This window comes from Symphalangus syndactylus, chromosome 23, assembly GCF_028878055.3.
Source record: "Symphalangus syndactylus isolate Jambi chromosome 23, NHGRI_mSymSyn1-v2.1_pri, whole genome shotgun sequence".
Lineage (NCBI taxonomy): Eukaryota > Metazoa > Chordata > Mammalia > Primates > Hylobatidae > Symphalangus > Symphalangus syndactylus.
In genome coordinates this window covers 26,812,393-26,884,481 of record NC_072445.2, presented here as the reverse complement: position 1 = coordinate 26,884,481, position 72,089 = coordinate 26,812,393, and the positions used below count along the sequence as shown (strand labels likewise).

General features: G+C 40.6%; 1 protein-coding gene and 1 long non-coding RNA gene across 3 annotated transcripts; one reads left to right on the top strand and one right to left on the bottom strand.

Annotated features, from left to right (window-relative positions):
- Nucleotides 1–17,495: 17,495 nt before the first annotated feature.
- Nucleotides 17,496–55,095, bottom strand: LOC129473472 (uncharacterized). Its single transcript, XR_008654268.2, has 4 exons — nt 54,968–55,095; nt 40,985–41,040; nt 40,395–40,489; nt 17,496–17,742 (listed from the first exon to the last, which is right to left on the bottom strand). It is a non-coding gene; the product is annotated as an uncharacterized lncRNA (long non-coding RNA).
- KLHL31 (kelch like family member 31) lies at nt 41,842–61,054 on the top strand. Of its 2 annotated transcripts, XM_063632654.1 has the most exons (5): nt 41,842–42,027; nt 49,878–50,033; nt 51,465–52,669; nt 54,436–54,919; nt 55,604–61,054. In XM_063632654.1, exons 3-5 carry the CDS (start codon nt 51,498–51,500, stop codon nt 55,664–55,666), a joined length of 1,719 nt encoding a protein of 572 aa, XP_063488724.1. In that variant the 5' UTR covers nt 41,842–42,027; nt 49,878–50,033; nt 51,465–51,497; the 3' UTR covers nt 55,667–61,054. The 2 variants fall into 2 exon arrangements, with proteins under 2 accessions (XP_063488724.1, XP_055119965.1); XM_055263990.2 differs by lacking the exons at nt 49,878–50,033; nt 55,604–61,054 and having other exon boundaries at nt 54,436–55,168.
- The last annotated feature ends 11,035 nt before the right edge of the window (nt 61,055–72,089 follow it).

Genomic DNA, 72,089 nt, shown 5'->3' with positions numbered 1-72,089 from the left:
TGATCAATATAATATTGACCCTACTCCAAGATGTGGAAATTGTGGTTTTGTATCATATTACTTAAAGTCCAAACAATTAAATCTTGTTGGACTTTCTGGATCATAAATGAGGGCCTGTGTAGGAGGAATTTATTGTGAAAACAAACATTCCCTGCAACTCCAAATATCTCTTTTTTTTTTTAAGATTAGTGAAATATAACAACACTATTTCCAGCGAAGATTTCACCAGAAACAACCAGTCAGATGAGAATCATGCGTTACTCACATGGCATGTCAAGATGACAAACTACATTATATAACTTCAAAAAAAGAATGAATTATAAAGTTGTCTTCCCGATAAGAGCTGCACAGCATTCTGGAGAACACTTTGGCTGTACTTAGAAAAAGTCTGTGGATCCCACGCCCATCAGTATCATTGGCATCGGGGTGGGATGAGCTGCTTTGACAGTGGGCCTGGTCCAGAGATGGTGAGACACACACCAGAGAGGCGAGCAGTGCCTGACCGTGGCCTCGGGAAGCCGAATAGCCCTAGCCACTCCCTGGGGTCAGCAGGCTGAGTAGGGCAGCCACAGGAGGTGTTCTCAGTCGTGGAGCGGCCTGAGGATGGCACAGGCTTCTGGAGAGACCATGTACATCCCTTCAAGTGTTCTGCCTGTCTCCCTAGGATACATCTGGACTTTTGGTGAAATCTAGGAACATCTGAAACCCAACCTAAATAACACTTAAGCCGGAACCCAAACTACTGTCTTTCCAATGCGCAAATAAAACACACACACACATGCTTTTTTATTGTAGAAATATCAGAAGGGAAATATAACTCAGGTATCAACTGAGATCTCCCCAATTGCAAATATGGGGAAATTTCCTAGAACCTCCACTTTCAGAGCTTATGGAAGTCCCAGTTCTGGTGCTGGTTGCTTTTCATTTGCTTTTCCTTCTCCATCCTTCCCTGCCTTGCTCTGTGCACCCAGAGGATGACTTTGCAGGTTGCATCAGTTGAGCTCCTTTGCCTTCTGGCTTCTGGGTTGGGTTTGGCCAATGGAAGCACCTGCAGGGTATCAGATGCTGGACAGGGAAATAGGAAGAGATATTTATTTCCTGTACTTCCTCACTGCCTTGTCATGGCTCCAGCAGCAGCACATTCTGCAGTCATGGCTCTTGGCAGGCAGCCTCCCTTCCAAGATTCCAAGCTCTCTGTGGACTTGAGTAACACAGTTATTGCCCCTTACCCCTCAAGGGCTAGGAGTGTAAAGGCTTCTCTCTATTGCTATTTGCTGGATGTTTCACCTTCCCTCACTGTTTCCCTTAATGCCCCACACTACCTCCATCTTATTCGTTAAACACTTCTTGGTTAAACCCTCTGAGGGTGTCAACTTTCCCTCTTGGTATCCTGATGAATATATACACCTTCCCATAGATTTCTTTGGACTTCTTAAAGTCTTATTGTCATATGTTCATTGCTACCCAGGCATTCCTGCTCCCTCACTTATAGATCTAAAGAATACGCAGCTTCTCTACTAGTTTCTAAGCAAAGCAAAATTTTAAGAAATCATTGATGAGTTATATTTGCATTCACTGGAAAGCTGAGACAATATGAAGTGGTCACACTACATACTACACAGTCAACAACTTAAAAATCCACATTAGATACATCTAGCCTTGTGTATGGACCATAGATTCTGGAGTTAACTCCATGGACCAAGCTTTACCACTCCCTTGCCACTCTGTGATCTTGTGTAAAATTATATATTTTCCTTGGGCCTCAGTTCTCCTCTCCCTTCTTCCCTCCCTTCCTCCTTCCTTCCTTCATTTTTTTCTTCCTTCTTCTCTCCCACCTTTCCTCACTCCCCTATTTCTCTCTCTTTCTTTTGTAAACGGAGGTGGTCACAGCTCTTATCTAGGATTGTGAGGATTGAACAGGTTAGTGATGTACAGCTCTTAGGTGCCTAGCCATATTAAGGACACTGTGTAAAGTATCAGCTATCATTTATTGTATTATTATTATTATTAGACATTCTCCAAAATCCTTCTCAGCTGGATTTCTTGGTTTCCCTTAGGGCCTATATCAACTTGCCACTTTCATTTCCCAGCTTTCTCATTCCTTTCTCCTTCCTCTCACTTGTTTTCTTTTGAGCGGCCCCTGGGATGGGTGGAAGAGCAGCAAATATTTTTTGCCATGGTCCTATCTCTGTAAACAATTTGAGTCAATCAAAATCAGTGTGTCAGTCTCATATTGGCTGCTCAATCTCATGCAATTCCACAAAGGAAATACTGTGCTGGACAGCGAGGATGATCCACTTTCCAAGCTTCCCTCCTGGAACTGGGGCCTGGTCCCAGGGACCCTGGAGACTCTGTAAGCACAGTCCTCTGAGCTCCTCAGAGCATCTAGTCAACCCCACAGGTGTAGAGTGTGGGACAGTCAGAGAGTGCCCCCAAAGAAGAGAAACAGAGACCAAGGCCCAGAGGGAAGAGCCTGGGGCCTCATGCACCTCCTGGTCTGGCCTCAGTGCAGCCCACCCAGAAGGCTCTGCCAACCCATCAATCAGAGACACCAAAGGATGACTTAGAAGATTTTCGAGGAAATCACCAAAGCTTGGGCTCCTATGAGGTGCAGGGCTGATCTCCTTGCCCACTTCCTTTTTGATCGCCCCAGGAAGTCTTCTCCCTCTAGAAAGGAGAGTAAGCTAATGTTCTAGTTCCCACTCCCAGGCTTCCTGAGAAAATCAGGTTACTCCACAGACAAAGGTGCCTGCCATTTAGAAGGATCTAATCTCTTTATGGGGCACTTGCAATGATAAATTTTGGACAGAGTCAAATGAGAAAAAATAAGAAGATGAAGTTGCCTTTAATTCTACTACCAAGAGCTATCAGCTGGCAACATCCAGGCATGTGGAGTGTTCTGCGGCTTGAGCAAACAGGTAGGTCAAGATGTGCAGATATAAAAACTTGTTTGAAGTACATAAGACAGGTCACCCAGTTATATTTGAACTTCAGATAAACAACAAATCATTTTTTTGTATAAGTATGTCTCATGCAATATTTGGGACATACTTACACTAAAAAACATTAGTTATTTGAAATCCAGATTTAACCAGGTATCCTGTATTTTTATTTTCTAAATATGACAACCCACATTATTATGTGAAAAAAGCAAATTACCAAATCTTATGCTTATATTGATTCTATTTATGTAAAGAAAAAACTATTCTATACATAAACATGCTTACGCACATGCACGCGCACTCCCATTGATAAAAAGCCCTGGAAGAATATACACAAAAGTCATGCTTCTTAAGTGTTGAATATAGAAAGGAATCGTTCACTTTTCACTTTACACACTTTTTAAATTTTAAGATACTGGGTCTCACTCTGTCAACCAGGCTGAAGTGCAGTGGCATGATCATGGCTCACTACAGCCTCGAACTCCTGGGTTCAAGATGCTCCTGCCTTAGCTTCTGGAGTAGCTGGGATTACAGGCATGCATCACCATGCCCTGCTAATTTTTTTCTATTTTATTAGATACCAAGGTCTCACTATATTTTTCAGGCTGGTCTGGAACTCCTGGGCTTGAGGGATCCTCCTGCTTCAGCCTCTTGAGTAGCTGGGATTACAGGCAAGACACTACTCAGCTACTTTACATACTTCTATGTTATTTACATTTTAAAATTAAGCAGATTTCGTGACAAAGCATTTTAAAAGATGTGATGGATGTCATATGGGAGAAAATACTTGTAAAATAAGTGAAGAAGCAAAAGGTAAAACTATATACAGTATAATTACATCCATAATTATTAAATATCCTATGTAAGAACATACACTAAAAAAAATTAACTGATTCTTGACATGGCGCTAGGGGCTTCCACATATAATGTCAGTCCACTCAAATGGTATGTATTTGATTCTGCTGTTTGACTGACTTACTGCTCGTTTAGGTTATCTTCAATTTACTGAGAGAAGGGAAGATTGAAAGCCCACAGAAAAGATAGGAAGTCCTAAGTAAGGCCTTAGGCTGTGAGCTCATGGATCAAGTCCAGGCTGGCATTATGCATTGGGCTAATGCTCAGTTTTTACCATGGTAATACCAAAAGTCCCCGGGAGGTAAATGTCCCCAGAAGAGTTGGAAAAATTGAAGACTCCTGACACTATTTTAAAGGCCTGTGATTTATTCTGAAAACTTAAAATTGTGTCTCTAAGGTACTGAGGACTTTGCTGTATGTGTAATCTAGTGTTGAGAACACGCTATTGGTATTTCTCACCTTTGCTTCTAAGGCTTATCATGACGGGTTTACATATACCCAATTCATGCTGGGTGTCACCTTTAGAGATTAAATTAAATGCATACAATTGTCATGGCCTTTTGGTAAACATCACACCCCAAAACTTCTCCAAATTTTATGTTTCTATCCCACTTGATAACATATTTTCATTTTTGAATCCTCCAATCTCCTGCACCTCAAAATAGTCTATCAGGCAAACCATTTGTTCCCTTCAATTCTATTTTTAAAATGGCTTTCCTGTGGACAGGGCCATTAGAGCAGCTGCAAGAGCTGATGTTCGTTCATGCATGACAAAAAGTCCTCACATGCGAGGGACACCAGGGCCCTCCCTGAGCCACTCTGAATGCAGCCCTAAGCTGGTGAACCCTGCCGGTAGGGAGATGGAGGGTCCCCTCTCCACCAACTGGTGCCAGATTTAGAAATATTTACAATAAATTTGTGGGTATAAAAAAGGAAGAAGAATAATTTACAGCAGTTAATATTAAAAATTACTTTTTAATGACATATGAGAATATTAAAGACTTAATAGAAGTGAAGAATTTGTTTATGCTTGTGTTAGGTTTTAATTAAGAGGGATTCAAATATGGATCCCACTCTTAGGAAGTTCATAGGCTGAGGCGCAGAGCAAGTGATACATGTTATGTGTAACACTTAATATTTTTGCATGCTATGTACTCTCACTCTACTAAGCACATTCATCTACTTTATCATATCCTCTCAACCACCCAATGACGTAGGTTGCTGGGAAAACAAACAAGGACAGCAAGAATTGGTTACCAGTAGATTAAGTGGCATTAAAAAATGTGAAATGTCATTTCATAATTTCCTAGTCCTAGACTATGTGATCTAATTTTAAACACCAGTTAAAAGGAAGCTCAGGGCAAAGGAGGACGTGTACTCCCCTTGCTGGGTGTTTGGTAACCCAACCTGCACCTCTCTCCTGCCAGCAGCAGCCACAGCAGGCCACCTGTGCCTCTGAAGTCTATCCACAAGATCCACGACTCTTCTGGGCACTTCCCCCAAATGGCCACAACCAGCAGTGCCAGTTTCAGTTTACGAGGTGAGGGATAGAGGTAAAGGCGGATCTGGAGTTAGGAAAGCAGGTAGTCACCAAAGCTTGCTTCAGAAGAGATCCAACATTTGGCCCCACTTCCAAGCCCGTGGTAAGCAATTTTTTAGCCCCAGCTCCATGAAACAAACCATATTTCTTCTTCCCAGAGAGTAACTCAGGCATGGAGGATCTGGCTCACAATATTCTGACCTCAAATTATATTAAAATACATTAGACTCTTGAAGGGCTTTGGAGCAGAGATGCAGCCATCCATATATCTCCTCGTTTTGATGGTAGTGTTTAGATCTTGCTTCCTACATAAACTTGAGAAATAAATTAGGACCAGAGACCCTGCCTTAAGTCCTTGGTGCCTCCCCAAACACATGGCAGTGCTGGGACACGGTGCAAGTTCAATACAGCTTGGCTGAGTCAATCCTAATTGTTAATTCATCGTGGTGCATTGTAATGTTAAGACAGAATTAAAAGACATCCGTGTAGAGAATGTGTTCTATTTATTCTGCTTGGCAGGCGGAGAGTGAAAATTTCCCTTTACACTTTCCCTTCACACTTTCCCCTCCCCCAGAGCCTGCCATCTGTTCTGGAATATCAACATTCATGCAGGGTTACCCCCAGTGAGCCTTTTTAGACAATGTTTTGTCATGAACTATAAGTAGCAATGATCGAGAAGAGAGATTAAAGATGAATTTACTGATTCTCCTCCCTACCCACGTGAGCGGTACAGTACAGAAATGCAACATTTAGTCATAAAGCTAAGAACCACCCCCCCTCCACATAAGTTCTTGTGAAAAAGTGCAGTATGTAAATTCATAATGCCAGCTGCGTCATTCTTTCAACTACCTGATGATCTTCACCCACCAAAAGAATCCACATACGTCACCCAGGAAGTGTTTACTGAGCAGCTTCTATGGGCAGGTATGGTGGGAAACCACAGGATGAGTAAAACACTGACATCCTCCACAGATCTTACAAAAGGCGTGGAAGATGAAACATATAATTACAATATAAGCAGGAAGTGATAAAGTGCAGAAAGAAAGATACACATGCAGTGGTATAGGAATTCTTGCAAGAGACCAATTCCTAAGTTTGGGAGCCAGGGAGGATATTTTCGAGGCATTGGAGCTAGGCCTTGAGCAATGGGTAGAATTTCATTATGTACAGTCCGTACCTGGTAAGGAACGGCAGAAGCAGAAGCATGAAGGTAAGAAATTGCATGAATATTGGCAGGAAATAGTGAATGAGTAATCTGGTTTCCTCAGCGTGAGGGTACATCAGGAGGAACAAGAGGAGAGAAAAGTGAGACTCCTGTTAGATCAGGAGTCAGATTCTGTTCAATTACAGGCTATATGTTTAGACATTATTCCATGGGCATCTTTGTGCACAGCAGTAACATTAGAGCTTTGTTTGAAGAAGTCTGAAGCAAGCCAGGCATTGTTGTGCATGCCTCAAATCCCAGCTACTTGGGAGGCTGAGGTGGGAGGATTGCTTGAGCCCAGGAGTTTGAGGCCAGCCTGGGCAACATAGTGAGTCCCTGCCTCAAAAAAAAAAAAAAATCTGAACCAGTATGTGAGCTGATCTCTGGGTGTGACTCCATATGGAAGCCAGATGACAAGGAAGCCTTTTGATGCCTTGAGGAGCACCGAACAGGGTGAGGTATAAAGCAACGTCTGGAAGAGCGCGTGCAAGATGTTTGGCACGTAGATAGTATGGCCCAATTTGATAAATGAGCAAACTGAGGCAGAGAGATACTAAGTTGTCTAAAGCTATGTTACTGTCAAATACCAGAGTTAGGATTTGAACCCAGGGCCATCTGACTCCAAAGCTGTTACTGTCAACCAATAATAGCTTCAGCATCATTGCAGAAATGTTGATGTCTTGTTTGACATCATAGAAATGCAGTTTAATTCTCATGGCATCCACGCCATTTCAGCAACCAATGTTTAGGTCATGGTGGTAGAGGATCCAGGGTGTTGGAGGCTGTTCCTACAAAATGACAGATTGGGTCCCAGGATAGGTAAGGAGAAAAAAAGCAGGTGCTGACCATTAACAAATATAGTGAGGGCCAGGCACAGTGGCTTACACATGCAATCTCAGCTATTTGGGAGGCTGAGGCGGGAGGCTCAGCTGAGCCCAGGAGTTCAAGGTTGCAGTAAGCTATAATTACTGCACTCCAGCCTGGGTGACAGAGTGAGATTCAGATCTCTAAAAAATGAATGAATGAATGAATAAATAGTGAGGGGTTTTGGTACTGGAGGATACATAAGAAATAACAGTACTACTAATAATAGCATTTTGGTAATGGTTTATATAGATTGTCTCAATTTTTATAGCAGCTCAGTGAAGTATATGTAATAATGACTATCTAGAGATGACTTCTTCCAAGGTAACATGTATCCGTTATGTTGAGTCAGAGTTTCCTTCCTTTCGATTGGCCTCCACGAACTTTCCCCCATGGCCTCCCCACCAGGACAATAGTGTTAGCCCCCACCCTTCCCCATCTTAGACCCCTACAGCTACCTTCTTCCTCTAGTACCTGGAAACCAGCAGTTCTGATTCTATTTTTTGGCTAGCAACAAAAAGATTAGGTTGCTTGAAGCCAGAAGTTTAAGGGCAGACTTAGACATGTCTCTTTTTCCTTCCCAATAACTGCATTGTTCTCCCAGTGGGATTAAATGCTTATTTTAATTTGGAAAATTTCCATCTCTCATAGCACCTCTCTATTGTGAATAGGGATCATTGATGTTGTTTGAGGTTTATGGTGAGCCAGGCATGGCTTTTAGTTCCTTATCTCTGTATAAGCTCATTTAATCCTCTTAAATAACTTCATGGGATGGTATTATTGCCTGCAGTGGAGATTGGGAAACAGGTTCAGAGAAATTAATTTATCACTTATTTCCTAGTTAGGTAAATGTTAGAAGCAGCCAAAACATGTGTTCTTAAATCTTAGGGTTGAGTTAGGGCTCGTTTATGAACCCTGTTGAGTTCCACAATAGAGAATATTAATTTCATGATTGTATCTACTCTAGTGTTTGATAACATTCCAGAATTCGTGGAAACACACTTAAGCCACTTTCAAAAGTCAGATTTGCAGAGCTGCAGGCTTCTAATCTCTCTGCCAGGAGCATCATCTCACATGTGACATATTATATGACCCATATTACTTGCAGGCAAAAGCAGCACAGTGTCCAAGCTACGATTTTGCAAAATCATGTTACTTAAAACAGTTGCCTCAGCCAGGCAGTGATTTGTGACTGCCAAACACCATTTTAAATAACAAGGTCTTCTGAGACATTTGGTTTAATTGGATTCATTTAATTTTTAAATATTTTTAAAATATTTCAACATTCTCAAAAAATGGCCTTATCGTATTTGGAATCAATTCAGATATTGGTCAAACTAACAATGATTTATTTGTAGTAAGGTGGAAGTTCATCAAACCACAGCTCCCCAAAGAAGCCAAATGACTTAGCATTGCCTTTCTATGTGCATTAAATTATGTGATTCTTTTGATGAAATGAAGGCACTATGATCTGAATGTTTGTGTTCCCCAAAATTCATATTTTGAAACCCAAATCTCCAAGGCAATGGTATTAGAAGGTAGATCCTTTTGGGAGGTAATTAGATCATGAAGCCTTAGGGCCATTATAAAATAGGCTCAAGGAAGCTCGTTCACCTCTTCCACCATGTGAGGACACAATGAACCAGGAAGTGTATTCACCAGACACTGAATCTTCCAGCATCTTGATCTTGGACTTCCTAGCCTTAAGAACCATGAGAACTACGTTTCTGTTGTGTATAAGCCATCCAGTCTGTGGTAGTTTAAAGGGAATGGGCACCCCCCCATACACACACACACACATACACACACATCTGAGATTACAGTACTTCGTTTTAGACATGGCCCCTCAAAAAAAATCTATTCAGGTAAATAAATTTATTTGCATACTAAGAAAGAAAAATTAAGAGGAATTCCTTCACTAATGGGGCAAAAAGTGACAATTTCCCTTTTGTGAAATTCTCTTTCACATAAAGTCTAAATGACATTATCCTAGTGCTTTCTTCTGACTTTTTTTTTACTATAAGTTCCTAGCAGTGGAACTGTTGTGCCAAAGAGTATTATCGGAGGGCTTATAATACACGTTCCCAAATTGTCCTCCAGAAAGGTGTGCCTCAGCTTTCTATAGGAGCACTGGTTTCTGATACTCTCACCCTGGCTGGTATTGTCTAGATGCTTTTAATTTTACCAGTGGGAAGTGTGCTTAAATTCTGCTTGATGGTGGAAGGATAAAATTCATGCTGAGGGGTAAAATTCATGCTAATAATGTAGAATTTCATTTTTCTTTACTGAGAAAGATATAAAATAACGTAAAACACCATGACAAGAAGAGAGAGATCATGGAAGAAAGGATAAGCTTTATCTGAACCTCTCATGGCACTTTTCCCTTTGAACAATGGGCCCTGCATTCTCATCTTGCTCTGGGCCCCACAGATTATGAAGCTGGTCCTGTCTCTGCCTCTTCCTCTCCATCCTCACACTACTTCCACAGTTCAGGCTGAAATCTCCCTCCAGGACGGGTTCAACAGCCTCCTTACCATCTCTCTGCCTCCCATCTTGGCACCCTTCCACCACAACACAGTCTCCAGTTTGCAAAAGGAATCTTTAAAAATGCAAAGTCTCCTAGTGTCTTCTCTGCCGTGTGTAAACTACATAATACCGTTTTAGTGACCTGCCCTCCAGCCTAGCAAGTCCTTGTAAGATCTAGCTTCTGCCCTGCTCCAGCCCTATTATTTTCCAGTGACTTCTGTGCCCACCCACAGAAGATTTCTCTGGCTGCCTGTGCGTTCCACACTCTCCCGACGCTGGGTCCCAGCACTGCTCCTTTCTCTGCCTTAAGTGCTCACTCCATGGCGCTGGCTCCATATTAGCAGCTCACCCTTCGTGTCTCAGCTCAGGTGATCTTACGTGAATCACCTTCTCGGATGGGCAGCGTGCAACGTGCAATTTAAACTGTGCAAATGCCAGTTTTAAATACAATTATGAGCATTCGACTCGTGTGTGGAATCACCAAAATCACACAATTCGTATTTTGTGTCTTATCCTGATGGGTGCCTGGAGCTGGCCAGAGAGACAACTGTAGGTCAGATTCAGGAAGGGTGGAAGAAAGAGAAGAGGGTCCCAAGGCACAGAGCTGGCTGAGAGAGCACTCCTGGGCACCACAACACTCGTGGGGCCAGTGCAGATTCCTGCAGCTGCCCAGGGGCCTCATCCCACAATGTGTAGCGTGAGTGTGTTTGCTCTGTCAGTTGGCTTCTGGGATCCGCCTCCCACCAGCCACTGAGTCAATGGGTTACCCCCATCAGGGGTGGGATCTGAAGAAGTCAAACCAGGCGGCTCCCCTTCCCACTAGCCTAGAGCCTCAAACCCTGGCAGACAGGTAACTCCCAAGGATCTTCAACCTCTGTGCCAGTATGGTCTGGGTACCGGATGGGGGTAGGAGGGGAGCTTGCTCCCACCAAGAGACAACTTCCAGCAGCCCCCCATGGACTTGCTAGCCTAGACCTGCTAGTCTGGGACAGGGACAGCAGCCACAGCTTGTGCCTGACCCCTCTGGCCCTGAGCAGGAAGGTGAAGGCTGGGCAGGCAGGGCACTAGGAGGCACAGGAGGGAACAGCCCCAAACTCATCCACTGAAGACGGCGGGAGGTGGGATCATGCATGAATCTAGGCTCCTAGCCCCTGGCACATGCTCCATTGCCCCACTGAACTTGACTTACAAAGCAGAAATGTGAAGAAAACATTATTAAGAATTTCAAGATAACTGCAGAGCATTAAACCCCAAGTATGTAACCTTGCTGAGAGAGATGCCCTGTCCAAGTGCACAGGTTGGATGCCCATGAAGCTGGCCCTGGACAGAGATAAGAGGTACTTAGGAGGTAAGAATGATAAGATGTCAGGCTTCCTTGTGTATGTGTGTTTAGTGGGAGGCATGAGGTCTGTGAAGAGAGAGGATCCTATGACAACCAGTAGTTTTCTGTTTTGGGTGACAGACAGATGGTGGTGCCATTACCCAGAGAGAGAATGCATGAGGAAGAAGAGCGTGTCTGTGCTTGGTTCCTTCAGTTCAGGTTCTCTACTTGCCTGTTCTCTGAGTACACTTCCATATTCAATGGACAGTTGACTTTCAAAGAAAAGCAAAAGATTCCTGAATAATATGCAAGAGTTGAGCATGTAAAAAATTCCATGGAAATCTCTTGACCCAGACTGATAACTAAGTAATAGAAGAATTAAATTAAGCTATTCTTTAACTTACCACTAAAATTAAATTTTGGAGAATTTCCCAATGTTTTTATAAAGAAAGGAAAACATCTTGCCTTGTGTAACCCTCCTATTCCCTCAACATACTCAATAGAGACTTATTCAGGTTCAATGTCTGGGTCATAGTAATAAATTGGCTGAAAATAAAATTTCTGCTAAAATATTAAGCATGGAGATATTAATTCACAATGACTTAAGGCAAAAGTTTTCTGAAGCTTTCTGTATTTTAAAAGTAAGCATATAAAACATGAGAGTAAACATATCATTCATTCATTCATTCATTTATTCACTTAGCAAGTATTTGTACTGAGAATGTACTGTGTGCTAGGCTGGAGGTACAGAGCAAAACACATAGAGCACAGGCTGTTCTGGTACAAGAGCATTCTCATGGTGGGAGATCTCAAAAAAAAAACTGAATATATAAAAGTGGTTATTTACACCTATATTTTCCTGAAATACAGCTCTGGATTCCAGAATGGCTCTGGAACCAGCCATTTCTCCAAGGAACCTGATTCCTTTTAGTAGAATTTAGAGCCTTCTTGCTAAAGGAGTGCCACTGCTACGGGGCTCTCAGTAAACACAGAGCTCTATCTCATTATCTGCATATGCACACAAAATAAGTTTACACCAATAATGCCAACTCTATTCAAACACCACAGGGTTCATTCTGCTTTTCTCCCTTTCCATATTTATATCGCTCTTCACTGACAATGAGAAACCTGGAACCCATTATTCCTGATCTGCTTACTTACCTAATCAATCTTTCCCTATCACCAAGTTCTTATTGCTGCTGCCACCCTCTCTTAACACATATGCTCCCTTCACGCCACCCACGCTGCCACATCCATGCTAGACCCCACTGGTGAGAGGGAGCCCTCCTCACTCTACCTGTGCCCTGATGGCCTGCACTGGGCCAGCCGCTGCATGGGCACCCTCCTCACTCTGCTTTGGCCTCAACACCCTGAGTCAGGCTGCTCTCCCATGGGTACCTCTTCCTTCCACTTGAGCTCCAATGTGAACCCCATAACAGGCCACTCTTCCAAGTGGACAGCCTCCTCACTGGTCTTTGAGCCTGCAATCTTATCTACCTTGTCAAATAGGTGGTACAAGTAAAGAACAAAGACCAGCAAGCTAGCATATGCATTATTTAAGGGAGTAGGGCAGGAGGGGAAACTTTGGATGTCAAACAGCTCCTCCTGCCACAAAGCAACCTTTTACTCTTCAACTTTTATCCTTTGTACTGCCCCAGTTTGTTAAAGACATTCGTCTTCTATTAATCGAATTGAAATTTAACTAACAGCAGCGATCATTGGTAACCAGGGCAATAAGTTAAAGGACGTTCTATTGTACTCTAAACATTTTTCCATCAAAAATAAGCCAGGTCTAAGGATCCCGTGTTGCTATTTTTCAGAAAATTCCTCTGGGGTCAGGTTGACCTACAAAGAAAGCAAGTTCTACTTCAGTGGGCCCCTTGGAAAGGTCTTTTGTTTGGCTGGTTTTGTTTTATTTTTACCTGGAAGACTCCCTAGAGCTTGTTACATAAGGAGAATAAGTTAAAACTTACTAAAAGTAGACTGATTGACGGAACCCTGAGACATAAATAATGTACTCACCTTCCAAAGATCCTTTAATGTAAGGCAGGGTTTTCTGTTTAGTGACATTCTACCCTTTTGATTCTTCTATTTAATGACATTCCACTCTTTTGATTCCTTTCACTATAGCCGTCCTTGATATGAATGCCTGAGAACCCTTGCCCCTGACTTTTTCCCTTAACCTTGCTCTCCAACCTAGTCCTGGAATTCCTTCCTAATATAATTATAAATTCTGGGATTCCACCTGAGACCAACGATGACTTCTTCCTAGTGTAATTGACAGTCTTCAGGGCCCAGACATCATGTGTCACAGCCTGGAGCGCATATGGAGAAAAAGAATGGGGCATGTGTGCACAGGTGTGTTTGTGGAGAGCTCACATTGCTTCTCTCTCCCTCTCTTTTTTTTTTTTTTTTTTTTGAGACAGACTCTTGCTCTGTCACCAAGGCTGAAGTGCAGTGGCACGATCTCAGCTCACTGCAACCTCTATCTAATGGGTTCAAGTGATTCTCATGCCTCAGCCTTTCAAGTAGCTGGGATTACAAGCGGTCGCCACCTCACCCAGCTAATTTTTGTATTTTTAGTAGAAACAGCATTTCATTATGTTGGCCAGGCTGGTTCAAATGCCTGACCTCAAGTGATCCTCCCACCTCAGCCTCCCAAAGTGCTGGGATTACACGTGCCCGGCCTGCCAGCCTTCTCTTCTTATCTTTGCTTGAGTGACTTTAAGTCCCTTATTTGCCATATCCTGGGCAAGACTTTGAGAGAAAGAGAAGACACCTTAGAAGCCTCTCCTGCTCAGCACTGACCACAGTTTAAATTCATCATAGATGTGGTACATGTTACCCAAGCATCAACCCCAAATTGGAGGATTTAAGTCAGGATTCTCTCACGGGCTTTATGGGCTGAATCCAACCCCTTAAAAATGTTAGCATGTGGCCAGCAGAGCCATTTAGGAAGTGAATGTGAATGTTGCAGACAGGGTGTGCCCTCCCAAGGCTGGTCCAGTGCCTTCCATTTCTGCTCTCCTGTAGCAGCCACCACACCCTTTCTACATACATTGTCTGTTGTGGTACATGACGTAGAACCACACACGTAGTTTCCTTTATTTATTACACGATCTTTTCACCCATCCCCGTTGTTTTAAGAGGTCTTATAAATGCTTTTTTCTCTGCCTCTCCTTCCACCTTTAATCATACATTCCTTTTTACTGTTTACTTAGCCACAAAATCCGGTTGTTTTAGAGCTGGCTCTGCCCATAGTTTTTGTAGAGAGGGAGCCAGATTCAATCGTGACACCTGGCTTTATTCTGGACTCTTCCCTGATGGATTGAGTGACAACCAGCAAGTCATGTGGAACTCCAGCATCTACTTCCCCATCCCAAAGTAAAGGGATGGGAACAAATGATCTCGATTTCCTACCAAGTGCCACATGGTGCCCTCTTGGGCTTTTTTTGGTTGCAATCCAAATAAAAGAAAACAACAGAGAAAAGGTAACATCTACTTTATTCACTCAACAACTATTAATTGAGAAAAAAGTAAGTGCTGGGGATACAGAGATGAATAAGACAGATAAGGTCACTGTATTAGAGGGACACAGTACACCAAGAACGGCAGATTGTGGTAAGCGCTCTGCAGAGAGTAGAGCATGCTGGTCCAATGAAGAGCGATTGAGCAAGGACTAAGGAGGCCAGGGGGGCATCTCAAAAGAGGTGACATTTGAGCCATGACCTGAGTGAGAAGTAGCAGCAAGCAATACAAGGAATATTCAAGGCAGAAGGAACACCAAATGCAAAGGCCACAGGGCATGTTTGAGGAAAAATCCAGGCCAGTATGTTTGCAGTGCATTAGACAAGGGAGGAGAAGGTACAAAAGGAGGTGAGCAAAGGAGGCAGAGATCGGATCATGAAGGGCTATGCGGACCCTGACAATAGGAATCCACTGGAGGAAGGTAACAGAGAAATGACATGAAACTTTCTATGTGTCTGCTAAGTGTGTGTGAATGGCAGCAGGGAGTCTGGGGCAGTGGAGTTGGAGAAAATAGGCAAATTTGATTATATTTTGGAGGTAGAACTGGCAGGACTTGCTGAAAGATTGCTGGGTCGGGGGAAGAAAGTGAGTCATTCAGAATTACTCTCGGGTGTTAGGATTGAGGAACTGAATGAATGCTGTTTTCACATGGGCTGGTATTAGCAGAACCTCAAGTCACAGGCATTAAATCCAATAGCTCTTCCAATCTTCTCATTGTATCTCCCTGCTTATCTCATAAATATCAAAGCTTTATTCTCCCATCGAGCACATATTTATTGACTGCCTATATGTTTCAGGCACTATTTTAAAGTAACATAGCTATTTGGTGAATTTTAGTGTGGTTGTTTAAAACAGCTTAAGTTGGAGCCTACTTAATCAGTAATCTAAGCTACTGGTGAAATGAATTCTTTTTTTAGTATTGGCAGGCATTTGCAACAAATAAAGATGCCTTAGCTGAGTGCCAGCTGTGAGCAAATAGTTTTGGTTCTCCATTTGTGCTAATCTAGAAATTCATAGGAAATAGCCAAGATAAGGCTTGGGAATGTTTTGTCCTTGTTAAACTCTGTCCAGCTGTACTGCTCAGCGCTCTCAACTAAAAATTTTACTTGCTGGAGAGGAGTGGCAGAGATTCTAAGGACTCTTCTGGAGTCTGCTGTGTGTCTATTAGTAGGGGATATACTCAGTCCAGTCAGCTCCTTAGAAATGATTACCCTTATTGCTGCTTTTGTAGAGCACAGGTCTCAGCATGCTCTATGCAGTGTTGTTAGGTGTGCAACTCTAAAGCTCAGCTCACCACTTATTACACGTCAAGTCCTATGGAGTTACACTAAGAATTGAGACCCTTTACAACTGAAACAAAAAGAAAAGTAAAAGCCTATTTAACTGGCTTGAAGAAAAAACAAACAAACAAACAAAAACCTCACACAAACCCTGACTTATTCAACTGTGTAAATATTTCTGCTCTCTTGGGATTATCATTTTAAGATTCTTCTGATAAACAGGTGCAAAGCCATTCATTGAGGTTGGCCCACTTCCAAACGGCAAAAGCCTCATCTTAACTGAACATTTTAGCTGCCATTTGCAGACATTTCAGCTCATTTCCACTTGAGCAAGGCCCAGGCTCACATCCCAAGTTTACTCCTAGTGTTAGTCCCTTGTGTGAGTGCAGCTACATTGTAAAATCATCTACTTCTCATGCCCGAATGACTCACAAACACTTCCTCACACCCCAGATTTCACCCTCCCAAACTCACAAAGTGATAGGTATTGTACCAGAGTAATAGGCTATCAGGTAAATGCATTCTCCTGTTGTAGAGAATTTTGCTAACGCTCAAAGAGGAAGAAAAAAGGCACTACTACACCCTATGTCTAGCAGCTGAAGCCAGCCACAGATGTGATAGACACCAATTGAAGAACTAGTTCTTTGTGCCCCAACCCACCCACCCCAATCCCAATCATTATAAGCAGACAATCAGGTAGCACAGGGGAAGGTAGTCTCCTCTCCCCAAACTCTGGGCAGAAAGGGAGTTTTGATTCTCTTTTCTCTGTTTCAATAGATCTATCCAAGCTGACTCAGGGAAAGGAGAATTGAGAGAGATGGCAGGGCTGAGAGGGAGCAGCAGAGGAACACCCTACACATCCACCATTTGGCATGGCAGGATGCACAAGTATCCCTTGAATGGTGGGGAACGTGGAAGTTTACTAGGACTGACCGTCTTTCTGATAGCTCTCCCAAGAGACAGCCACCCACTGGCAAGAGGTGGCAAGGGGTGAAATAGAGTAAGCATTGGAAAGCACATCATAGGTGTTAATTTTATTGCAATGCAGGTAGTCTTCAGTAACCTCAAAACATACAGATATTAGAACATGGGGCTTCTAGGATGTTTACAAAGTAGGAAGGTAAAAAGTGACTAGGACGAAGAAAGTATTTATTGACATTTCAATTAGATGGTTCAAATAATTTAAATACTAAAGAAAGTGATACTAAACAGTTTATAGATAAGGGCATCTCCATACTCACCCCTAATGGTTTTATATGTAGTAATGAGCAAGTGCTATTTACTACCAAAGAATTTTTCCTTGTGACCAAGAAACTGAAATCACCTTTACCAGGATAAAATTCTTCTTGAAGCTTTTTATTGTGTTTGAACACATGAAACACCTAAGATTTTCTCTTATGACCTTGTTAAGAACATTCTGGGGTTAAATGTGTACTTTGAAGGTAAGCTTTTCAGGTTTAAACTTTTAGGTGACAGTGGCTTCATGCTACCACTATTTTAATGTTTGATGTCAAGGAAAAGACCAAACAAGTCCCACTGAAAAATATCTGTTCTGTAAATTGGATCATCTCTCAACCGTATACGTACAATTCTATATACATGTTGGAGTTTTTTGTATCATGTCACCGCCATCATGTTGACATCTCATTCATCTTAGGCTTGTCACATTCATTGCATTATTTCTATGGACAAATTAAAACAGTTTGGATATCACATAAACTGTGAGTTGGAGTCAGGAATGGAAGCCATACTCAGTATGTAAAACTCATGTGCGTGTGTATGTGTATGGAAGATATTTATAGCATATATTTCTACACATATTTGAAGAAACAGATTCTGTATATTTATACAAATACAGATTTGAAAATAATTCACACCAAAATATTCTAATTTTAACCTTTCAAATTGATTTTGTGATATGGACCAATATGATGTTTACCTTACATAACGCCTGTTCTGCAAGGAAGGCACACTTTTGTCTTTTTAAAAAAAAAAAAATCAACATTTTTCCCATATATCCTTTGTGTAGACTAAAATATAATCATCAGTGCTTGTATAATAGAGCGGGATTTAGTCAGTAGCATGAGAGAGTTAGGAGAAAGCTTGGGTTGAACTATTGTGTGTGCCTACCTAAGTTTCTCAGTAACTGATATTTCTTGGTTTGGCCCTTTTTAATACATATTAATTCAGAACTTAGATTCTATGATCTTAGTGTGACAGTCAGTCTGCTGTACGGACTAATAATTTTGATTATTTAGACTTTATGAGTAATGCAAGGGAGACCAAAAGAAGAATGGAGTCTATAACTACAGGGGCAGTGGGGAAGTAGACAATTACAAGAACATACTATAGTCAATACCAGTAAGTTTATAAATCTATATAACATTTTTATCAATTATCTAGAAAAACATAAATTATTAAGATTAACTCAAAAAGACAGAATAGTAACTAGAACAATAACCATAGGAGAAAACAAAGAAATAATTACTCATCTACCACTAATAAGAACTTCACAATGAGGCATGAATTTTTTCCCATTAAAGGAGACTTCCTAGAAGTCTCACTGTAAACTTCCCAGAACAACTCATTTAGTCACATGGTTAAGAGAGTTTGGAAAAGGTAATCTTATAGTTGGAAAGGAAAAGAAAGGGTGGAATGGAAGAAGAGAATAGTTGTTGGGAGGAGGCTAGAAATATTTGCTACACCAGCAATAATCAACTAGATAAAGTAATGGAAGAAAGATTCTGTAGTGAAAAATTAAAAGTCACAAAACCACACCAATAGGAAATGCACATTGTATTATTTTAATTATGAAACTTTGTTGGAGAACAAAAGGAAGACCTAATAAAAGCACTGGCTGCTTCAATATTCAAAATGTCAACATGTCACAAATCAATCAGTGAAGTAAATATAATGCCAATCAGAATTATAAGCAGGTTATTTTAGAGGATTTTTTAAGATGGTTGTAAAGTTAACACGGAAGATAAAATTCACAAGACTAGACAAATAAACTTTGACAGAGAAAAAACAGTGAGGTGTCAATTGTCCTCCAGATATCATAACACACTCTAAAGCTATTATAATTAAAATAGTGTGGTAGGCCAGCACAGTGGCTCACGCCTGTAATCTCAGCACTTTGGGAGTCCTACGTGGGTGGATCACCTGAGGTCAGAAGTTCGAGACCAGCTAGGCCAATATGGTGAAACCACATCTCTACCAAAGAAATACAAAAAATTAGCCAGGCATGGTGGTGAGCCCCTGTAATCCCAGCTACTCAGGATGCTGAGGCAGGAGAATTGCTTGAACCCAGGAGGCAGAGGTTGCAGTGAGCCGAAATCACACCATTGCACTCCAGCCTGGGCAACAGAGGGAGACTCTGTCCCCACCCCCAAAAAAATAAATACATAAAAATTAAAAAAAAAAAGTGTGGTATTTGGCTCAGTAGTAGAAAAATAAATTAATAGAACAAGAATCAATTTAAGTAAATTCAATTTAATTTATTTTAGTAAAGAAGCATTTCTAACCAATGGGAAAGCTTGGACTTTTGGCAAATGAACTGGGACAATAAGAAAAAAATCATTGGGAGGCTGAGGCAGGAGAATCACTTGAATCCAGGGGGCGGAGGCTGCAGTGAGCCGCGATTGCGCCACTGCACTCCAGCCTGGGCGACAAAGAGAGACTCCATCTCGAAAAAAGAAAAAATAAAAAAATCAGGTTAGACCCATCATGCTATGTTGTTTAATTCTCACAACTTCACCAGTTAATGTTATATAGAAATTAGAGCATTTAACCAGGGAACGACAGATGTGAAGAAATAGGGAATATAATGCACAGTTCTGTCTGTTGACGTATTTAATTATGTTGTCTGTTGCTATCCCACAAAGAAGAGTAAATTTTCAGACATAATTTCTGTGTTGTCCCCTCTACTAATGCTATATATGTTATTCACAATAGTTCAGAATCCATTCATTCACTTACTTGAAAAGCATTTATTGTTTCCTTATCAAAGGCCCTTCTAAGTGCTATGAGTAAAGTTGTGAACAAAATTAAGTTCTTTAGTTCTTTCCCTTGTGGAGCTTGCTTTAGTAAGAGACAAATAATTAATAAGTAAATAAATAAATAAATAAATAAATAAATAAATAGTGATCATTACAATGCAAAACTATTTGGTCGAGCAAGGGAAACAGGGTGTGCCAATGGGCAAGACCCTTAGATGCAGGCAAAAGGAGCCCTGGGCCCCACACATGCCTCCTCCAGCCATGACCCACCTCACAGAGCTGGAATTCTGAGAGCGAAGGAGACATGCCCACATGTAGCCCACAGCACTGCCTGACAATTATGCTCCTAGTTGCCCAGGATCGTGGAATTACCTGCACTAAGGGAGGGCCTGATTGGCCTCAGCCTTTCAAAAATGAAGCTCACCACAGGTCTGTGTGCCTGTAGGCCCAGTGGGAAGTCAAAGGTAGCTTTTGGAAGAGGCGTGTTGAGGGCGCTGGGACTGACTGACTGAGGTGTTAACATGTGCGTGCATGAAGCCCTACTGGACCTTAGACATAGGATATGTGGGCCTCCATTTATACCTTTGTCCAGCCCTGCGTAAGCCTGAGGTGGGTCTGGCCAGGGGAATATAGAGCTGGGGGTTTCTATTTTATATAAGCAAGGCAGAGAAATCCTCTGTTAAGGTGAGTAAGTAGAAAGTTATGGAAAGAAAGAGTATTTCATATAGGTAACAGAATGAACAAGTGAGGATATCAAATTTTAATCCAGAAGAAAAAGCAAATCAACCCATCCAAACCCAAACTGTATACACACCTGTGTAAACAAGTCACATGAGAAATGTTCTTAGAAAATTTTCTTAAGAAATCTCAGTTATGTGGATCGTGATCTATTCAGCCTTCTAAATGGAATTGTAAACCCCTAGCAATCTCCACATCGCCTGTGCTGTAGGAGTGATTCTGGCTGAAGCCTAAAATGGAACGGCTGAGTGTGCAGTGAGGTCAGCAGCTATGTGTGGTGCAAAGAGAGAGAGATTGTTACGCTGAACTATAATTGGGTGGTAGAAATGTCACCAAGCCAGGCCTGCAGCAAAGGAAGGGACGAAACTGAATTCAGTAACACTCAGTAGCAGAAGTTACATTAGCATTTCTGCACATTAGTGAGAAGCACACAGCTCCTTATAAAACAAACGCCCAGCAAAAGAGCTTTGCGTGTTGAAGGCATTTATTCTCTTAGAAAGTACACCCCGTTAGTTATACTGTGTGATTATAATTATGTAAAAGAAACTATGCAATATAAAAAGAATGAAAACTGATGCAAGCAAAATGATACTAGTCGTTATCAGTTGTTGGGATAATTTTTTTCTAGATTTCTAATTTTCTTTATTGAGTGCTTATTAGCTTCATAGTTGAAAGTAGAAATTTTAATAAATGAATTTTGCCAAATAAAAGCTCTATAGCTCCAAAGACAATTCATAAAATGATTAGATCTTATGAGACTCTGGTAAGCTGCTTAATTGGAAGAAAAATACTTTTAAAGTAGTAGCTATCGTATATCAGCAATAATCAATTAGAATGATGATTTGGAAAAGGATATATATATTTACATATATATGTACATATGTAAATATATGTATATATATAAATATGTGTACATGTATTTGTGTATATATGTAAATATATATATGAAGATAAATATAGGCCGGGTGCAGTGGCTCATGCCTGTAATCCCAGCACTTTGGCAGGCCGAAGCCGGCGGATCACCTGAAGTCGAGAGTTTGAGACCAGTCTGGCCAACATGGCAAAACCCTGTCTCTACTAAAAATAGAAAAATTAGCCATACATGGTGGCATGTGCCTGTAATCCCAGCTACTCGGGAGGCTGAGGCAGGAGAATTGCTTGAACCCGGGAGGTGGATGTTGCAGTGAGCTGAGATCGCGCCACTGGACTCCGGGGTAACAGAGCAAGACTCTGTCTCAAAAAAAAAAAAAAAAAAAAAGACACATATATTTAAAGATTATTTATTCCCTTATATATATACATCCAGGAATAAACCTAACTCTTGTTATGTGCAAATCTACATTTGTGAAGACTATATAAAATATTTTATCTGAATAAATGAAGTGACATACCTTATTTCTGCATGGAACATTCAATACTATAAAGATGTCAATTTTCCCCATACTAGTGGATCATTAGAATAAAATTTCAGTAAAAATTCCAGTGCAACTTTGCTTTAGAACCAGATATGGGCATTTTAAATTCATCTAAAGAAAAGTAGAGAAAATTTTGGTTTTAAAAAAGGAAGAAAAACTAAAAAATAATAACAGACTGGTCTTTCCAGAAGTTCTATAAAACTACAGAAATTAAAACAACTTGAGGCAGGCATGGAAGAAAAGGGATGAAAGGAGAAGACGAGACTTGTACATATGATATTTCTATCATTTAATAAATTTAATGATGAGACTTCTATCATTTAATAAAGAGGGCATTTCAAATCCAGGATTAATGATGGTCTGTTCAATGAATGGTGCTGAGAATGGTATTTGGGAGTAAAAGACACAAAAAAAACCTCTGAAGTCAAGTCGTAATTCTACTTTATATACAGAATATATTTTGCATAAGGATTAATGATCACATGATTAATGAGTGACAGATGGAAAAAACAGGGATATGTGTTTTATAATTTGAGGATGAGAAAGTCTTTCCTAAATAAGAAGTAAAACAGAAATCATGGAAGAAAATTGACAGACTTGACATAAAGAAATGAAACAATTCTGTAAAATATTGTAAAACAAATTTAAAAAGTGAACAGTAGGCCCAGAGCAGTGGCTCACACCTGTAATCTCAGCACTTTGGAGGGCCAAGGTGGGAAGATGGCTTGAGTCCAGGAGTTTGAGGCTAGCCTAGGCAACATGGTGAGACCCTGTGTTTACAAAAGATTAAAAATTAGCTGGGCATGGTGGCATGCACCATCCCAGTTGCTACTTGAGATGCTGAGGTGGAAGGGTCGCTTGAGCTTGGGAGGTCAAGTCTGCAGTGTGCTGTGATTGTACCACTGCACCCCAGCTTGGGTGACAGAGCAAGACCCTGTCTCAAAAAAAAAAAAAAAAAAAAAAAAGCGAGTAGTAGGCTGGGAGGATGACATTTGCAGTATATGTAAGAGACAAATAATATAAAATAGATAAGCAACCAAATAACTAACAGGGCAAAAGGATATAGACATACAAGCCATAAAAGAAGAAATACTAAGTCTAATGCACATATTAAAAGATTTTCATCCTCATGCATTCATGACACACAAATTAAGAATCATTGAGAACCAACTTTCATATATTGTATTGCTTAATACAGAAAAGATTGACAATACCCAGTATTTCAAGGTGGTGGGGGAAAGGAGGCATTTTTATATATGATGGCACAAGTGTAATTCAGTGAACCTTGTATTTGAGAATAGCTTTTTAAATAACCCAGCAATTTCACATCTAGAAGTCAATTCTACAGAATGACTTATACACATGCCCATGGATATATGCACAAAGCATTATCTGTAAAACTGAAAAAAATTAGAGTCAGCTTAATGCCCACCTATGAAGGAATAGATGAATTATGGTTTCATTGTGCTATGGAATACAATGTATTGTCAATAAGGATGAAGTAAGATGAAGCAGATTATAGTAGTGTGTACATACTACAAAAGAAATTTATGATACATCATGGAATTAGAAAATTGTTGCATAAGGGTGTGCAGTAAATAGCTTGATTATATTTTATTTTCAAAAATTCTTGTTAAAAGAGGAAGATTTTTACCTTGTATATTGGTTCAAATTCATTACTATTTTTTATTTGTTTTGTTTTGTTTTGTTTGATATGGAGTTTCGTTCTTGTCACCCAGGCTGGAGTGCAATGGTGTGATCTCAGCTCACTGCAACCTCTGCCTCCTGGGTTCAAGCAATTTTCCTCCCTCAGCTTCCTGAGTAGCTAGAATTACAGGCGCGTACCACCGCGCCTGGCTAATTTTTGTATTTTTAGTAGAGATGGGGTTTCGCCATGTTGGCCAGGATGGTCTCTATCTCCTGACCTAAGGTGATCCGCCTGCCTCAGCTTCCCAAAGTGCTGGGATTACAGGCGTGAGCCACCGCGCCTGGGCACTATTGTATTTTTAAAACACATTTTTTTTTTTAAATTAAAGTATTTGAAACCAAGTATCACTAAGTCAATCCACTTCCACAATTTTTCTTCCTTTCCTGGAGGAACAATTATCCCCACTCTGTTTATGAAAGATTCCTGGAGAGTTTTTAGAAAACAGGGATGCCTGGGCTCCGTCTCAGAGCAGTTAAGTTAGGATATCAGGATTTTCAAGATTTGGTTTGCAGATCAGCAGCAGCAACAGTATCTGGGCGCTTGTTAGAAGTGCAGAATCTCAGGCCGCACCCCAGATCTACTATTTCAACATTTTCATTGATTTAATAACCCCCTGGTGATTTGTTTGCACTTTAGAGTTTGAGAAGCACTGATTATTCATTTATTGCCTATGTGACCTAGAGTAAGTTATTTAATTTCTGTACATTTCAGTTTCCTCAACTGTGAAATGAAGGAAAGTATTATCTGTGAAAGCCAAATGAGGTTTTATTCATTTAAAGTTTGCATAAGGCCGGGCGCGGTGGCTCACGCTTGTAATCCCAGCACTTTGGGAGGCCGAGGCAGGTGGATCACGAGGTCAGGAGATCGAGACCACGGTGAAACCCCGTCTCTACCAAAAATACAAAAAAAAAAAAAAAATTAGCCGGGCGTGGTGGCGGGCGCCTGTAGTCCCAGCTACTTGGAGAGGCTGAGGCAGGAGAATGGCATGAACCCGGGAGGCGGAGCTTGCAGTGAGCTGAGATCGCGCCACTGCACTCCAGCCTGGGTGACAGAGTGAGACTCTGTCTCAAAATAAAAAAAAATAATAAAAAATAAAGTGTGTGTAAAGTGCCCAGTGCCCTGCCTGGCACATGGTAGATACTCAGTCAATGGTAGCTTTTATGATGGTGTTTACATCTCAAATATTGGACCTAAAATAGGGGTGCCTCAGTAGATTGATGTCCACCTACCAACTCCCTAGATAATCCTGCATGCTCTGTCTCTCAGTAAGATCTGCAGACGATGATCAGGACACATGGAAAGCTCACCATGAGCGGGCTACTCTCCAGTACAGCCATGTGCTTCTGCTTCCACAAGTTCAAGCGTGCCTCTACCAAGGGTCAGCTGGGCACATGCTCTGCTGTTTATGCCAATAGTACTTGTTTCTGAATTACATAATTTAATTAAATATTATGTAAACCAATGACATATGAGTACAAAAAGAGTGGTTGTTTCTATGAACCACTAAACTAAATGCTTTCAAAAGGCCTTTTACAGTTGTCTCACCCACACCGATTTTCATTTCAAAAAAAGGGTGTGAGTGAGACAACTGGAGAAGACAAGAGAAAATAAATCATATACATTTTAAACTACATTTGGGTTGTTTTGCAAATTTCTTAACATTTTCAATCCAACGCGAGGAAGCCAAAATTGGAGCTCATAGTTGCTGTTTTGTGGGTGAGTTTAAGAAAGATCAGTTGCCTGTACTCACACAAAAGGTCTTGGCTCTACATCAAAAGATTGGGGATAAGTGTATATTTATGTGTCTCAAGTTAAAATAAAATGCTTCAGGTCTGCTTACTGAAGGTTTGGAGTTCAACAGGCTACAAAGAGAGCAATATCGACTCCTCCCCAATCCCCCCTCCTTTATACCTACTGAATGGGCTGGTTCTTTCCCTGTCCTTGTATGAAGTCTCAAGCAGATCTCCCAGTCACTTAAAGGTTTTAAATATCCTGAGCTCACCTTTGGTCTTAACAGAAGTCTTATTTTAATAATTAAAATGTTCTGTTTAGTGTAATAACCAAATTCCAAATTTTTGACCCTCCCTGGGCTGTCACCTGATTTGGGCCAACAAGCCTAGAGTGAGGGTCTTGGGAGTCTGGGGCTGGGGGCTTAGGGTGTGGTTGGCATCTTTTCCTCTTCTGATGCTTCCCCTCACAAGCTGTATTTCCATTCCCTCCAGGACTGGGCCAGGGCTGGGGTTATGCAAAGGGCACAGGGACGGAACCTCTGTGATCTGGCGTTGCTGCTCATTGAGGTTGAGTGCTCAGGGTGGACTCTCATGGGGTTCTTTACCCCATGGGAAATCCCCACTGCAGTGCCCATGATGAGGACAGTCACTCTGATGCCTGGCCACTTTCACTGCCAACACTCAGCCCTCTGGCTTTCAGTTGGAGGGGTCCTCTCTAGGTTTTTTTCCCTTAAGGGCCTTCTCAAGAAGGCTTCAGGCTGGTTTCCTTACATGGATCCACGTGGCCAAGCTGAAAAACTCTCACATCCTTGTCTCATTGTTGGTGAAACTCCAACTCGCTCCTAGTGCCCTTGTTTTCCTCTTTGCGATTAATTAACTGCAGCTCCAACCACCATAGCTTGCCTCTAGGACAGTCAGACACCCAGAGTCTCCAAATATAGTTTGCAGATTTCTAAACATTGTTGTCTATGTGAATGGGACCTTCTAGAGTTGTGCATTGTACAACCTGAACAGCCATCCTCAGAGTTCAGACACTAGTCCCCTAAATTCCAGAGGACATAGATCAAGTTCCTATGTGACTCCCCCAAAGTCTTTCTCACTTGGATTAAGAAGAGGGGAAGCACACTTCTTCCCTCACCAAAAGAATGGGAAAATGCCACAATCCTTCAAAAACTTTCACATTAGGAATCCTCAGTTCTCATTCTCTGATCTCTTTAGCCTTCATCTCAACTCTTGGCTCCATCTTAAATCTCTTCTAAGAGTCACAAAAGCAGTTGTTTTGGCAACCTGATTTGCATACTACACTTCAAAATATGAGTTGAATTCTGTTCTTAGAGCCTAGCCCTCCCACCCCCACAGATGGGACCAAAAGTGTTCCTGTTAAACCTTTAAGTGGCTTTTGAAATTATCTGAGCAACTGTGGATGAAGTTACTGCTATACATGGAAATACTATATGTAGGAGAATTAGTCAACAGGAAGAATTCAGCCTTGTAGAAATCTTTCCCAGAAATGCTATTTTCCATGAGTACAATTGAGATCACCCTTGAAATATCTATCAGAACAAGTCTAAATAGACAGAGAAGGAAGCTGGGCTGAGGGGTGCTATTGGTATAGAGATTGACTTTGAATGTTCACATTTGCTATTATTTCTGTTAAAACTCAATTTGGAAAACATCAAAAAGACACAAGAATGGAATAGTCTTAGCTTTTTTTTACTGCTTTATAATTTAAGATGATTGTGCAAGAAGTGTCAGGCCGAATATTTACCAGTTTGCCTCATGCAAGAGCTTTGAACTCTCTCAGAACCATGTCCCTAAACCACCAAGGATGGGACAAGAGCCAGTGTTATTAATTCTGTCTGTTCTCTTGTCAAGTAATCTTCTTTGCTCACTGGAATCCATGTCTCTCTAATTCTATAAGCCTACCTGTACCCTTCCTACAGAGGAGACTCTGTATCATAATTTTACAAAATGTTTTTGATTAGATGTAAGACAAATGATGGCCTTCTTTGTTCAGAGAATTTTAAAAAGGGTGACATTTTACCTGTCAACTACTATTTTTGCAAATTTCATACCGGAGGAGGTTTTGACTCTTGCTCTGCTGCTCTAGTTTTGGGGATTACCAAGCGAATGCCTTTAGACCTTTTTAGAGTTTTCACACTGATTGCTAATTTAAAATATAAATAGGTGAAATTATTGATGCTGTTGAACTTTTTAAAAATTAGTTTTCTTCTGCCCTTTAAAAGGCATTTAGTGATACAGTCACCTGGAGGTGGCTGTGTGCCCAGCTGAAAACTGGGGAGTGCTAATACTAAGGAAAAGAAGGAAAACAGATGTTAAGAGAAGCAACTAGCAACCTCTGCCACAATCCATTTTCTCCCTCTTTAGCCCTCTCCTCATCCAGACCTCCAAATTTGCCAAATCAAAAGGATTTTCTCACTCAGAAAAGCATCACTTTCACAACCCAGTAGAGAAAACCAAAAATTCCAGTCTCCATGACAATCACTGCTGTGGTGGCAGCCATACGATATTGCAGTCGAACACATCCTGCGTTCAACCACTGCTCACGGACGCCCTTGCTTGAGCTATGAGATGATTCCCCTTCCACAAGCTCAGCCACGTATCCCGAAGCAGAGCGCCATGGCTGTGTTCTGATGGGCTTTACCCCTCACTCCTGCGCTGCTCCCGAACCGGCTTCCCCGTGGTGCAAGCTCAACCCAGTGGCCAGACCACCTCTTCTCTCCTGCTGAATTCCTCGTTACGCCCTTGTCCTTTTTGGTGGGCTTTCCATGTTGGGGGTTTCAAGGTCAACACTGCAGGAAGCAAATTTCCTTGAAGCCCTTCAAACTGCAGTAAAACTACACGGCCATGGGGTGGAAAACAGCATCTTGTTAATGACCCTGAAATCCAGAGAGGAGGAGCTGCAAACATGTGACCTGTGTTTTTGTTTTGTTACCATGGACAATGTTGAAAAAAAATTAGTTGCCAACATTTAAAAATTAGAACATTTCACACGAAAAGCTGAATTTCCAACTTGTATTATAATCTAGAAATTAGAATCTCTCTCCACATTCTGGGCCTGAATTCCTGCGTGGCAAAAGATTTAGTTAAAGTGTTTCTTGGTATCCTGTGATAATAAATGCATTTGAAAATGTGGACCCTGGAATTGTACAGCAGTGTCCAGTGATAAGGTGAATGAATAAACTTAAAAATAACTTTAGAAAGATTATCCTGAAAGTAAAAGTCAAACTTAAAATTCTCATTGATGACTTGTAGACTCCCAATAATGCATTGCAGATTCCCTTCTCAGGATGAAGTATACTCTGTCAGAGTCCCCATCATTCACCTGGCAAATTCCTCCAACTCCTTCTGGACCCAGCCAGAAGCACTGTCCCCTGTGCTGAAACTGCCCCAGTTTCCCCAGGCCAATTCTCTGTGTTTGCATTACACCGAAATACTACTTACCTTTTTCTGATTCTGTAGTCATCATTCATTTGTCTCCATGACTGACTTGTGAGCAATTTGAGGGGAAAAGATGGTAATTTATATAGTGTGTTCCTAGCAGCTGAGCCATAATAGCTGATTAATGTTTGTTTGCTTATTTATTTATTTGTTTATTTATTTGAGATGGAGTCTCGCTCTGTCGCCCAGGCTGGAGTGCAGTGGCGCGATCTTGGCTCACTGCAACCTCTGCCTCCTGGGTTCAAGTGATTCTCCCACTTCAGCCTCCTAAGTAGCTGAGATTACAGGCACATGCCACCATGCCCGGCTAATTTTTGTATTTTTAGTAGAGATGGGGTTTCACCATATTGGTCAGGCTGGTCTCGAACTCCTGACCTTGTGATCTGCCCCCTTAGCCTCCCAAAGTGCCGGGATTACAGGCGTGAGCCACTGTGCCTGGCCGATTAATGTTTATTTAATAGCATCTTTTAGTCTCTTATTAAATACCATTTCTAAAAAGAAACTTTTCCTGGCTCAGTCAACTTCCCAGAATCCCTGTTATGCCTCTCAGAATAGAATAGACTTCTCCTTTGTAATGTTACATTGATGGGTAATTGTTTTAGGGAAACTATTTATTTATCATTGCTTTCCCTACCAGATCCATGAGGCCAGGGTCTGTATTTTCCTGTTCCCCTATATTCCCCCCTTTGCCTAGTACAGTGCCAGGCAACTACTCTCATGTGGTCAGATGGCACATTCACAACAGTCCTGGGTCATGAGCCTCCTGCATGATGATCCCGCAGCTGCCACTTGCTCCTGTATGCCTATTCACCACCACCTACCTGTGTTTGCAAGTTCCATGAGGAGGGGCCCATGCCTCCTCCTGCTTACCACAGTGTGTCCAAATCAGTGTCTGGTTCAGGGCCTGTGTGTATGGGACATCTCCTAGGCACCACTTCACACCCTCTCAGCCCTACCTCCCACTCCAGCCACCACCTCAGCAACCAGTTCTGTGCACACTTACACCCACTTTGTGTAGGTGCAATCTGTTAGTGCCTCACCTGGGTCTAGGCCATGTACCTCTCTGTTCCTGTCCTTGAGTTTCTCCAGCCAGAGGAGTGGGACCCTGTGAGAACACCCTGGCCACACAAGCATGCATAAGCCAGTCTGCACAGTTTTAATATTTGTGGGGCCATCCTTGGCCAATGTGGACAGTTACGAGACCCACTTTAGAAAGCTTGTCAGGAGGTCCAGGGGGTTGGAGCATGGTCGCCTACAATACTGGCCAACTTCATAACACATCCTTGTATTGTCTTTCCCTCCTTCCTTCTGTCCCTGGCCTCTCACTCTTGCTCCCTGGAATCACTTCTCAAATAAACTACCTGTCTCTGGCTCTGCTTTTAGGGATATTCAGGTCAAGACATGATGCAACAAGTTTTTGTTGAATGAACAAGTGAATGAATAAAACTATAACCATGTTGGATACATAAGCATAGTTGGGTCACCAAAAATATCATAAATGGTTATTGGCATTTGTGTAGCTCCTGAGAACAGAATTATCTCCAACAGAAACATGTGAGAGACATTTCTATCCCAAAGAATCCATTTACAAGAACTCATTTAAAAAAAAAAAAGAAGAAGAAGAAAACAGTGGTTGCCAGGGGCTGGGGCGAGGGGAGAATGAGGAGGGTTTTTTCATGAGTACAATTTCAGTTTGGGAAGATGAAAAATTCCATCTTCCTGGGGATGGATGGTGAGGACGGTTGCACAATGGGAATGTACTTAATGCCGTTGAACTGTATACTAAAAATGGTTAAAATGACAAATTTATGATAATGACATTTTACCACTATAAAATTATAAGTATAATATGTTCATAACCATTAAAAAACATAATGGTCATAAAGAAACATTGGCAGGAAATAAATAGAAATGTTGATAATTCCTGTGATATGGAGGTAGAATTTCATCAAATATATTTTTTAGCTTCCAAACTTTCTCCACCATGGTTGTATTATATTCCTAACCTAATAGCAGCAATTATTAGTAACTACAGTAATAATTATTAAGAATTATGGTATTAATAATTCCATTTTTCTTGACATGGCCCCAAAACATACATACATACATACATACATACATATAGGCTAACACTAAACTTTTTTTTTCTTTTTTTTTTTTAGTATACTTTAAGTTCTGTGCAGAACGTGCAGGTCTGTTACATAGGTATACATGTGCCATGGTGGTTTGCTGCACCCATCAACCCATCACCTACATTGGGCATTTCTCCTAATACTATCCCTCCACTAGCCCCCGAACCCGACAGGCCCCGGTGTGTGATGTTCCTCTCCCTGTGTCCATGTGTTCTCATTGTTCAACTCATACTTATGGGTGAGAACATGCAGTGTTTGGTTTTCTGTTCTTGTGAGAGTTTGCTGAGAATTATGGCTTCCAGCTTCATCCATGTCCCTGCAAAGGACATGAACTCATCCTTTTTTATGACTTCACAGTATTCCATGGTGTATATGTGCCACATTTTCTTTACCCAGTCTATCACTGATGGACATTTGGGTTCCCAGTTTTTACTATTGTGAATAGTGCCACAATAAACATACGTGTGCATGTGTTTATATTAGAATGATTTATAATCCTTTGGGTATATACCCAGTAATGGGATGGCTAGGTCAAATGGTATTTCTAGTTCTAGATCCTTGAGGAATCGCCACACTGACTTCCACAATGGTTGAACTAATTTACACTCCCACCAGCAGTGTAAAAGCATTCCTATTTTTCTACATCCTCTCCTGCATCTGCTGTTTCCTGACTTTTTAATGATTGCCATTCTAACTGGTGTGAGATGGTATCTCATTGTGGTTTTGATTTGCATTTCTCTAATGACCAGTGATGATGAGCTTTTTTTCATACGCTTGTTGGTTGCATAAATGTCTTCTTTTGAGAAGTGTCTGTTCATATCCTTTGCCCACTTTTTGATGGAGTTGTTTGTTGTTTTCTTGTAAATTTTTTTAAGTTCTCTGTGGATTCTGGATATTAGCCCTTTGTCAGATGGATAGATTGCAAAAATTTTCTCCCATTCTGTAGGTTGCCTGTTCACTATGATGATAGTTTCTTTTGCTGTGCAGGTCTTTAGTTTAATTAGATCCCATTTGTCAGTTTTGGCTTTTGTTGCCATTGCTTTTGGGGTTAACACTAAACTTTGAATACAAAAGAATACATCATTAACTAGACTGCTTATTTTTAATAATGATAATTTAATGATGATATTGTAAAATTTTGTTTTGTTCTATTCAATTTCCCATTAATTGGGACTTAATTTTCACAGGAGCTGGAAATTAGACCACAATCATCGTATGGCTTGTTTTTATACAGGATACGCTGATAACATACTATACTTTATGTAAAATGTGAACATTAAGGGAAGTAGTGTGAAAGGCTCCTTATGGAAATAAGGCTAAAACCCATTAATTACTCCCTTAATCTCTTTATGGTCTCCCATTTTTTATGATTACTATGTATTTTTATTATCATTGATTCTATATTAACATTGGTATTCTTCCTTTAAGGTTACCAACGCTTTCTTCCTCCACAATTTTGGATTTAACCAAGTGTATTTATCCCTGGATATTTCCCTAAATTTAGTGATCGGTGCATTATACTCTATGAAACACTCCACTGAATCCTGCTAGGAGACAGTATTCTGGAATTCCAACCCCATTTCATAACAGCCACAATTCCTGTATTCTTGGGCAAATTGCTTTACTTTGCTTATGACTGACTTTTATGAATAATTAAGACAAAACTAAGAATTCCTATATGCATCTTCCAAGATTATTCTGTAGAATACTTGGGCCACATGACGGTCCCATAAAATTAAGTTTTATGATCAAATATATGTGAAAAAAGACTGCGAATTTATCCTTGGCTTAGAGGTCAACAATGCAGAATAGCAACTAAAGGCTCTGGGAAGTCTTTCACTAAAAAAGTAGTAATTTATCTGTTCTGACAAATATAAATATATATACGCACATATATATATATATATATATATATATACATATATATACATCTGACTGCTGGATTCTTTAAAAAATGTATTATCAATTTTAACATACCTTAGAACAAAGGATTCTAAGAACATACTTTAGGAGACACTGATTTTACATAAATACAAGTTATTAATTCTAGAAAGAAAAAAAAAAGGCGAGAAGATCTTCTTGGTGGAGCAGAGAACTCCCTGTCATTGCAAAACTAGAAGCGGTTAGGTGGCTGCTTGCTGAGGTTATTCTAGTCCAGTCTCCTACCCAAGGAATTCACTTTTATAAAGGTGCTTCTAATTTCAAAATGGTATGACAGTTAGAAAATGTGCCCTGATGGGAAGCCCTTCATGGCAAACTCAGTTGCCTTCATGACCAGGCAAGAAGAAGTAAAATTACTCAGGGGCTTGATGCAGTACAAACCGTGGGTAGGTGATGGAAACTGTGAAGAGAGAGAACAACTGCCCTATCTAAAGGGAGCAGTCACCACTCAGCTTCAGCTGCCGTTCCCATGTAGATGAACAAGCCTAACATTACTAGATAGTGTGATGATTCATGAAAAGCCTAAGATTTATATGTCAATGGAAAACTCCCTGAATTTTGAATATTAGCTCAATAAAATAGAAAATGAAAACAGTGTAAAAAACAAAAAAAATACTCATTGTAGGCCAAGTTTGACCCATAGGGCAATAGTTGGGGGTCCTCCTGTGTTTAGAAATGGGTAGCCCTACCCTAAACAATCTGAGACGGACAAGATGTCGGAATTCCTCTACTTAGTTTTCACTAGCTTTCCTCCATTCTGGTTACCTGGTCACCTCTTGCCGTGCCTGTCTCCTTGCTTGCTTAGGAACCAGCTTGATTGGAACATGTTAAAAAAAAAAGAGTGAAAAGGCATTGAGTGAGGACATGAAGGGACATCTATGTAGAGAAAGCATGGTTTTCAGAATAACAGATATTATAACTTATAATATCTATTTTAGCGGCTCAGAGGCATTTTTTTTTGAGTATTGTGTTCTTCCCAGCTGTTTTCCAGGTAGTAAAGAGTCACTATGTTGCCTGAAAGTACTCACAGACTGCCATCAAGCTTTCAGAATGTAATTTTAATATAGTCTTCTGTTCAGAAATAACTCTTGCAATTTAAAACTATCTTAAGACAACGTGTAATTGATCTCAACATGCATAAACACAAGCCAATATGGTTTCAAGATTTTATGAATTTGGGTCTTAAAAAAAAAGAACAGGAATAAAAAATGACTACTAAGGTTTTACTTAAAAGGGATTGCATATCTCTTCTCAGCTTCTACAAGTCTTCCATAATCATGTAGCTCTTGATCAGAGTGAAGCAAGCAGAAATATTTTAGTAGAGTTAAAGGTCAGACTGTAGCTAAGTGGGTGAAATGGGGCAGAGTGGCAGGCAGGCACTGGATGGGGCCATCTCTTCATTAGGGCAGTGAGTGAAAGGGACTTTTTAGTCCTTTAATCACCTTTTTAAGAAACTTTGACAGTGCAACTAAAGAGTGGGTGATCTTTGGGGTCTTGTTTAATGTGACTTCAATACTGTTTAATTCCAGAGTTAGAGGGTCATTAATGCAAGCAAATGACTCATCACTAGAGTGACAGACTTTCTGGAGCATTGCCCAAGTATTCAGGCACCATGCTGGGGATAGAGATATAAAAAAAAATGAAGACCAGAAAGGAGACAAACACGTTGTTAAAATGTAGTAAGTGCCAGGAGAGACAGGTATACATCATTACAGAAGCACGGAAGAAGGCACTTCACAGGCTGGGAGATGGGCAGGGTTCAGGGAGAGCCAGGCAGGTCAGGGAAGGAGACACAAGAAGAAGGCAATTGGTAGAGGAGGTACGCCATTCAAAACTTGTTAAAAAGGAAAAGTTAAATCATTTTAACTCAATGTGGCCACATGAGCCAGTCTCTAACTTTTATTAAGACAAGTGCTCTGCCAGGAAAGCAGGTTCTCTGAATAATAGGCTTCTACATGCTAAAAGGGTTGACTTTTCTTTTCTTTTCTTTTCTTTTTTTTTTTTTTTTTTTTTTTGAGATGGAGTCTCACTCTGTCGCGCAGGCTGGAGTGCAGTGGTGCGATCTCGGCTTACTGCAACCTCCATCTCCCAGGTTCAAGTGATTCTCCTGCCTCAGCCCCCCAAGTAGCTGGGACTACAGGCGTGCGCCACCACACCCAGCTAATTTTTTGTATTTTTAGTAGACACAGCGTTTCACCGTGTTAGGCAGGATGGTCTCGATCTCCTGACCTTGTGATCCGCCTGCCTTAGCCTCCCAAAGTGCTGGGATTACAGGCATGAGCCACCATGCCCGGCCTAAGGATTGACTCTTCGATGGTGCTACAGCAAATGAGAGTCTGGCATTCATATGCAGATTTTTTTTTAAACATGTTTTCTATGTTTTGAAAACTAAGCCATACTGTGTAACTGCTTGCAATAAATATGTTTTCTCCTTTGCAAGTGTGTCTTTACACTAGAATGGTGCTGCTGCCTCCAAAATGTCACAACAGGGCATGTGGTTTGGCAAGTGCCCACTTACGTCAAGAACCTCTTAACTATATTGAGCACAGATCAAGTACAACTGGCACTTCTAGATACTATTGGGATAGGCTGTATGAATTCACCAAATTAGCTGCAGTTTCCATCAAAGTTTTTATTTCATTGATTGGCCCCATTGTTATTTTTCCAAAGTAAAAATTCGATCAGACTTTTGAACACATTGTCTTGTTGCTGGAGTTATCTTAGCCAATGCTTCTCACTTAAAACTCATGTGTTTGAAATAATAAAACATGTTTCTCTGTTTTTCCTTAAAAAGGCAATGTTTTGGCCAGGTGCGGTGGCTCACGCCTGTAATCCCAGCACTTTGGGAGGCCAAGGTGGGTGATCACCTGAGGTCAGGAGTTCAAGACCAGCCTTGCCAACATGGTGAAACCCTGTCTCTACTAAAAATACAAAAAATTAGCTGGGCATGGTGGTGGGCACCTGTAATCCTAGCTACTTGGGAGGCTGAGGAAGGAGAATATGCTTGAACCCAGGAGGCAGAGGTTGCAGTGAGCTGAAATCACGCCACTGCACTCAACCTGGGCAACAACAGTGAAACTCCATCTCAAAAAAAAAAAAAAAGGCAATGTTTCATTTCTATTATCAGAAAATTCTTGGAATACAGACATTCCTTCCACTTGTTTGGGGAGCCACTAACAGTTCCTTTTTCAGACAAAGATTACTTCTTCCACATAAAAGGTGAGAAATGGCACTTGTCCCGTGTGACCGATCCCTGAGCCAGCTGTTCTTAGTGAAGACGGATAAATTAATACTGGTGTAACCCAGATGTCAGCTGAGGTCTCCCATAGAATTGGCTTGACCTTTCTAAGTCACAGCCATGGGGGACCTCTGTGTCCTTGCCAGGATTTCAGAGAATTTCCCAGGTCGTAGGCTCATGTCTGTCACCACTGACTCCAAGTTAGTGCTCTGCTGAACTCCCCCTCACGGCCCAGCCACAGCTCTCCCCTCATGTCTGCCCTGTGCCAACTGGGGTGACTTTTCATTGATTCCACTCAACACAGCGCCCAGGCATTTATGTATGGCAGACCTTACTGAAACTTTGTGCTATGAAGAGCACTTGTTGCAACAAAATGCAAACAGCTGAAAATGAATCATTAGGCACCTTTGTGGTGACAGGCCCTTCAACCACACAGCCATCAGTAATTCCTTGTTTTCCCACACACAACATCTTCCTGTGATGTAGTTTGGCCCCTGTCTTCTGCAAAACTCCTATCATCTCCATGCTTCCCTGTTTTCCAGGCTGTCTCCTCTCAGCTTCTCTCCCTCAATTCCCCTGCAATTTATTATGCAGAGCAGCTGAGCTCCGGAGCTAGCCAACTGAGCAACCAAGGAGGAAAGAATCCTTTGAAAGGGTGCTGGGCAGCTCATAGAACCTCTGCTGTATGATCAGAGAACCAGGCCAGAAAAAGGGAGGGAGCAAAAGGAAGAGAAAGCTCTGTAGCCAGGGTCAAGACCAACAGCTCCAGACACCACAGCTGCCTCCATGTCACACTTTCATGTCCTAAAGCCTCCTGCTCTGGACCCAGAGATGCCACCACTGCCCCACTGCCAGTGCTGTTCCTGCAAACCAGTGCTGCTGATACTGCTCAGCCCGTGCAACCCCCACTGCCAAAACAGTGTGCTCTCTGCCTGCTTCTTTGCATCACTAGCTCCTCGTTTCTAGTCTCGATGAAGGCATCTGACCAGCCAAGCCTATGTCTTGTGCCCATTCTTGCCATAGCTGCACAGGAGTCTGACAAATGAAGCATCTGGTTTTTGGCTTCTATGGTGAAAGACAGACTCTGCTTTCTGCCTGACCTCACACAGTGGGAAAATCCACAACCATAGGAAAGGGGTTGAGATGTGGGGCAGCTGGAAGTCAAATCCGTCTCCTTCACTTTTCCAATGCCTATTTGGCTCCTGGCATTTCTGGCTCGTTAATGACTTTGTACAACCAAAGACCTAATATAGTCATTGCTAAAAGGTCATCTTCTGAAGTCTCGCCTTCTAAGAACCCAAATCTTGGGCAATTTTGTTCTCTTAACCTTTCCTTTCTTTTGCCTGAAATGAAATTGCCTATTTCATTAACCCCAATTTTAAAAACATGAAGGTCCATGCCCAAAATTAATGAAACCTTTCTCAGGTGTCCAAGGTAAGTCATTTATGTTCTAGCTACTATCTAAGAGCAACTTCAGACAACTTCTGTCCCTAAAATTGTTTTTATTTTGAGCTATTTCTGATGTATCCTGGGATTATAACAGAGAGAACGGTCACAAGGGGAATGGATATTCTATAGATTCCCAAAGGCTGAATCTTCCATCCAAGCTTTACACCTGCACCATTCACACACCTGCACTATTCACATGCCTGCCCTGAAGTATTCATACACCTGCACCATTCACACACATACACTGTCCATACACCTGCACTATTCACATACATGCACTGTCCATTCACCTGCACTGTTCATACACCTGCACCATTCATACACTGACACTGTCCATGTACCTGTACTGTTCACACACCTACAATGTCCATACACCTGCACCATTCACACAAATGCACTGTCTATACACCTGCACCATTCACACACATGCACTGTCCATACATCTGCAACATTCGCACACATGTACTGTTCATACAACTACACCATTCACACACATGCACTGTCCATACACCTGCAACATTTGCACACATGCACTGTTCATACAACTGCACCATTCACATACATGCACTGTCCATACACCTGCAACATTCACACACGTACTGTCTATACAACTGCTCCACTCACATACATGCACTGTCCATACACCTGTGCCAATCAAAACATGCACTGCCCACACCATTCACACACATGCACTGTTTATACACCTGCACCTTTCACACACTTGCACCATCCACACACCTGCACTCTCCAATATTAGCCAGGTATGGCTATTGAGTGCTTGTAATAGGGAATATCCAAGTTTCATCACTTGAAATATACTAAAAAATGTAGAAGCCAGACCAAATTTTGAAGCTGTAGTACTTATTCTGAATGTAAAATATCTCATTACTAATTTTTATATTAATTATGTATTAAAATAGTAATATAGATATATTGACTTCAATAAAATGTTTTATTAAAATAAATGTCACCTGTTTCTTTTTACTTCTTTTTTTTTTTTTTTTTTTTTGAGATGGAGTCTCGCTCTGTTGCCCAGGCTGGAGTGCAGTGGTGCACTACACTACAACCTCCACCTCCCAAGTTCAAGCAATTCTCCTGCCTCAGCCTCCTGAGTAGCTGGGATTACAGGCGCACACCACCACACCTGGCTAATTTTTGTATTTGTAGTAGAGATGGGGTTTCACCATGTTGCTCAGGCTGGTCTCAAACCCCTGACCTCGTGATCTGCCTGCCTCGGCCTCCCAAAGTGCTGGGATTACAGGCATGAGCCACCATGCCTGGCCTCTTTTTACTTCTTAAAAGTAACCCCTAGGTCATTTAAAATTACATATGTGGCTTGCATCATGTTTATATTACACTACTCTACACACTGAAATGCACCTGTAAATTTCAGTCCATTAGTACGTAGCCCTGAAGAATCCATACCACAAAACAAGAAGCCTCTGAGAATAAACAGGCACAGTAATACTTTTTGAAAACACTTATAAAATTATCTTGTGTGAACAAAATAAATCTATTCATAATTCAGAGATCAGGGATGGCAGCAGAGCTTCCCTAGGTCCTCTACTTTAGGCTCTCTCACAAGGCTTCAATCAAGATATTAGACAGGGCTGGGGCCTCATCTGAAGGCTTAACTGGGGAAGGATTGACTTCCAGGTTCACTAAATGATGATTGTCAGGATTCCTGTCTTTTGGGATACTGAACCGAGGCTTTAGTTTCTAACTGGCTGTTCCTTGCTTGGGCATCTCCAACCTGGCACTAGGCTTCATCAAAGCCAGCAAGAGAGAAAGTCTGCTGTTAGGACAGATAAAAATCCCTGCCTTCATGGAGCTTACATTTGAGCTGGCTTTATGGCAGAGGGTATCAGGAGGTTGGTGGAAGAGAGACAGGTACTAGCAATAGAAACAAATAATTGCTCAATCTAAATTCCATTAAGGTTACATCCCCAAATTATGGAATGTTCATTCTAAAATGCCAATCTCATCATGGCCCTCTTTTTTATTAAATATGCCCCAATTGGTAGACTCATTGCTTTAAAGACAAAGTTTCTTAATATTCACTATAACCTACTGTTCCATGCTTTGTTTCCAGTGTACCTACCATAGCAGTAGTTGAATGGTTACATAGAGTAGCTACTCTGAAAATGATTTTTAAAGTGTCTTAGATTTTCCATTTTTGCCTTTTATTCTTCCACTTGTGTTCATATCTTAACATTAAACTATATTATATTGAAAGGAGCATCTCAGTGGTGTTCCAGTAAAACTGGAATTAATAGTCTTGAACCCTTGAAGATGATAATATTGGTACCAACATCTTCTTGAAGGCCCTTTCCATCATTATATCATCATTATCATAAATACTGATATAGGCTGACTTTTATTACAATAAAAACAGGATTGAAGGCCAAGGCAGAAAGATCACTTGAGACCAGGAATTTGAGACCAGCTTGGACAACATAGTGAGATCCTGTCTCTACAAAAAACAAACAAACAAACAAAAGATGGAAGGTTCTGACCCTTTACCTGAGTCAAGGAGGTGGGACCAAGTAGAATTGCTTAGAAGCAAACCACAGTAGAAGCTTCTTTGATTTGCTCCTGGCACTTTCTGTACTGGAGATCTATGGGTAGAAGCAAAGAATTAAAAAAAAATCAAAATAGTTTTTCCTACTAAAAAATTGGTGGGAATTCCAACAGAAGTAGTCAATAGACAGATGCTATCCAGTGAATTGAGAGTCTCAGGTGAACTGGCGACCGGTACATATAGAATCAGAGCCTTAGAATTGGAAAGATATCAGAGATGACGCAGTGCAAGCCCCCAGCCATAGACAGAGTCCCTTCAATGTCACACCAGTCCTGCAACTTCTTTTACTTCCACCCTTCTAATTGTAGAGAACTGGCTCTTTTACAAGGCTGCCATTTTCATCATTAGAACCCAGCTGTTATCTGTACTCTTCTTCTTTATTTTAAGGTATTTCCCTGGAATTACCGCACATTAAAATTTTTGACATTTTAGGCTACAGAAATTTTGACTGAATCCTCTTGCTGTGCAGCAGCCCCCACAACACTTGCTCTCAGGAGTCTCACTTATCTTAAAAGTCCTCTCTTTGTCATACTTCTCTTCAGATGTTTCCAACATGCACCGCCTCTGAAGTTTTTGTTCCAGCCATCTCTGTAGGATGAAGAGTAAGTTCTCAGAGTGCCAAGATGGCAAAGTGATGCTTAACGCATCATCTGACTAATGAAGAATAATTAGAACATTTATTTTCCATGATCTATTTTTCTATTATTGTAGCTTAATATCATGTTAACTTTTTAAGCAACCATTTCACACTCTTGGTGCCCATTAAAAGTTTGTAGTCAATTATAATCATTGAATTTTTTTTCTCATGAATTGTTGCCAAAGTAGATATTTCCCAACCTGCATGTGTGCTAGAGTGTGTGTTAATCTCAGACCTCTCTGTGATCACAGGAAAATCGCTGACCATAAACCTCACTTTATTAAACTATAAAATGAGCCTAATAATGTTAGAACCACATGTGAGGTGCTGTAGAAAGTACCATGTCTGGTAGATACGTGCTCCTCTTATAAAGAACAGGCTATTTATAACCACTATCTTCTCAAAAGACCGTAGGTGACCAGGCTAATTACCTTTCCAAAAACTAATTTTTAATCCACAGCCTTCCCTTCTCCTTACTCTACTACAATCCCTGCTTCCAACAATTAAACACCCATCGAGTTAACATTCTTTCCTCTCACACAGGTTGATTGAGCTCTTGACTTTCTTTCTTTCTTTCTTTTCTTTCCTTTTTTTTTTATTTTGAACAACCGGTCAGGTCAAGAAACCCAATCCCTCTCCACCAACCGGAGCCCCGCCCCCTGCCCCCAGCTGGCCCGGAGAGTTGAAGGCCAAAGACAGAGAGGAGGGCGCTCGCTGCTCTGCTCCCGGTCAAAGCGCAGGCTTGGCCTGCCTTATCCAGTGGGACGGCAAAGGGTCACTCTAAAAATTGCTGCAGCCGGGTCTTGTCAGGTGGCTGCTGGTGGCTCCCCACCGGAGTTTCCTTCTCCCTTTCTCTGTCTCCACAGATCCCTTCCCAAGAGGAGTCTCCTGCTAAAACTTCATCGTCTCAAGTTGACCTGCCACTTCACCCAAGGAGGGTAAGGAGCTGGGACCAGAGTCACCAATTCCTGCCTTCTAGATCCTGGAGTGTGTGTGGATGTGTGGGTGGGAGAGGGTGGGCTGAGTGTTCGTGGTTGTAGAGCTATTTTACTAAAGGGAGTCTACAGCTGGGTCAGGTGGTTCATGTCCCTAATCTGAAGTTGGGAGACAGAAAACATTTTTTTGAAATCTGAGAAATGTAATGTGTTAGGAGAATGTCACAGTAACAGAAATGCATGACAGTGATGCCCTACAAATGTAAAACCACCTGTAATTTCTAACAAAAATTCTAAACCTCTAAAGCTTAAGATATATTTTTCTCTCACTACTTTATAGAGAAGGAGAAGGAGAGAAAATTCTTAGGCTTTGTTCACAAAGTTTAGAATTCTACCTTTATTTTTATCAAGAATCATTTTAACATTTGTTACTGATCAGTTTGGATAAAATGTTACCAGTTTTAACTAAATCTGTAGTACAAAAATCAGACAACTCTGAATTCCCAGAAATATAACCTATTGACAAAATGGAGACAAAAATTGACAAATAGGACAAAAAAACCTATTGACAACATATCCTTCCTAAAAAAAAAAAAAAAGTTATTTGGCTAAAAAATAGGTTTTTGTCTTAAATGTGCACATATCATTATGCTGACACATATTTTATATTAAAAATCATGTTGGAAGTGTAATGGTGAAGTGGAAACCACCCCCCCACACCCCACCCCAAGGTTGGACTTAAAATGGCAAGCGACAGAAGCCGGGAGGGTTTCTATTCCTGGAGGTAGGGCTGATGAGCCCCGACAGATGCAGTGATAGGAATGTGGCCAGGACAGGGAGCGGGAGCAGCTGATTCGCCCCTTTGGCAAAAAGACATTCTGGGATCCCAGTTCATACTGGCATGAGAGTGACAGTGACACTTTAGCACACATGGCTTTTCAGCTTACCCTGCTGTGGACTCTCTCCCAGGAAGCATGGGTGCAGGGCAGTGGGAAGGAAAATGTTTTCAAATATGAAGTAACAACCCTTTTCTATAACCAGTTCTGGGGGCCTTCATCTGGGATCAGCTGGGGCCAGGAAGAATTTAAGTGCAATACTTTCACATGGACTTGCCCACTTACAGACAAGGGTCCAATTATGTAACATTGCTTGGCAGCATTATTCTCAGTCCAGTCATTTTGGATCTATTTCGGGTTATGGATCTCATGAAAACGCTGAGCCCAGTGTGTGGAAGTACACATAAACACATGCACACAGTATGTTTCAGACTATTCCACAGGACTCATGGACTCACCTGATACCCAACCCTGATCAGGAATGCCAGATACAAGTCAGGTCATCCAGCTACATTTGAATTTCAGGTAAGCTACAAATCAACTTTTAGCATAAGTATGTCCCCAACATTGCCTGGGACATACTTATACTAAAATATGATTCATAGTTTATCTGAAATGCAAATGCAACTTGACATCTTGTATTTTTATTTGCTAAATCTAGCTGTTTTACATATAGATCCCATGTAAAGAAACCTTGTCTCAGTTGGTTCATCCCTATCTGATAATGAGTAGATTCTAGAGATATGGAAGGCCATATTAAAGGGAGATTTAATGTAGGAACAGATTTTGACAATTCTGACAGCAAAAGTCAGTTGTGTATTCATAACTCTCTGCAAAATTATAGAAGCAAAAGTAGTGCATCTCCTTGTTTGACAGATGATTGAACTGAAATCCTGATAGGTTGGACGTTCTGCCATAGGTCTATCAAGTGGTTAGAGCAGAATGAACACCAAAACCCAATTTTCAGTTCTATGATAATCAAAAAGGCATCAGTCTTAAAACTCAATTTCTAACCTCCTCTCCCTCCAACACACAAAATACTAGGAAAGAAAAAGACCCAGTTTACTAAAGTTTTCAACAAAACCCAAACAAAAACTTTTGTACTGTGTCCTTGTGTCCTATATACAGCCTTAGAGAATAGAATTGTAGTTAACTTTGTGCATAGAGCCTGTATACTTTATAGATAAAAGTTAGGCACAGCCTCTAGCTAAGTTGAACCATATGAAATTGAAAGTATTTGCTTTTAAACAAAAAATGGTAATTTCATATTCAATATACTTCTAAAGGAAGTGCTTGATTATCTGATAAACAGATTCATGCAAGCCCTCCTTGTCCCTATTTATTTGGCTTACCTAACCTATTGGATTTTCACATTCTTACTACCCTTAATAGGTTAAAGAAATCCACAGGACTGATGTGCCCCCAAACAAATTTATTTTACATTCAAAAAGGTAACTCTTTTATTCCAGTATTTGGAAACAGAATGAACCATTTCATGTTCTCTATATCAAAATTTTAAATTTATAAACACCAGCTATACCTTGCACTGTCTTTGTCTTCCCATGTTAGAAAAAGCTAACTTTTAACCTACTACAGTTTTTACCCTACCCTGGATTTAAAGAAGACAATATAGGGGCCCAGGGTTTCCATGGGTTTGAATTTTTGCCCCAGCACACACTGCACACTTGCTTATGTGGTATTAGACAAGTTTTTTTTTTACTCTTTCTGATTCTTAATTTCTTCATTTGTAAAATGAACATAATGTAACCTACCTTTTAGGATATCTGTAATATTTAAATTTAAAAACTAAAATGATGTAAAGTACTTAACCCAGGGCCCAGCACATAGTACACTCTCGATTAATAAATGCTAGCTGTATAGCTGTTTTTTTAGGTGAAAATGGAGCTATCCATTTACATTAAATACATAAAACAGATTCCTGCTTGGTGATGTATATTTAAGAATTAATATACTTAAATTTGGCAAATACAAAAGATAATGAAAAATGTAATGATTTACGTAACTCTGCCCAGCTGCTTATCAGGTGTTGAATACATGGCACTAGAAATGGCCCAAGAGCCAGGATCTGCAGTGGGCATGGGGAGGGGAGTGTGGAATTGCGTCTCTGTTACCCTCTGCCCAGTTTCTAACGGGCAGCTCTTCCAGGGTAGTCAAGAGGTTGCTCTACGTGATAGCAGATAGAGCAGAGGGAGAGGAGGCTGTGGGGTCCGTAGCCAGGAAAGGTGAATTCTCTGGGCTTCCTCCACAGAACGAAGGGGTAGCTCCAGCAGCATAGGGACCCTTCTACAACCCTCTGCATCCTGTGCAAAATCTTTTCTTTGACCCAGAAAGGGAAGGGACTGGCAGTGCCTCCAAATAGCTGTTCATCCCATTACACAACCTCAGCTGCTGTGGCTAAACCTGCTCCTCCTTCCAGAATTCCTACTGGTAGGAACAGTGTGAAAAGTGCAAGCCACCAACAGTCCTGGTGGAAGCTTGTAAAGTTCTTCCTTCCTTTGATCCCAAAAAGCAACATATCAGAGCCCCCCTTAGGCAGCCAGGGAGAACCAAGCCTGCTGTGGTTTAGGAAAAATGGAGAAACGGCCTTCACACTCTCCTAGCCACGGCAGCTTAACAAAGACGCACGCGTTGCCATGCAGACCATAACCCGAGTCAAAGCCCTCCCTAGGGTATACTAATAATATCCTGGCTGATGGTCCTGGCTACCGAGCTTGGGCCCTGGCTACCAAGCTTGGGGATGCCCTGAGCAGCTGACAAGAAGACATTCACTCTGTTAAAAAGAAAAAAGAGAGAGAGAGCTTTAAAAAAAAAAAAAAGAGAGAGTAAGTAAAACCCTCATCCAACTTTGCAAAGTTAAAATATTAATTGAATCAAAAAGAATGGAATGTTTTTAAAATGTATTGCTCAGCGTGTAGGTTATACTCTATATATGAACACATATATGTAACTCATTTTGTAACACCTCTTTCTCACAGCCACATTTTGACTGTCACTGTGACTATCACTGATGATGACCTAGGAGTGCACAGTGAACATTTATTTGTATCATTGTAGAAGAAAACAGTGAAAGTTCCTGTACGAACTGCTCTGACTACATGTTAATAGGTGACCTGGTTACTAGATAATATGTTTTTAAAAATACTCAGTTTTTTTCCAGTCATCTTCTATTAGCCCATAGCATCAGCCTCGAAGCCCAGCACTATGACCAAATTAGTAAATTGAAGTGAATTAAATCGTTCCACTTTCCTTTCCTGTGCATATATATTACTTTGCTGGCCTTTTATGACTTCTTTCCTTAAAGATTGCCCTTGCTCTTAACTTAAACATGATTGTGGAAAAATCCTGGTTGGTCAAGTGGCATGCTGTGTGTCTGGGTGGGCGTGTGTTTGTTTGCACCCAGTGTGATGTACCTTGTGTCTGTACCCAGAAAGGCTCCAATGTGAGGGGCCTGGAGAGTTTGTTGAAGCCTTTCCTGTATGCCCCATTGACAACATAGCCTCTGGGTTCTGATCCCCCATAAAGAGGGAGCTAGTCTTTTCTGTAACAGGGCCTGGAGCATAAGATGCGGCTTATTGATTCTTACTAGACTACAGTTCTCCTCAAGTTGAGAAAAGCAGTGGCTTTGGGAGATGCAGGAGCAGCGCCACAGGCAGAGCATTTATTAGGACATAGGAACAAATGAACAACTCTGCAGCCCTGAAGTCAACATCAGAGCTTTGCTCAGCTTCAAAGCAATGATCCTGATCCTCAGGTTCCTCTGAAGGATCTGCAGCAGTGTCCTTATTGGAGGAACATGGCACAGACTGAGAACACTTGGGTGGGTGGATGGACAGCCTTACCTATGAGTTGCAGACCCGGCAATGAGATGTCATGGTAGCTCTAAAGAAAGACCGAATTTATGAGTATATATAGGAAAATCTGGCCACAAGAAAGTTGTTTGCAGGCTTTGATTTCAACGGTTTCTTTTCTTTTCTTGAAACAGAGTCTCGCTTTGTTGCCCAGGCTGGAGGGCAGTGGTGTAATATCAGCTCACTGCAACCTCTGTTGTCTCCCGGGTTCAAGCAATTCTCCTGGCTTAGCCTCCCGAGTAGCTGGGATTATAGGTGTGTGCCACCACATCCAGCTAATTTTTGTATTTTTGATAGAGACAGGGTTTCGCCATGTTGGCCAGGCTGGTCTTGAACTCCTGGCCTCAGGTGATCCACCCGCCTTGGCCTCCCAAAGTGCTGGGATTACAGGAGTGAGCCATGGCACCCAGCCTGACTTCAAGTTTCTTAAATGGTCTCCTGCCTGTTCCTCTCCTTCTCCCCATTTTGGAGAGAGCTAAATAAGGCAGTTACCTCTAAAGAGTGATTTCACAGGCTTTAAATGCCTCCTTTTAATTAAAAAAAAAAATACATATGTGTTTGCACATGTGTATCTATCTGTAAGTTTTCAGTAATGTTATAGATTACCTGAACAACATTATCAATTGCCCTGATTTAATTGACATTTATAGAACATTACACCCAACAATTGTAGAATACATATCCTTCTGAAATGCACGTGGCATATTCAGCAAGTCAGTATATATAAATATATATATATATGTATATATATACACACATATATATGTATATATATACACACATATATATGTACATATATACACACATATATATGTACATATATATACACACATATATATGTACATATATATACACACATATATGTACATATATACACACATATATATGTACATATATACACACATATATATGTACATATATACACACATATATGTACATATATATACACACACATATATGTACATATATACACACATATATATGTACATATATATACACACACATATATATATACATATATACTTACATATATATGTATATATATATACATATATACGTACATATATATATATATATGTATTCTACAAAGGCTACTCTGATAGAAATTTGTATGTGAGTCATAGAAGGACACTTATTTACAAAGCAAAAACCATGTATATCTGGGAAAAAGAGTAGATCTGCCCATTAACTGGTTAGCTTGGATTCGTTTGTCAGACTAGCTAATGTGTCACCCAGAGGGGTCTTACAGAAATAGGACAAGGGCAAGAGAATATAAAGAAAAAGAAGGGCATGGAAGTTCCCATGAGTGGAACAGGCCAGGGCTGAGTCAACAGTGGGAACACCAGGAGCAGCATGAAGGTCAGGCAATGGAGGAAAGAGAAGCCATCAATAGGAAGTAAGAGAAAGAAAATGGAGAGAGAGAGCTTTTACTGATTTCACTATTTCGTCTAGCCTCAAATTGCACTCTCTCTTCCTGGAGATTTCTTAGTCCTTCTAGACTGCATATGAATTTATCTAGTTCAAGCCTTCCTGGCATCCAACCTCCTGTGTGTATTGACCGAATGTTACCTGCCCACCTGTCTCCCTCATGACCTCGGCCATCTCTGAATGCATGTGACAGGCTGAGTCACGCCTCCCTGCTTCAACTTGAAACATTTCCTCTACTTCTAATAACCTTCTCCCTCCTATACATGCTGCTATTTAAGACCCTTCAGTTACCAAGACCCAACAGGATTCGTGTTATCTGCAAAACCTCCCACTCTAACACCACCCCACCACAATAGTCCTTTTTATTTGAATCCTTAAATCCAGACACACAATCTGTTCCATGTACTCAGTTGTTTTGCTCACCTAACCTATAACCAAATGCCCCAAGTTTTCTGAACTTTCGGGGTTAGCCCTACCTATCAAAATAAAAATAATCTGTTTCGCAGGCTCTGTATTTGCATGTATTCCTTTTCTCTCCCTGGCATTTTTAAAAAATCTCATAGAAATATTTACACGTTCCAGAAATCCTCCCTTGGTTGCTGTTCGCCACTTCTTTTCTGAGTCACTATGTGACTCTCCCATATTGCCTCCTGCACCTCATGACTGTTTGTCCATGATGTGGTGGCTTTCTCTGATTCACTTCATTCTAAAGCTTAAACAGGCTCCTTTCTCTATTCACAAAGACAACTAACAAAGGCTATTTCTTGTCATGAAAATGGTTCAAATTTTTTTGAACATTCACTTTTTGTCAGGTGCTCTGCAAAATGCTGTTACAGACATTTCCTCATTAGACTTCATTGACAACCCTAGAGGCAGGCACTATTATTATCTTCTCTTAAGAAATAAGTCAGTGGAGACTGTAAGAGGCTAGGTAATCTACCAAAAGTCACACGGTAGATAAGTAGTCAAATTGGTATTTATGTTATATTTTCATTGTCATCCTATTTGAAATATTATCAAAATTTCTCCTGTGGTTTCTTTTTTGACTCATGGATAATTTAAAAGGAACTGTTTAATTTTCAAGTATTGAAAATTAAATGGTTTTCCTAGATAGCTTATTGTTATTAATTTCTAATTTAATTCTGTTTGGATCAGAAAGTATGCTAAAATACTAAGATCCCTCTGTAAATATTATATGTATATCGAACAAATTGAAATAATCAAATAGCTACTGCCCTGAGCTTCTCTGAGTCCCTCCCACCCTTCCACCCTCTCCTGGGTCTATTATCTAGTAACTGAAGAATTACACAGTGTACCTTAGGGGGACTGCTGGGACCCAGGTCCAGCACTGTGGCCTGAATCCATTCTGGTTAGTAGATCACCTGTTTTGTCAGTAATTAATATTTTAAATATCACCCTTACATGCTACTTATGGAACAACATCTTAATGATGGATAACAGAATATTTAGAATTTCAGTCTGAGGCATTCAGATTACTCCCCAGGCTCCGGATTTCCTCTAAAACAATAAGCATTTACAAGCCCTGTATCTATATGAATTAAAAAAAAATGGCCACAGGAGTTCTTCCAGGAACACAGACAGGACTTTCCCCCCAAAGTTTACTCTGTTGTGCTAACCTAGCTCCTTATTGATATTTTGCATTTGCCATGTCTTGTCTCTCTAATATAAATTACATCTTGTACTGCTCCATCATTCCCAGCACTGTGCTGCCCACACCAAGATGGATATCTGATAACTGCTTGCTGACAAATATTCAAAAGTTTCTCCCAGAAAATCCAACAAAGAGGCACTCAACACATAAGTTAATGCATTTGAGCATTGAAATGATAGAGGGTTCATAATCTATTTTCACAAGGTAAGGATGCATTTTGCATTGTTTGCAAAAAAAGAATGAGAAGGATATATGTGCTACAGTCTTGTAAAAAATATAAATGTGAATATGATAATCGGAGCTTAAAGAAGAAAACAAAAGCACTGGAAAAGAAATAAACCATCTCTATGTTCTGCCTACCTGCTACTCTTTTTCTGCATGGATAGGAACAGGAGCAAATACAATAGAAGGGCTGCAAAATTACTTTAACACATACACCACCCATCAAGTTGAAAACGCTTCAAGGAGAGCCAAAGCTGAGTTTTACCCCTCAGGATGAAATTACAATGGGATTTCACACACACACAGACACACACACACACACACACACTCACACACAAAACAACAAAAAATTGTAAACCACCTAAATACATAAATGCTTATCAACAGGATAATAGTTGAACAATGTATGATATACCCTTACTATGTGTTACTATGCACTGATTATAAGGAATGAGATGGATTTATACATATACTGTGCTATGGAAAAATGTACATGAATTACTACTAGTGAAAAGAGAAAATTGTTGAATAATTAGCGTAAGGCTGTTTGATATAAGTTTTCTATAGTGTTATGTTGGAGCTGGCTTGCACTGGCTCACAAGAGCTGATGGTTGAATTTTCAGAAATTTGGTAAGCCGATTGTTAAGCAGTTGATAGCTTGAAATCAGCCATGATGAGAGTATTTGCACCAAAGAAATCATCAGATTAGGCTGGGCAAGGTGGCTCATGCCTGTAATCCTAGCACTTTGGGAGGCCAAGACAGGTAGATTGCTTGAGCCCAGGAGTTTGAGACCAGCCTGGGCAACATGGTGAAACCCATTCTTTTCAAAAAATGCAAAAAAAGTAGACAGGCATAGTGTCACGCACCTGTAGCCCCAGCTATTCAGGAGGCTGAGGTGGGAGGACTGCTTGAGTCCTGGAAGTCAAGGCTGCAGTGAGCCAAAATCACACCACTACACTCTAGCCTGGGTGATAGAATGAGACCCTATCTCAAAAAAAAAAAAAAAGTTAAAAATACTTGTTTTCCCAGTCTGTTGCTTGCCTTTTAAGGAGTCAGTTTTGTTTCATGATTTTTATTTTTCTATATTCTGATATTTCAGTCTTTTCTTTTATGGCTTCTGGATTTTGTGTCAGCTGAGAAGGGCCTTCCCTAACCTAAGTTATAAAAACAAAAACAAAAACAAGATCCCTAGCTTGTTCTGGTCTTATATAAGTTTGTGTATGTGTGTATGTTACTTAGATATTTAATTCATAAAATGTGCATCTAGTTTAATATGTCTTTAAACCTATTTTAAAAATTAATCTATTTTATGCCATGAAAACTATTATCTTATGAAAAAGTTTCTCAATGTAGTGTTTCAAAGTCTAAAGCACAATGAAAACAAAACCATGCTTTTTTCTCTCTCTTTTTAGCAAGCTCTTGCCTGTGACAGTGTATTTGCCAACATGGCACCCAAAAAGAAGATTGTCAAAAAGAACAAAGCAGATATCAATGAGATGACTATAATCGTAGAAGATAGCCCCCTAAACAAACTGAATGCTTTGAATGGGCTCCTAGAGGGAGGCAATGGACTTAGCTGCATTTCTTCTGAACTAACAGATGCTTCTTATGGCCCCAACCTCTTGGAAGGTTTAAGTAAAATGCGGCAGGAGAACTTCCTATGTGACTTAGTCATTGGTACCAAAACCAAATCCTTTGATGTTCATAAGTCAGTGATGGCTTCATGCAGTGAGTATTTTTACAACATTCTAAAAAAAGACCCGTCAACTCAGAGGGTAGATCTCAATGATATCTCACCACTAGGCCTGGCCACTGTCATTGCATATGCCTACACTGGAAAGCTCACTCTCTCCTTGTATACAATAGGAAGCATTATTTCTGCCGCTGTTTATCTTCAGATCCATACTCTTGTAAAGATGTGCAGTGATTTTCTGATACAGGAGATGAGTGTTGAGAATTGCATGTATGTTGTTAATATTGCTGAAACATACTCCCTAAAAAATGCAAAAGCAGCAGCCCAGAAATTTATTCGGGATAACTTCCTTGAATTTGCAGAATCGGATCAGTTTATGAAACTTACATTTGAACAAATTAATGAACTTCTTATAGATGATGACTTACAGTTGCCTTCTGAGATAGTAGCATTCCAGATCGCAATGAAATGGTTAGAATTTGACCAAAAGAGAGTAAAATACGCTGCAGATCTTTTGAGCAATATTCGCTTTGGTACCATCTCTGCACAAGACCTGGTCAATTATGTTCAATCCGTACCAAGAATGATGCAAGATGCTGATTGTCACAGACTTCTCGTAGATGCTATGAACTACCACTTGCTTCCATATCATCAAAACACATTGCAATCTAGGCGAACAAGAATCCGAGGCGGCTGCCGAGTCCTCGTCACTGTTGGGGGACGCCCAGGCCTTACTGAGAAGTCCCTTAGCAGAGACATCTTGTATAGAGACCCTGAAAATGGATGGAGCAAGCTTACGGAAATGCCAGCCAAAAGTTTTAATCAGTGTGTGGCTGTGATGGATGGATTTCTTTATGTAGCTGGTGGTGAAGACCAGAATGATGCAAGAAATCAAGCCAAGCATGCAGTCAGCAATTTCTGCAGGTACTTGATCTTTTATTAGGAACTGAAATGGCTCAATATTATAGGGAAATAGCCCTAACATAGAAGTAAATTAATCTTGCTTATTAACTTAGTCCATTGGCTTAGTAAATCAAAAATAATAATAATGCCACCTTACATATGTTCAGCACTTTATGTTATATAAAGTGCATTCATTTATATTTTGCACTATAGATTTCTGAAACAAGCCTGTGAGGTGGGTGGGGAAGATATAATTATTCTGATTTTACATAAGAGAAACCTGATACCCGGAGAAGTTACAACACCAGTAAGCGGCAATTCACATTTACTCATTTCTAGTTGGGTACTCTTCACAATACACTGACTTTTGATAGAAATTAGGTACAAATTCAGTTTTTAACACTAAGTAGTAAGAAAGAATAGAATAATACAAAATGTATTTTAAGTGGCTGCTACTGACAACTGTCAAATTCATAATTGGCAAATAGAATGAGATCATTAAAAATGTGGCAGCTAATTAATTTGAAATACTTATTTGAAAACCGAATAACAGAAAATGTGTCAGTATTTTTGACACATGCGGAAAAGAGTAAAAGAGTAAAACACATCCTTCAGAAAAATGGAATTCAAATGCCATATTATTTTATATATTTATGATTAAAAACTAAACTTCCATTCATACGAAATGTTCAGAAAATCCTGCTTATATCATGGTAGTAATATAAAGTCAAACATAACTAATGAGCAAGACCTGAAAATTTGTGTAGTATTTCATGAAAAATATTCTTTATTATTCCATTATGTGTGTAAGCATTTAAAAGAACACAATTAACTGATTTTTAGTGTTTGATTTGTAACTATAGTTGAGTTTAATTTGGGAGTTAAATGAGACAAAGATGAACATCAGACTGAAGGAGTGAGTTCTGTATTTACAATACTTCTGAACTACGTCAACAGGAAAGCATCAGTTCACTATGCTTATTTTCCTCCTGCTGAAAAGACACCTTTTAGTACCCAAGTCGCTTTTTGAGGTATTGATTTCAGTGCTTATACATGGATAGTTCCGAGCACTGAAAAAATATATATATTTATCCCTAAACTAAAAAGTCTTCTCTACTGACAAGTGCTGGAAAATAGAAGAGTACCCAAAGTTAAGCCTTTGTTGATGCTTTTAGATATGAGTTCCATTGGTCTCAGTCTAACAGACAAGAGAAGACTTTGCTGAGTGGCTTGGCTATATTGTCGCAATGGCCAAGACAGGTGTAGGAATAAGGGGTTTGTGAGAAATGGAGAAATCCAATCAGTCAATTCGTATCTTAAACAGTGAGAGGGAGCTAGGAATGGTTGGCATTAGAAGATATGCAGAATTGACTTTAATATGGCGATGCCCTCCTCTGATCACCACTCCTCTGATCGCCACAAATGCCCAGCCTCCCCCATGTGCACATCTCATAAATCCCACTGGATGATAGATATTTGAATATGGAGGAAAGGGGGACTGAAAGTTCAGTCTCTGTGGGCTCTTCTCCAAGTGGCCCCATAAACGGAGTGCTTATAAACGGAGGAGAGGCGGGGGCGAGGGGTAGTCAATGCCTGCTTTGTCTTTTCCAAGTGTCACACATTTTTACTGGCTGAGAGAGAAACTCCAGCCTCCAGGTGACGAGCTGGGCCAGGTCCCTCGCCTCCTTGCAGGGGTAGTGTCAGGCTTCCCACTCATGATTTGCAAAGTAACATGGGGTCCCCAGCTGCCGCCGACAAAGCTGTCACACCTTCTCTATCATTTCCAGATACGATCCCCGCTTCAACACCTGGATACACCTGGCCAACATGAACCAGAAGCGCACGCACTTCAGCCTGAGCGTGTTCAACGGGCTCCTGTACGCCGCGGGCGGCCGCAACGCAGAAGGAAGCCTGGCCTCGCTGGAGTGCTACGTGCCCTCCACCAATCAGTGGCAGCCGAAGACGCCCCTGGAGGTGGCGCGCTGCTGCCACGCCAGCGCGGTGGCCGACGGCCGCGTGCTGGTGACCGGAGGCTACATCGCCAACGCCTACTCGCGCTCTGTGTGCGCCTACGACCCGGCCAGCGACTCGTGGCAGGAGCTGCCGAACCTGAGCACACCCCGGGGCTGGCACTGCGCGGTCACGCTGAGCGACAGAGTGTACGTGATGGGCGGCAGCCAGCTGGGGCCGCGCGGGGAGCGCGTGGACGTGCTCACCGTGGAGTGCTACAGCCCCGCGACCGGCCAGTGGAGCTACGCGGCGCCGCTGCAGGTGGGAGTGAGCACGGCGGGCGTCTCGGCGCTGCACGGCCGCGCCTACCTGGTGGGGGGCTGGAACGAGGGCGAGAAGAAGTACAAGAAGTGCATCCAGTGCTTCAGCCCCGAGCTCAACGAGTGGACGGAGGACGACGAGCTACCCGAGGCCACTGTCGGCGTGTCCTGCTGCACCCTCTCGATGCCCAACAACGTGACTCGGGAATCCCGGGCCAGTTCGGTATCTTCTGTGCCAGTCAGTATCTGAGCCCAGGTAGATGCAGGGACGCAGGAAGAACACCTGATTTATTCATAGAGCCACGTGGTTAACCTCTGAGTTCTCGAAAAGGAAAATATGTAACATTTACTACACGATTGTATTGTAAAATATGTCGAGGCACATGTCCTGATGGCTTTAAATTCCTGGTATGGCATAATCTACCTCTTTTTTTTTTTTTTTTTTTTTTTTTTTTTTTTAGCAAAATACAGGGCCATGGCCAACAGAAGAAACAATTTATTTCAGTGGCCACTGGGTGGCAGACGGAATTCGTTAAAGGCACTCTCCCAAGGCTTCATGTTTCCTAAATGTATAGCGGTTACACCCACATTTGAGATTTTTTCCTCTACACGTTAGTACACTTGAGATTTATGTAAGTGATTTCATGTTCAAAAGTTTATTTTCCTCTCTCTCTTTTTTCTTTAGGAAGTTGAAGATATTCATATAGATTTTATTTATTTAAAAATGGAAATTGTCGATCTCCAATAAAGACTTAAGATTTAATTCTGTATTTCAACGCAATTTTCCCCCCGTATGTGATTGAGGAAAGGATTTTGAAAGATATCCCATGACAACGTAATAAAGCTTAAAACAAGATCTGACCGAAAGGAACAGGGACCCTAAAGTTGATAACCTTTGTATTAGCGGACATTCCTCTTCCTCCATGCCTCAGCCCCAGTTTATTTTCTACCATAAAATCATGTTCTCAATGAAGTAATTGATATGAGTCATTTAATTTATAGCATAAATTTAAGTCATTTGGTTGTTTCAAGCAGAAGGATTTGCATTTTATCCCTTGTCCTCTATTAAAGAAGAATTTCACGTACCCTGGGAGGCTTACCGTCACCTAAAAACTACACAAACCCGGTTAAAGGCAGCCTTGGCCCTAATGTACACTCTGCGAAGATCACCAAATAAAACTATGTCCCTAAGGACCATTAGCCTTAAGCTTAGAGAGCTTGAAGTTTATACAACCAATAACAATAATTTTATTTGTCCCAATCCTTTATATGATAAGAATGAAAGAAACATTTGGAATTTGTAGATTTGGTAGTAACTGGATGAATGGGTTCTCCTGTTGATAAATGCCACTGTTTCGCATTTAATATGAATCCTCCTGATTTCTTAAGTAAAAATCAAACACTCATCTCACATATATAAAAATATATACTCATTCTGTCCTATTTTTATTAATCTCATCTGCTCCAAATGAGCTTTGGATTTATAATCAAAGTATACCCACTTGATAGCATTTTTCTTATATGTTTGCCAAGTTTTGGGGAAAGGGAATGACTGTAGTAAATGATACATATTTTCCTTTTTTATAATTTATCACTTTATTCTTTGACAGTATATTTGTTTTGGAGAGGAAGCGGCCTATCAATTATGGGTTATGTGCAATTGGATTTTGAAAACTAAAACAAGCTATTTAGGAATTGAACATGAGATATATGGAAATATAATTCGGTTTTTGTTAATCTCATCCTCTCCACCTTGTGTAGATAGGTTATTGCTAGTTATGATATTTATTTCTAAAACATGTTATTTGAACTGTGAAAAATGGTTCATATAGTACACTTTGTGGAACAATTTTATATCATTGCCCCTTATGAAAAGTTCAATCTCTGGGTATTTAATGATAACACTCAGGTAAGGGCTACAAACGCTGTAAATTAAGAACAAGATATTATTAACGTAAAAGCACTGGGCTGTTTCGTTATCCCACACAAAGAATCTTTTACCTTGGTATATGTGCATATGGTATATTACCTTGGTGTATGTGTATGTGTATATGCACACACTCATACAACTGAGAAGCCTACAGTATATGGTTAATTTTTAGAGAAAAGGGTGTTTTATTGTGGGTTACAGATCATAAGTGAGTGAATAGATGTAATTCCTTGATGCACACTAACAGATGTGTTCCCATTGACATCTTAGAAGTATTGTATGAAGAGGAGGACCTAGGGCTTGAAATGAAATGAGAATCAATCAATTGTAACATTACATGATGGAATAATGAGAAGAGATACTGAAACTAGAGGATTTTTCATCTATCAAAGCTTGATAAAATAGGTTGTGCAAAAACTTGGCAGTGGCTTTCTAGAGATGAAACTGGAGACATGTTAGAGCTGGATAAATCATTTAAAATTACCATTTAACTTATTTTCTGCATTGTTTATCTGAAGACTCAGAAAATCCACATATTTGAGCTTACCAGACTCTTGGGTGCATTGTTGTTCTATCTTCTGCTTCAACAGTTAGGAAAATAAAGACCAATATGAATTTGGAATGTCGGAATTTCTGACATACCATATTGGTGAGGAGTATGGAATGTGAGGGTCCGTGAAAGTTTCGTATCCTGGAACATCTTGCATTGCCAACTGAAAGACATAAAAGTATGCAGAATCAAAATTATGTGTGTCCACTTTCATGTGTAAGTAAAACACATTCTTTAAACCAACTGTTGAAGCAGTTGCTCCTAGAAACCTAGTTTCTCCAGATTTCCCGAGTGGAAAATATTTAGTATGTTTTAAGCTTACATTCAATTACTCTCCAGAGTCTTAGGACCCAACCATATACTTCCTTTTATTTTTTATTAAAGAAAATGACTTGTTATTTTTCTAACGGCTGAGTCCTGTGATGAAATAAAAGCATCAGTTCAACGTATCAGAGAAATTGCATGTTACCCAGCAGGTGAAATAATAAAATTCAAGCTCTCTTTTTCTAAATGGGGCAGAGACCTGATGAGAAAGTCTCCAGGAAGCCAAAGTTTAACATAGTTTGTCCATTTTTAGTTAGGTTCTTGGTGCCAAGTTGTCATCCCTGATGCATTAGTTGCTTTCAGTGCATTCAATGAATTTTATTTTTACTTCCTATGTTGTTAAGAATGGTTTTGAATAGAAGGTCAGTGATGGTACAGATTCGTATAATTTTAAAACATGATTAGATGGTAGTGATGTGTTATGAGTGAGGAGGTATAATTGATGTCATAAGGAAGTGAGTACTGAATGGTTCTATGATTTAAGGTACAGCAGCAGTTGTAGTAAGTGTATTTTACAAATACACATGTAAATAGAGGTTTACCTGGAAATATGTACGTTCTAAAAGGTCAATTTTTTAATGTTTTTTTTTTTTGCTGGTTATCCTGGCCAAGCATCTTCAGAACTCATCCAAGTTACTAGACAAAATAAACTAAAATCACCTCATTAACTTTTTCCCTTAGTTACAACGAAATGAATTTATGTAATCTCTGAACGAACTAGATCCCTATTCCAGCCACTGATAAATATGTTCTCCAGCACAAGGCAGCATTAAAAGGAATTACTTTTCAGTATTTCTTTTCATGGCAAAAAACCTACAGAATAATTTTCCAAACAGTCCTTTATTCATAATTATAAGAATTAAACACTCTAAAATATTAAAGATTTACCCTCCAGCACATTCAATGGGTAAAGACCATTTAATTTGCCCTCTCGAATTTGAAATCAATTATTTGTCCTGGATATTCTTTTAAAACTTTTTATTTATTCAGCAAATATTCTCAAAAAAATTTCTTTGTTTGCTTAAAACATTCTGGTACTATATAAGGAAAAACAAACTAAAATGTATGCAGTGTTATTTTGTAATCTCATCACTATCAATAAAGCTGCATTCAATAAGGCCTTAGTCAATGACTAAATATGGGCAGTTTTGAAATATCCTTTCTCTGATGATTGGGGTGTTTGTTTTTTTCTCTACTTAGTTTTCGGGATGATTCACCTAGACAAAACAACAGCAAATGACAAGTAATTGAAAAAATGTTTCAACAGCTTGAAGACTAGTGAAATAAAAAGGTATAAAACATCAATAGAGACTTGCTTTGTAACTCAAAGAAAAGCCCAACTCTGGTCTAGCTCAGCCATGACTACTTAGAAGTTGTAGGTTAAGTGTGGTTTCTCTTCCTGTTTCCACCCTGACCACAGCCAGCTTGTCACAGGTGCATCATCATTTGCAACAAAACGTTTTAGGAAATAAAATCCCATTGTTGTGTAGACAATCTCTTACAGCCTTTTCTTCTACCTTACCCCTCCAAATGAGTAAGTAAAATGTAACCAACATAAATGCTCAACCTTTGATCTAATTTAGTACTTAAATAATAACATTCAGTTGAGGCCATCAAATCTAGGAAATTCTAAATGGCAGCAATGCTTTTCTTAAACTTCTCCAAGCCCTATAATCATATAAATAGACTAGACCAGCCTCAAACACAAAACAACTGGTGCCACAGTCCAAATTTTGAGCAGACCAGCCAGATGCCTCAGAGTTTCTTTGCGTTTTCTTTAAACTCCCACATTACTCCAAGCTTCCCTACAGATTTGTACGGCCTCCCACAACAGTCTTGGGGATGTCTCCACTCTCAATTACAGTGGGAAACTAAGCAGGATCTTTTTTTGCTAGGCCAGGTGTAGACATGATGTATGCCCTCTCCAGGCTTCAGCACTGTGCTGAATTCTGTCTACATCTCTTTGGCCAGAACAGCCATCTGGCCTACTTAGATGAAAGGGAGCTAAGAAAAAGGTCTTCATGTCCAGGAGGAAAAGTAAAGTTTTCATATAGCATTGTCTCTTCACAATGAATGGCTAGTCATCTTCATACCTGGTTACCAAGGGAGCAAAGAGCTTCCCAGTCAAACTTCCTCCCCTCAGCCACACTGCTCTGGCTCTGATCACACCATAACAATGCTATCCTCTTCCTTTCCTGGGTCACAAGACATGTACTCAGCTCCCCTATTATACCTTGCGTTTTTCCTTCTGAAGAACAAGCCCAGACAACTCCTGCAGCCTTTTCTCAATTCACTGCCCTTACAGGTCAAGAGCATGTATTAAATGTATTCTGCCAGCCTTGAGTGTCTGCACAAATCTCGTTCCCAACAGCCATCAAATAAACCCATTTAACGTTAAGAATTGCCCTCCTCACCCCTCCCTCCCTGGGTCTCCTTGTTCTTCTCTTTCTGGAATCATCTTAATTCTTCTTGATCTAACCTCTTCTAAAAGAATGTTGAGTGAAAATGATTCATCTGTGACTTAATTCCTGCCACTCTAGCCATACTAGCAGGTTCCCAATATATGACAATTTGGGGAGAAGAGAACACCTGTAGAGTCTAAACGAAGACATACACGCATCTGTTCTTAATCCCCATTAACAGCAGAGGATTCCTGAAAGAAAGAGGGGGAAGGAAGCTAAATGGTGGTAATCAGTCTCTCAAGTTTTATTCTGCAATATTAATGAAACGTTTCCATTTATTGCAGAGTTCCAAACTGAAAAATGCTTTATTTCATTACAATTCTGCATATAAGTAGCAAAGAAAATTCTGTATGCCAAAAGAATCCTTTGTTGTTTAACAAATGTTCATTAGACATAATTATATCCCAGCCTCATGCCCCTGATCCTATTCTGGCTTTCTCTGCCCTGCTCTGCGCTCCGTCCCCTAGTGACTACATCATCCAGACTCAGGCTCTTTGGCTGAACATTTTATTCATCCAATGGGAGGTATCAGAAGGAGGTCAGAGGGCAGAAGCAAGTGGTTGGGATATTTTTTTCTGCCCTCTTCAGGCTTCAGCACTGTGCTTCTGGCCTAGGCTGTAACTCTCAACAACTCCAGCCCAGTGGCCTTTCCTCCCTGGTTCAAATCTCACCGTGCTTACGTGCCATCATAGCTTACCATCTCTGGATATTTTCCTGTTGATTTATGTTCTGCCATCCCTTTTAGAATATAATCCTTAAAGGTGAAAATTTAGTCTCATTCACAGATGTACCTCCAGTGTCTAGAGTCATGCCTGGTGTATAGCAGGAGATCAATTTTTTGTGTGTGAAGTAAATAAGTGAATGAGTGAATGAAACAATAAAACCATCATGACCTACTGCTTGCTGATCTCTATTCCAATATTACTCATTTATTTAATGAGCAAATACTTCTTAAGCATCTACTGCATGCAAAACACTTTCCCTTACCCCAGTAATCACTAGAGGGAAGCACATTAAAGTACAAAACCATGATAACTAGGACTTTTCCAAACTAGCTGCAAGCCAAAAATTAAATTGTTAAGACACATTACAGGTGGAAGGAGTTATGCAACCAACACTTTCCATTTCTTAAAAAAAAAACAAAACTCAAAAGATTGATATCTCTATAGCTATGTCCCCACTAAAATTTTTTAAATTACATGCATCCTCTCTATAATTGCCCATTCTTCAAAAACAGGTTAGGACTAGCTTCATCATTTAGCTAGTAAGCATTTGTTCAGTCCTTACTAAGTACACACACACACACACACACACATCATTTAAGTGTGAGTGTGTGCATATATACATATGCTCTGTGTGTGTGTGTGTGTGTGTGTGTGTGTGTGTAAAATATATGGTCTTATGCTTGCATTCTGAAATTAAGAGCCATTATGATTACATCACCTTATCTCATATGAGAGCTAAACAAGTTAATAGGTAAAGTTCATTTCTTTAAATACTTCTCATGGGCAGCCATGTTTTCAGAGACACGGAGAAACCTGAGAAGGTAGAGCCTACACACAGATACCCTGGGGCCTTTTTCTGACTCAAAAATGAGAGATAAACAGGGACTCCTGGAAGCAGGACCCTTGCTGCCCAATCCCTGGTGCCCTTCAGAACCCCAGACCAGTCTCCATTGAAGGTGTTTCATTTCCCTCATGGGCAAAAATACTGAGGACAAGTCACTCATTGCAGAGTCCTTGGAGATGGACAGTGAATCTCTGGGCCTGAGTCTTCCAGAGACACTTGGAGTGCAGTAGTCCATTCTCACGCTGCTAATAAAGACATAACCGGGACTGAGTAGTTTATAAAGGAAAGAGGTTTAATTGACTCACACAGTTCGGCATGGCTGGGGAGGCCTCAGGAAACTTACAACCATGGCTGAAGGGGAAGCAAATACATCCTTCTTCACGTGGCGGCAGCAACAAGAAGTGCTGAGCAAAAGGGGGAAAAGCCCCTTATAAAACCATCAGATCTCGTGAGAGCTCACTCACTATCACCAGAACTGCCGCCATCATTCAATTACCTCCCACCGGATCCTTCCCCTGGGGATTATGGGAACTACCATTCAAGATGAGATTTGGGTGGGGACATAACCAAGCCATATCAAGGAGAGTGAGATATTGCATAAAGAAATAGGGGGTGGCAAATTCAGCTGAAAGAAGGGCTGGCTCCTGCTTTGGAGGCATTCCACAGAGCCACATTTCTGAAGATGGTGAGGTGTAATGGAAACTGATCCTGGGACAGCTTTGGGAGCCTGCTGGAGATGGCAGGGCCACAAATGGACAAATGGAAAGAGTTACTATTGGAGGGGAGTCTCCCCATACAGGACTGCTTGTTTTAAACAGGGACAAACCAGCTCCACTGAAAATCCATGAAATGTTAAGGCATTGCCAATCTCCATTATTTCCCCTGAATTCTTAAATTAAAATCCAACTTGATAAATTAGTGCCTTTGATGAAGCCATCCAGTCCTCTGCCCCTGCCTGCTGGCACTGACCAAATACAAAAGAAAGAGGGAGTCTTGGGGGGAAGGAGAGCCCTGTGACCTCTGCAGGAAGATCAGGGTCCCAGGCTGCAGAAGGAAACTTTAAATCAAGGGAAGAATGACCTTGCCCAGGGCTGTAGGCACATGGGTCCTCCGCTGTAGCATGTGTCACTATCACTCCCTGACATGCGCTATGCAGAGAACAGGTATTACACAGCACTGCTTTGATGTCTCCCAGGTTTGATGTAGGGCCAAGTAGGGCCTAGAGTGGCCAGAGCTCACAGGCTGGTTCCTCTGCCTGTGGCTGGCCTTCTCCATTTTTCCCTAATGCATTGTACAAACATTATCTCTTTCCATTTGTGCAGTGGGTGGAGCAAAGTTACAGAGCTGGCCTCCCCCTCTCCCAGCCCCGCTGATGCCTTGTGCCTTGTGCCTTGTGCCTAGTCACGTTTGGGTCAAAGATAGAACACTCAGCAAGGTTCAGTGTGGTTGGCTGTGGCTCACAGAATACAGGCAACCAGGGGCAGAGCTGCAGTACCCATTAAAACCGTGGAGGCCTTGCTGACTGCCTCAAAGATCAGCAGTCCCGAGTATCTCTGCAGTGCTCTGCTGGTGTCTGAATGCTAGAGAGAGCACTCAACTCTTTTTAGACTTCCCAGAGATTCTAGTATCTGCTGCTATGACTGTTTTTTGTTTGTTTTGTTTGTTTGTGACAGGGTCTTACTCTGTCACCCAGGCTCAAGTGCAGTAGTGCTATCCATTGCTGACTGTGTCCTCAATCCGGGCTCAACTGAACCTCCCAAGTAGTTGGGACTATAGGCACATGCCACCATGCCCGGCCTGTGACTGTTTTTATAATAAAGAGCCGACATACTTTAAGGAGGGGAAAAGAGCTGGCCAAATGATTTTCTGCCTGGGTCAAAGAATATGGTAAAGTCAGGGAGAACGTAGACTTGATTTCACCAGACTAAGAAGCCTTCAAGTCACTCCCAGTGAACGCCAATCCTCTGATGTTACAAGCACTGTGTTGGGCAGCACTTGATGAGAATCCGAGTAAGTCCATCTCTTCACTTGAGGGGACAGTAGACCTTCATGACGTAGAAAACCGAGACTAATAAGCTTTTATTTCATAAATGAGGATGGTGCACCTTAAAGGAAAGACACAGTCACTGGAAGATACAGCAAAATCACTCCAATCCCAAGTGACTGACACCACAAATACCTTAAAGGCGTCTCAGAAGAATGTAGGACAACTTTAGACGGCAATAATGGGCGGTTTGGATGAAAATGCTCACCTTCGCAGAAGCCTAAAATGACATTCCCAAGAAGCTCTGAGATGAAAAGAAAGAGTTCAGGAATCAAAGAACAAGAATAAAACGCTAAAAAACTTAAAACACATGAATGAAACTGCTTGTAAATAATAAAGACAGCCAGTTAAAATCTCTGACGGAAACTGTGCTGAAAACAATAAATTTGCCTGCTCTATTTAGGAGAGTATATGGATGACAGCAACTTGGAATGAGACAGAGAGAGTGAATCAGAAAATGGAAACCACATAGACTATCAACCAGGACTCAGTGTGAAGAGACTCACGATGCTGCTAACATAAAGGTTTCCTCTAACAGGCTTGAAGGAGAAAAACAAGGTTATTTTAACATTATGTGAAGAAAATAAAATGAAAAGCTTATAGATCAAATGAAAAGTCACCAAACTGAACATGTAGTCTGAGAATTCAGAGCTTAAAGGTGATATTCAAATGCCTCAGGTGGGCCAGGCTCAGTGGCTCACACCTGTAATCCCAGCACTTTGGGAGGTCAAGGCGGGCGGATCACTTGAGGTCAGGAGTTCAAGACCAGCCTGGCCAACATGGTGAAACTCTGTCTCGACTAAAAATACAAAAATTAGCCACGCGTGGTTGTCTGTGCCTCTAATCCCAGCTACTCAGAAGGCCGAGGCAAGAGAATCACTTGAACCCAGGAGGTGGAGGTTGCAGTGAGTGGAGATTGCACCATGGCACTCCAGCCTGAGTGACAGAACAAGATTCTGTCACACACACACACAGAATATGTCATGAAACTTGGCAGAAAATCAATTTAGGGGATAGTTTACCTCTTAGAAATAGAGAACAAACTTTTTGAAACATAGGAATACCTCACCAATATAAATGGAAAACACAACTCCTACAGGAAGTTGAATAAAGACTTGAAGAAAGAATTGCAAGGAACAACTTCTTTCTATCAGCTCTCTCGACTAAGAAGAAAGAAGCTCAAGGAGCTAAGAAAGTAGAAAGACTAAAATTGGCTAAAGCAGAGTTTAAATCCAGGTTTCCCAAGTAGCCTTGTAGTAGGCCAATTAATGCCACCCCCTCCCCACAGGTCCATACCCTAATCTCTGGGTCCTGTGCATATGTTATTCTACATGGCAAGAGGGACTGTTTGTAATTAAAGTTGTGGATCTCAAGGTGCAGAGATTATCCTGGATTAACCAGATAGGGCCAGTCTAATCACTTGAGCCCTTAAAAGCAGAGAAGTTTCTCCAGCTAAAGTCAGACGTGCAGCAGAAGAGGAAATCCAAGAGCTTTCAAGTGTGAGATGGATTTGATGTGCCATCACTGGCTCTGAGATACAGTTGCCCAGATACGAAGGTAAAAAGAGGCCTCTCGAAGCTAATAGAACTTCCCAGGTGACAGCCAGCAAGGAAATGGAGACCTCAGTCCTACAGCTACAAGAAACTGGATTGTGCCCACAATTTGAGTGAATCTCCCTATAACCATGAATCACCATGCTGTCAACACAGATTATAGCCTGGTGAAACCTGAAGCAGAGAAACCAGTCAAGCCAACCCAGACTTCTGACCTGCAGAGCTATGGGATAATAAACATGTGTTGCTATAATGCACTGAACTGTGGTGATTTGTCTAGAAGCAGTAGAACACGCATGTCCCTGCTGTTCAACCGTACTCGGGAATTTAGGGTCACATGCAGGTTTGATTCCATTTTCAAAGCAATGAACTTTTGCTTATCCACCGCCACAGATTTGCCTGTGTTCTCTCTCCTTAAAAGTTGTTTTATCTCTTTTTAGTTGGACTGCTATCATTTAATTGATGCTATATTTCCTCTTATTGAGGTTTGATAAAATTATAATTTGTAAGATAGTATTTTAAAAATATAATGCTTTAAATATTATTTTTATAAATTATTACTTCTACTTCAGTGGATGCTACAGAATTAGATCACATAAATATTGTATTTTTAGCCAGGCATGGTGGCTCATGCCTATAAACCCAGCAGTCTAGGAGGCTGAGGTGGAGGATCACTTGAGTCCACGAGTTCAAGACTAGCCTGAGCAACATAGCAAAACCCTTTCTCGACAAAAAATTAGCCAGACATGGTGGTGCATGCCTGTAGTCCCAGCTACTTGGGAGGCTGAGGTGGGAGAATCACCTGAGCCTAGGAAGTCAAGGCTACAGTGAGTCCTGATTGCACAATTACACTCCAGCCTGGGCAACCCGTGAGACGTTGCCTCAAAAAAAAAAAAAAAAAAAATTGCATCTTTAGTGAAATAGAGGGTCCATCATTATTTAAACGATCATTGAACTCTGACATGACCAGGTGGAGGTATTTGAAAGAATCAAGACCATTTCTATATTCTATGAGCTGTTATTAGAAATCAATAAGATAAATTAATATTTTCTTCAATACATTTTGATTGTTTTTAAAAACAGTGCACATATATACATTTTTAAAAATCTTAAACAACAACAACACTGTCAACTAAACTTTGTAATATTTTTACCAGGCTAGATTTAAACGCATATATTAATTCAGGGGAGTTGACATTTTGCAATCATTTGTTTTTTATTTTGTAATTTATTTTTAACCTTTGTTATTTCATTTAGTATATTCTTTGCTGTTTAAGTGGTTCTGTTTTATGCAGTGAAATAAAATATTTTCCATATATATCATATATATGGAAAACTATTCTATAATTGTATTACCTAGATTTTAAAAACACTACCTTAGAAATTATAATACTATCAAGCCTCAACAACAACAAATGTAGCATCAATGAAATAACAGGAGTTCAACTTAAAAGAAACATACGACTTTTAAGTAGAGAGAATGCAGGCAAACTTCTGTGGCTGTGGATGTACAGGAATCTAGATAGATGATAGATAGATAGATAGATGATAGATAGATGATAGATAGATAGATAGATAGATGATAGATAGATAGATAGATAGATAGATAAATTTCTTGAGCTTTAGTTATGTCTAGCAACCTATGAGGTGCTGGAGTTCCAAAGATGAATAGACCTTTTCTCACTGTCGCTGGGAGTAGGGGGAAGTGAAGAAGGAGAGGCTGGGGAAACAGACATGTAAACAAATTATTGCTCTATGATGTAATCCCTGTAATTATAGGGATATGCACAGAGCCTCATGGGATTGCTGCAGAAAGATTCTCTCTGGAGGAGTTAAAGCAAGGGAAAAATTCTGAACTGATTTTTTTTCTAAAGATTTAGAAATTCAGGATTATTGCGGATTGTGTACTGTGTTCAGAAAGCATTATAATAAAGTCTATACCCTTGCCTCTCGAATTTTGCCGAGAAATTTCACAAGTGCTGTGACCTAACTGCCTCTTCTGTGGTCTTTGGAAAGCAGTTTAAACTGGGAATTGGAAGACTGGAATTTTGTACCTAGATTCAACATTTGCTAAACAAATGGTTTAGGCCTCGGTTTCCACATTTGTAAACATAACAATGAATCATAACCACCCTGCTTATTTCATAGGACAGTTGTAAAGATTAAACTAGGTAATGTAGGTGAAAACACTCTGAAAACACCAGGGCATTCTACACATTCATCTAGGTCATGACATTTCTATCTTGAGTTGTCTGTGGCCAATATTAATTACTACTATGCATTAAAATAGGAAGTTAATCAGAGTAATAAAACTATGTGATTCCTTAGAGTCCCATAGCACATTTCTTCTGAAGCTCTGAAAATTTGTCCCCTCTTTGGCTTCCTGATGTCTTTGAAGAATAAGCTGGGGCATGCGTTATTACTCCAGGATTGCAGGAGACTGAAGAGCATGAAGTAAGAAGCCCAAGGTAGCGTGGCTGAATGAGGATTTGAGCTCCAGTGCTTGTCTTCAGACTTCCTTTACACACATAGTATACAGAGCACCAGGTAGAAATGACGGTGGTGCTTTCTAACAAATTATTTTGAAAGCTGCCCAGAACAGATAAGGATATATTTATTCCAATCACAGATGCTCAACAGTAAAGTTCATCCTTTTCAGTATTCAACTGGGAGAAACAATCATGCCTCTGAAACTGAAAAGAAGAGAGTACTTCCTGACTGAGCACCTCTCCTCCTTGTGCCCGGGGTCCCCAACTTTCTCTCAATGGTCTGCACACCGTGGGAGGCTTCTGTTCTTCTGCTCTAGCCATTCTGGGTGCAAAATGAGATTCCACATCTCTACATGTAGAAATTCCTCCCATCCCTAAGCTCAGCTCAAAATGCCGTTCACCACTGATCCCAGCCACCAGAAATGTCTCCCTCGCTTGAAAGTCACTCAGTTTAGACTGGTGGGTAAGAGCCCAGGCACCCAAGGCAGTCTGTGTGCATCCAAATCTCAGCCCTGCTACTTACTAACAACCTCTCCACTTCTGATCCATTGTCTGTAAGTGGGATGCTGTGGTGATCATGCTAATAATACCTGGTCATTACGAGGTTATTAAAAAGATTAATAACAGGCAGCAAAAGCAAAAATAGACAAACAGGATTACATCAAACTAAAAAGCTCCTGCACAGCAAAGGAAACAATCAACAGAGTGAAGAGGCAACATGCAGAATGGGAGAAAATATTTGCAAGCTATACATCTGATAAGGGGTTAATATCCAAAATATGTAAGGAACTCAAACAGCTCAAAAGCAAGAATACAAATAACCCGTTTTAAAAATGGGCAAAGGACCTGAATAGACAGTTCTCAAAAGAAGACATACATGTGGCCAACAGCTATGTTAAAAAATGCTCAACTTTACTAATCATCAGAGAAATGCAAATTCAAATCACAATGAGATATCACCTCATACTCGCTAGAATGACTGCTATCGAAAGATGATGGACAAGTATGGGCAAGGATGCAGAGAAATGGGAATGCTTGCATACTGTTGCTGAAAATGTAAATTTTGAGCTTCCTCAAAAAATTAAAATAGAGTTACCATATGATCTAGCGATGCTTCTTCTGGTTATATATCCATAGGAAATGATATCAGTATGTGGAAAGGATATCTGCACTCCCATGTTCATTGCGCCACTATTCACAATAGCCAAGACATGCAATCAACCTAAGTGCCCATCAGTGGATAGGAAGAGATAAAGAAAATGTGGTATGTGCACCCGATTGAATACTATTCAGTCTTTAAAAAGAAGGAAATCCTGTTGCAACAGCATGAATGAACCTGGAGGACATTATGTTCACTGAAATAAGACAGGCACAGAATGACAAATACCACATCATCTCACTTGTATGTGGAATCTTAAAAAAAGTCGAACTCGGCGTGTGATGCTCCTCTTCCTGTGTCCAAGTGATCTCATTGTTCAATTCCCACCTATGAGTGAGAACACGCCATGTTTGGTTTTTTGTCCTTGCGATAGTTTGCTGAGAATGATGGTTTCCAGGGGACTGTTGTGGGGTGGGGGGAGGGGGGACAACATTAGGAGATACACCTAATGTAAATGACGAGTTAATGGGTGCAGCACACCAACATGGCACATGGATACATATGTAACAAACCTGCACATTGTGCACATGTACCTTAGAACTTAAAGTATAATAAATAAATATATATACACACACATATATATATACACACGTATATATACACATATATATACACACATATATACACATATATATACACACATATATACACATATATATATACACACACATATATACACATATATATATACACACACATATATACACATATATATACACATACATATATATACACATATATATATACACACACATATATACACATATATATATACACACATATATATACACATATATATATACACACACACACATATATATATATATATAAAGTCGAACTCATAGAAGTAGAGAGAAGAATGGTGACTACCAGGGGCTGGGGACTTGGTGGTGGCAGGGGAGTGGGATTTGTGGAAATGTTGGCCAAAAGATAGAAAATTTCACTGAAGGGATACATTCAAGAAATCTATTATACAACATGATGACTACAGATAATAATAATGTATTGTTTATGCTTGAAAATCACTGAGAGTAGATTGTGTGTTCGTATCTCCAAAAAATGATAAATACATGAGGTAATGCACATGTTAATTAGCTTGATTTAATTGTTCCACAATGTACACATATTTCAAAGCATGTTTTTAAAATAGATACAATAATATGTAATTTTTGTCAATTTTTTAATGTTTAAAAATTAAAAAGATAATCATGTAAAGTACACTTGATGACACATGGAAATATCTAATAAATATTAGCTATCAAATTTTCTTCTATTCCTATGCAGATTTTTCTTCCTGTACTTGGTAGCCAGTTCCCTAAGATCAGGAACTGGTTGCATAGCCCTCTTATCTCCTGCATAAAAGTACATCTCAGTTCTGCCATTATGAGCTCTGCGAGCTTGGCCTACCATTGAGTTTCCTTAAGTCTCAGTTTCACATCCATAAAGTGGAGATAATATGAAAATTAAAGGCAACAATTTATACTAAAGCACATGGAACAGTGCTGACCAGATAGTAGGTAAGCAATGTATTTTAGCCATACTTGGTGCTTAAGAGTCTGTACTTAAAGTTATGTTAAAGGATTAAGGCTCTGGCATCACAATGCTCAATGATCATGATATATAAACACCCATATCATGATCACATCATGAATGCCCCAGAGCGGGGATCCAGAGGCTGTCTGATTCAGTGCCTTTCCTGCAAGGATGATCCTGCCATCTTCGGCAAATACACAGATGCAAATTTTGCATTAGCTGAAAAGGACATAAAAAAACACCAGTTTTGGTGAGGAAAACATTACAACATATGAGAGTTTATTTCCCAGGTAAAAAGCCAACAGGGTAATTATTAAAGACAAGATTTTGCAGCCAGAGCAGCAGGGCTCATATCTTGGCTCTCACCAGTCTTGTGATCTTGGCAAGTTTTACTTATCACGTTAACTCGGGTTCCTTAGCTCTAAAGTGAGGATACCTATAGTATCTGCCTCATAGACTTGTTGTCAAAATGAAAGGAGTTATCCTTTAGCAAGCACCCAAAGGGGTGTTTGGTGCATAGGAATCACTCAGTAAACGTTAGCTATTATAATTCTTCTGCCTGTGAAATTGCCTGCCTTTGGCTCTGCAGTGGGCCCACTGGAACAGTCCAACATTGAAGAATGGCTTTTAGCAGTGCCTGTGTGCGCTTCTGCTACACCAGGGACATGGTGCTCTTCACACCCATGTTGTCAAGTATAGATCAAATTAGAGGAGAACTCTCTAAAAGAAAACAAAGATGTCAGAGAATTGCCCCTTTGACAGGCACAGACTAAGACAATGGGAGTTCCATGAACATGAGCCATATATTCAGAAGAGTTTAGACAGAACAGTGCTTTGTTGTATTTCATGAGCTCATAGTACCCAAAGAAGCTAGTACAGTAGAACAATAGCTGATGTATCAGGTTTTTCGGTCATGTTTTCAGTTACTGACAGCTTGCCAAACTGCCCCAGGCATTGACTCTGAATTCACATAACTAGAAGAGGAAAAGTATTAAAATGATCATTCTCCATTTGACTTTAAAACTCCCAGATTATCCAAATAAAAGTTAAATCAAAGTGAAACCAAAGGGTAGCCTGTGTGTGGTATGGATTCCTGATGACAGTCAGGATCATTAACTTTGTTTCATTACTGAGATATCTAAGTAGTAAGGAGCAGGACGTTTCATAAAAACGGCCTGAGGGGGCCGGGCGCGGTGGCTCACGCTTGTAATCCCAGCACTTTGGGAGGCCGAGGCGGGCGGATCACGAGGTCAGGAGATCGAGACCACGGTGAAACCCCGTCTCTACTAAAAAATACAAAAAATTAGCCGGGCGTGGTGGCGGGCACCTGGAGTCCCAGCTACTCGGAGAGGCTGAGGCAGGAGAATGGCGTGAACCCGGGAGGCGGAGCTTGCAGTGAGCCGAGATTGCGCCACTGCACTCCAGCCTGGGTGACAGAGCAAGACTCCGTCTCAAAAAAAAAAAAAAAAAAAAAAAAAATGGCCTGAGGGGAACATGCTACAGAATGTCTTTGAGTTCTTTTACTTCAGCCCTTGGGTGGTATGTTAGTTGGGTCTTC

What these genes read in the sequence shown, in the direction of transcription:
- KLHL31 (XM_055263990.2), top strand. Translation starts at nt 51,498, where the DNA reads ATGGCACCCAAAAAGAAGATTGTCAAAAAGAACAAAGCAGATATCAAT. An exon ending in GCAGTCAGCAATTTCTGCAG is followed by an intron (nt 52,670 to 54,435) that starts GTACTTGATCTT and finishes TATCATTTCCAG; the next exon opens with ATACGATCCCCGCTTCAACA.